General features: G+C 36.5%; 1 protein-coding gene across 1 annotated transcript; it reads left to right on the forward strand.

The window, feature by feature from the left end:
- Positions 1 to 6,080: 6,080 nt before the first annotated feature.
- On the forward strand, positions 6,081 to 39,272 carry LOC101889860 (circadian locomoter output cycles protein kaput). The gene is made up of 8 exons (XM_059130611.1): positions 6,081 to 6,206; positions 33,134 to 33,282; positions 33,345 to 33,526; positions 33,612 to 33,828; positions 33,911 to 34,249; positions 34,315 to 35,033; positions 36,361 to 36,786; positions 36,854 to 39,272. The coding sequence occupies exons 1-8, from the start codon at positions 6,169 to 6,171 to the stop codon at positions 38,159 to 38,161; spliced, it is 3,378 nt and encodes a 1,125-aa protein (XP_058986594.1). The 5' UTR covers positions 6,081 to 6,168; the 3' UTR covers positions 38,162 to 39,272.
- The last annotated feature ends 32,817 nt before the right edge of the window (positions 39,273 to 72,089 follow it).

The following is a 72,089-nucleotide window of genomic DNA, read 5'->3' on the forward strand; positions in this document are numbered from 1 at the left end:
TATGGCTAAGGGTATAAAAACCTGCATTTATATATACGGTCTATTGGTATAACAAAAACTGCACATGGGTCCCTTCAGACTTGAGAGCCAAACCCAACATATGAGGTTTAAAGTATAAAAATAGGATGATTTTTACAAATTGAATAAAAATCTTAATACATCACCCAAAAAAGTAGCGAAACGAATAAAAATAAATCTGTTTATCTATTTATGAAGAAGATAAACACAATTAAAATAGATCAGATTATAAATCCGCATTCCCAATGCAAAAAGCGATGCTAATGATGAGCATATTGTGACAGCGGAGTATTCGTATAAGTGTATCTGTGTGTGTGTGTGGATGGACATATGGTTACATTTGTGGCAATGCGTTGACATTTAATCCTTTCGTCAGGTCAAGCATGATACTGTCGATTATTTCCCCCGTGACAATCGGATATTTTTATAATGAAGAGAGCATGGTTGCACCATTTAACCATATGCAAAACCAATACGATGTGCTACTGTGCAAATGTAACATCAAAGTAATGTTGGGGTTGTCATATCAACCATAATGCAGGATGCTCATGGGAATGTTTGGAGCTGCATGTAAAATGTTTTACTTTCACCATCAACTGGTTAACGTACCTTACCTCACTTTAAATTTTGGTGTTAACCATTAAGTGTTGCTCGGTTAACCGTCGTTTATATCAAAGGGGTCGTGCAATAGACTAAGGAAACCTTTGAAGGACATTACCTAATTGAGTTAATTGCACCAAGTAGTATAAAAAGAGGCTATAATTGGTAGAATTGGATTTTCCAAGGAAATTTAATAATCTGATTGAAATGCATTTTATCAGAAATTATAAAATAGTTTATTTATTGTTGAAATCTGTAGAGAATAATTTTAAGAATAAAATCCTTTTTCAATACAGTTTATTTTTTTCCCTTGGAATATCATTTCGTTTGGCATATTTCTGTGCTTCCCGTTGAGAATTGATATGCCACAGTAGATGCGCTATTGAAAAAAAATTAAATGGTAAGGTAAAAGTACATATCGGTGTGCCGACATATATATATACCCTCAGCATAAAACCGTCTTGGTTATTAGGTCAATACATCACCAAACCAAAGTTCTACTCTGCAATTTCAAATTTCGAAATGCGTGTACAATTTACAATTTCTTAGCGGAGAGGATCGGATCCTTTTCGAAATAATCTATTTTTATGCCCTACACCATGGCCAATTACATGTTTTTGAGGTGAAAAAGTAATCTCTTGAAGTTTGTCATTTGAATAAAAAAGGAATGGAATCATTTTTTATACCCTACACCATAAGGTGGTCAGGGTATTATGCCTTTGTGCATTTGTTTGTAACAGGCAAAAGGAAACGAGATAGACCCATAGTTCCTTTTGATGATCTACATAGAATCACATTCTGAGTCGATTTATGCATTTCCGTTCGTCTGTCCATGTATTTTTGTAAACAAAGTACAGTTCGCATTTGTTGCCCTATCCAGATGCAATTTTGCATAAATCATTTGTTTGGCCCAAGGACGAACCCTATTGAAATTGGATATAATCGGTCAAAATTTAGATATAGCTCCCATATATATCTTTGTCCGATTTCCCTTTGATTGTGCACCAAACGTGGAATATCAGCCCGAACAGTATGGAATTTTGCACATACAACCAAATTAGGCCTGGAAATAAGTAAGCCAAATTTGATCGAAATCGGTTCAGATATAGCTATAGCTCCCATATATATTGGTCATCCGATTTGTTATTTTTGTCCTCCGCAGCCGTAATATGCACTCTGTAACAACAACATTTAGGGAAATATATCAAATACAGCTCAGAAATACATTTGCAAAATTTTATCGAGATCGGTTCAGATTTTGATATAGCTCCCATATATATAAATACGTCCGATTTACCTTTTATTGTGCACCAAACGTCTAATATTTGTCCAAATGGGTTGAAATTTGGCACATACGACCGAATTGAGTCTAGAAGCTAAATTTGGTGAAGATCGGTTCATATATAGCTATAGCTCCCATATATATTGTTCAATCGATTTGTTGTATTTACCCACAGCACCCCGTAACAACGATATTTAAGGAAATATATCAAATACAGCTCAGAAATATATTTGCCAAATTTCATCCGATTTCAAATTAATTGTGCACCAAATGGGCAATACAAGTCCGAATTTAACTTAAATCAAGTTCGGAGAAGGGTAATATCGGTCCACTTCTTATGGAACCTCCCCCATAAAAGGTCAACATTTTCTTAGCAAATAATTTACCCCATTGGGAAGAGAGCGGATATTGCTGATTTTTCTCCAACTTCACAAATTTTTTTTTTGCATCAGTGCTAGGTCAGGTGCATAAATTTACATAATCGGTCCACTCCAACCAGTATCTCCTCCAAATAATAATAATAATTATAACTCTTACAAAATGTGATGTAAGAGTCCGATTGACTTTAAATGAATCACAATATTTCTGTTAATCCAAGGTCTGGTGTTAAGATAGAATATGTCAGTCCACTACTTTTGGTACCTCCCCCACAAAGGGTCAAAACTTTAAATATTCATGAAGCCCATAAAGCACGGAAATTAATATCCGATTCCATTCAGACTTGGCACATCTCAATATCAACACAAAGTCCATTATTAAGATTTTAAAGATCGGAGCATTCCTTCGGGTACCTCCCTCACAAATGTTCAACAATTTTGGATAAAAACAAAACGATAATAAAATCCGAAATAGGCATCCGGTTCTCTTTAAATTACACATCGGTTCACTCCTTCTGGCACCTCCCCGACAAAGAGTCAACATTTTGATTATCCAGGTCACAAAACGTGAAAATAACGTCCGATTCCATTCAGATTTGTTACATCTCAATATTTTCATCAATACAAGATCTGTTATAAAGATGGTACCATTTATTGTGGTACCTTCTCCACAAAGATTTCAAGATTTTGAAAAAAAACAAAACGCTGAAAGAAAGCTAAATAAGCATCTTAAAATTTCACACATCCAAATATTTTTGCTAACGCAAGATCTGTTGTGAAGATGCTATATATCTGCAACCCCTTCTAGTACCTCACCACAAAGTGTCACAATTTCCAATACTTTTATCTGTCATGACTTTCAAAAAAAATCTGCAATTCTTTACAACTTCTTGTATCTACATATTTCTCTTATCCAGAAATCTGATATGAATATGTAATTTATCGGAATTTATGATTTCGCATAAAATTAGATATAAATGTTCGATTTTCTTGTAATTTTGCCCATACCAATATTTTTATCTGTATTAGAGAAAGTATTAGAATGGAATACTTCGGACCGCTATATCTTTTACATCAGGCATATTTTCACATTTTCTAAAAATTTGCACAGTAGTCGGCACTTTTAGGATTTTCGCGTTTTTAATCGCTCACCATTATGAGTGGAACTTTTAAATTATTGCAAAGTTAATTTATTCAGATTCGAAATTTTGTATTGTTTTTGCAATGACAAATAAAGTTTAAATAATTTGTTATTAAATTTCATAAATTTGTAGTTTTATTAAAACAATTGTTTTTGCCTGTAGTCGGTACCACTTGCCAATTGGCGGTATGGCATGTTCCAACAGTTGGCAAACCAAATTTTTTGTAAGAATAATTAATAATAATAGTAAATTAATTCACTAAAATATAATATTTTTGTTTAGTTAATCTGATTCGACGTCTTTATTGTACTTTTCTTAAGAATATGAATTGTTGAGGACCTTCACAGACAAAAATTTAATTTTTATTAGAATAAATCATCTTCTCTTAGCGAAATTGTACACAAAGATAGCTGACAATATATTTGAAGTAAACAAAATATACTTAGTTGTAAAAGTTTCATTTATTTGGGCTTAAAATAAAAAGTGCCGACTACTGGGACATGCCGAACTTAGGCACACTTACCCTATATTATATAATGTATAGTCAGAAGTCCAAATCTGGCACATTGTAATTATATCAGTCTTAGGTCAGATACGAATTGGTCAATATTGGCCAACTGCTTCGGAACCTCTCGGATCAACAGTTTGAATATTCATAACTCATGGCTGGGGGTATACTCTGTCGTCAAAACCGACTGAAACTATATTACTTGTTTCCTTTTCTTTTGGTAATTCGGTAACATTGATTACTCATACTGACGCGATTTTCCTTTTTATACCCTACACCACAAGGTGGTCAGGATATTATGTCTTTGTGCATTTGTTTGTAACAGGAAAAAGGAAACGAGATAGACCCATAGTTCCTTTTGATGATCTGCAAAGAATCACATTCCGATTTGTTATTTTTGTCCTCCGCAGCCGTAATATACACTCTGTAACAACAATATTTGGGAAAATATATCAAATACAGCTCAGAAATACATTTGCTAAATTTTACCGAGATCGGTTCAGATTTGGATATAGCTCCCATATATAACTTCGTCCGATTTACCTTTTATTGTGCACCAAACGTCTAATATTTGCCAAAATTGGATGAAATTAGGCACATACGACCGAATTGAGTCTAGAAGCTAGTATGTCAAATTTGGTGAAAATCGGTTCAGATATAGCTATAGCTCCCATATATACTGTTCATCCGGTTTGTCTTATTTGTTACTCACAGCCGTAATATGCACTCCGTAACAACGATATTAAGGGAAATATATCAAATACATCTCAGAAATATCTTTTCCAAATTTTGTCGAGATCGGTTCCGATTTGGATATAACTCCCATATATATTTTTATCCAATTTCAAATTAATTGTGCACCAAATGAGCAATACAAGTCCGAATTTAAAAGATACAAATACTTCGGCATATTTAGTCCTTTTGGTGTAGGGTATCATAAAGTCGGCCCCGCCCGACTTTAAGACTTTCTTTACTGGTTAGTTTCTCAAGAGGTGCCATTATATGTAGAAGTATTCTAAGCAGATTAGAATTTTAAACTTTTAAACATTTTTCCGACTAAATCTGCTTTAAATTTAAATTAAATACTCCATAGAACGTAAGAACGTAAACTTTTTTTGTTTTCAAATCTAGGGTCAAACATCAGGTGTAAAATTCAGTATGACATTGATTACTCCAAAAAAAAATATATATTTAGATATCAGTTATGTTGTTGACAAGTATAGACTCGACAATATCATTGATTTCATGGCGAAATCCTTCAGCTGTTGCAAATTCAATTGAATGGGCGTATGTATCCGAAAATACAAAGGAAACAATGGCAAAGAAAGATAAAAAAGGATACAAGACACACATGCCGTTCGCTCTATTATGACATTTTAATTGGTACTTTATGCAATAGCCATACAGCTAGACATTCAACACACACACGCAAATACACAATAGCCCACACACACACATAGATAGATAGACTGAAATATATATGCCTCTATGAAAATATTATGAAAATATTGCATATCAGAGTTAAGGGTTGATATGCATTTTACTCGAGGATAATTTATATAATATCGTGTACATATATACTAGCGTATACAGATATCTATGTGCATTTAATATTTCAATGTATTTGTGCGTTGTTACAACCAATACTGTTTGGCAATACTTTCACAGTATATTTGACACCATGGTGGGGGTGGTGAGTGTGCGCACAAAGCGGGAATATTTCATAATTTGCAATGGTTGGTTGCCACGGGAAACGGAAATGCACACCAATTCACTTGGTCCTGTAACGCTATTGTTATTCGTCGAGGGATTCAATAGATTTCAGATATCATTCGCCACTTGTTGCATACGGACGTTGTTGTGATTGTCGTTACCGTCGCCGAACTCAAATAAACATATTTGAAAATTCTGTGTGTATTTTACAGAGATAAATGTTAAAATCAAAAATAGCTGGAATACATAAATAATTCAATAAAACCAGTATTAAAAAAAATATAAACAAGAATATAAAACAAGAAAATCACAATGTGCATCCTGCCACATGATTTGGAAATATTTTTCAAAGTCAATATAACATAAATTGAAAATAAATACCCATCGCTTCAAAATAAAACGAAATTAAAAAATAAATAAATTAAAAAATTGTGAACAAAATTTGGGATTAACATCTTTGGATTTCTTCTCTATAAGTAAAATATAAAAATTATCATCATTTTGGATTTAACATATCAATTATCTGCCATGGAGGACGATACCGATGACAGGGACGATACAAAAAGGTAAGTTGCAAAAATATTATTCTGAGAAATGCAGGAAAAAAAATTTAACTTAAATTCATAACATATGGCATAGCAAATCAATCGTTAAATTTTAATGCAATGCATTTTTGGCAGGAAATTCAAGAAGGATTTTGATATGTCCAGAACGGGTAAAAATGTTCAGCAGAATAATGAAGATAAAATGTAATATCTCCAAGACGTAATATAATTTATTTTTAAAGACGTTCCTACCTGATATCGAAATGAAAATTTGATATAAATATTAAATAAGATTCATAAAGTAAATATTAATTGCTTAATAAAACTAGTTAAAAAGTACCAGTCGATTCTGCTGACAGATGTACACCCTCAGCCAATGTTCGATTATTTATATATATATTGACTTCAAACTGTTGATCCCCATATGGAGTAGGTTCCGAAGGAATGGACCAATATTGTCCATTTCCTAGCGGGTCTAAATAAATATGATATAAATATTACGACATAGTCGATATAGTATTCTTCCTTTACTTTATGTGAGACACTACCTGAACCCGGTACGTAGCGAAGCTTTTTTTATTTATTTTGATTTAATACACACAAAACAAATTTTATATACGAATATTTGTTGTTCGGCCGGGCCGATTTTTAAATAACCTCCACCATTTGGAACGAATTTGAAAATTTTCGAAAAAGATAACATTTGCCAAAAATTCTGTTAACATTTTAAAAATACCGAAAATAGCCGTTATATTAGGGCCTGTACGATGTGCACCTACTGGCATAACTCTCTCGCTATTGGGCAAAAAATCGTCGATTTAGTCATGTCCGCCCGTCTGTGAACATCATTCAAGCTACCGAACGAAATGAAGAATACATTTGATTTTACTCAGATGTATTTTAGATTGTCAATATAGGTCCCCATTTTAGCATTGCCCTTATATAACCGTACTAGCAGATTTATCTGTAGCTCCATGTAACTGTATCTCCGATATTCGGTATTTTGATATTTTGTGTCACATTTCTCATTTCAAATTTCCTTTTCCCAACGGATTTTAGTTGAACATTTTGCAAGTTCCTTTCACATGGTGGAGGGAGCTAAGTTCGGCCGGAACGTGATCGAAATTGTATTGTATACTCATTTTCAAGCTCTCAGCCTTTTCTCTTTTGTTGCTTCAAATTCAATAAAGATATAGGCACTGGATATTGGATCTATACAAAGACCTTTACAAAATAATAGTAGCATCTATCAAAGAAACGGTTGCAGGCATCTTCTTGAAATTTTGCACGAGAGTCTGTCTTGGTACGTAGGCGTATGATATGGCAGAGTATTTTTAAATTCGTACTAAAAGTTCTAAAATGTACTTAAAAATTGAATGGCACCATTTGGTATTATGTGAACGGATAGAGCTAAAAACTTGAAATTTGGTTTTGGAGTGCACCAAAAACTAATTAGTACTAAATTTGGTAAACAAATAGTACTTGAAATCTGAAATTTGGTATTAGGGTCGCTGTCCATTTGTAGCCTGGACAAATGGATGTTGTTTCAAATATTTGTACTGAAAGTACTGAATATTTGATATTGGGTGAAGGGTTAGAGATAACATTCCAAAACATACTGGTGATATCTGTCTTTGGGATTCGGCGGTGGTTTGGAAATATGTCCCACAAATTTGCTTTGGAGTCTCTATTGGTATCTGGAATTGAGAAATGGAGTTGATTTTGGAAATGTGTTCAATAATTGAACGAAAAGTACTAAATTTGGTATTAGTTGAAGGCATAGAGGCTATGGTTAAAATATGAAGGTGGTATTGGAAATGTGTACTATGATTGTACTAAACGGTACTAAATTTTCTAATGGCGGAAATTAAAGTGGTGAGTCTTGAAATTAAGGTATCTTGGAGATATGGAAATAATTTTCAAAATGCGTACTGTTGGTGTCTAGGATGGAGAGATGTAGTTTGTTTTGAATATGTGTATTAAGTTTTACCAAATTTGGTATTGGTTTTATTGATATTAGGGTCACCGTGAGTTTCTAGATTTAACATATGGAGACGTTGAGATAGTTTTGGATAGAACAATTGGATGTGAGTCCATTGTGTGCAATGATTTTACTAATATCCTCCTCCGTAAATCTCAAATAAAATATTTTTAAGAGTTTTAGGTGTCAACGGTAAAAATTTTCCTATTTTTCTTTCCGAAAAAGAAAATCATTAGATAATATATGAAGCCTAGAAAGTTTGAACACTTAGTGCGATTTATAAAGTTTCGATTAAAAAAAAATGTTGTCAAACTGCACAAATTATGAATTTTGTACTAAGTACTAAAAAAACCTACTTGTAACCTTCTTGGGTGGCGTGTGCTGAGTGCGATGGTGCTGACTCCTGTTGGAATGTCCAAGGTCTGCGGCCAAAATGTTTGCGTGCCCAAGAATATTTTCGCGATAATATTCGGCATTTATTCTGATGCCATGGTCGATTTATACGAGTGGAGAGCGACCATCGGCTGTTATGGCGGCCCACACCATCACCATGGCCGGCGCTTGAGTTCTGGCGGCCAACCGAATGTGCACATTTTCAGCTGACCTCTTTGGCAAGTAAACAGCATCATTTTGTTTGTTTATAAACTGCTGGTCAACGAATGTTTTCTCATCGGAGAATACCAAATTCAGCAGTTTTATCATATTTGGCCAAGCGAAGAAACTTTTTAGCTCTTTTGAGTCTATTTCCTTTATGTTGCGGCGTAAATTCTTGCAATTTTTGGAATTTCAATGGTTCAATGGAATATTGCGATATGTTCAGATCACGAGCCATTTTTCGGTCACTGCGACGCGGATTTCGATCAAGTCGCTTCTTTACTTTTCGAATAATTTCTGCTGATGTTGCTGGTTTCTTCCGTCCACTTCCTTGACGTCGTGCTACGCTACCAGTATCACGGTAACGAGCGATCGTACGAGACACAAAAGATTTATTCACATTTAAATTTCAGGAGTGCTCTAACGATGGCCACTTTAGGTTTTCAAGCCAAATATAATATACAAATCACATTATCATGCTTGAATTCCATTACGAATAATTTCTTTTTTTTTTTGGAACATTCTCACCAAAATGCTTTTGTACACTTGTAAACAATATAATGAGCTGTCACTGGAGTAATTTTAACAGCTGTTGGATGAATAGCTTAGAAATGACACCAGTCTTAAGTTGGTTCTATTTTTTTCATCTCATCCTCCTCCTTTGAGATCTAGATGTATTGCCAAATTTTTATTTAAGCAGAGATATACTCATTGAGGTCATAATGCTGTACACGTTCGATGAGTACGAATCAAACATAAACAAACTGAAAAAAAAACATAGCTTGACGTAAATAAATACATAAATGTAATATATAATGAAAGAATTACTTAAATATTTTTGCCTGAAACGGTATAATTAGATGTTTGTAGATATTGACAAAAAAAAATAATTCTTCGTACTATGGAACACGCAGTGACCAAATGTGATAAAAAAGGTTTCAGATTTCATAAATTAATTAACTTTGACGGCCAGCTTATTCAATTGACTATGATGCAATATTAAATTACTCAATTTTCCCACCACACAGACATGGACAAGAAGTTGTGGCAACTATCAATATTCTAGAAGATTCGGAAGTGTAGAATAGATAGAGTAAATGATATATGTATACGAATAAATTGATTGAATTCAATTTTCCCAGATTCGCAATAGTGTGTAGCAACACCTACTACAACTTTTTAGGATGTAATTGAAAAAGGGTTACAATTTTTCAGATTAATTTGACGCTTTTTTTGTAAATCAATATTTATATTTGTAACCAGTAACATTTTAATAGTTACTTGAGAATTCCATTAGAAACTCGTAACTTGTCAATAGAAAATAGGGAATATATTTTGTAATGTTTTACATTACATTTAAAATTCGAATTATTTAACTTGTATTGCGAATGTTTCCATTCTAATGTCGAAACAAAAATATTTTTGTCATTGGTTTCTCAAATTCTAAATGGAGGAATTCGAAATTCAAATGGAGTGTTTCGATTTATAAATATAACAAATTAAATCCTATAATAACGAATGAAATATTACGAATTAAAAATACAATGCTTCGAATTACACCTGAAATATTTCTTTTTCTTCCAATTGGAGTTCGAGAATTTTATTTGCAAATATTTTTATTCCATATGAAATACGAATTATTTCATTATACCCTACACCACAAGGTGGTCAGGGTATTATGTCTTTGTGCATTTGTTTGTAACAGCAAAAGGAAACGAGATAGACCCATAATTCCTTTTGATGATCTGCATAGAATCACATTCTGAATCGATTTATGCATGTCCGTCCGTATGTCTGTCTGTCTGTCAGTGTGCACCAAACGTGTAATATCAGCCCGAATAGTATGGAATTTTGCACATACAAATAAGTATGTCAAATTTGATCGAAATCGGTTCAGATATAGCTATAACTCCCATATAAATTGTTCATCCCATTTATTTTTGTTATTTTTGTCCTCCGCAGCCGTAATATGCACTCTGCAACAACAATATTTGGGGAAATATATCAAATACAGCTCAGAAATATCGTTGCCAAATTTTATCGAGATCGGTTCAGATTTGGATGTAGCTCCCATATATATCTTTATCCGATTTCAAATTAATTAATTCAAATTAATTAAGATACAAATGCTTCGGCATGTTTAGTCCTTTGAACTTTAAATTATAATTATAATCACAGCGTGCATGATTGAATTCTCCCATAAAAATTTTTAATTGTTATGCGGAGCTCTACTAAATTAGCAAAGTAATGTAGGGTATCATAAAGTCGGCCCCGCGCGACTTTAAGACTTTCTTTACTGGTTTTCTGTTCGAATTATTCCTCTTTCAAACCGATTTATTTCAGTTGTAATTAGAGAATCCTGTTGCAAATTCAATCCATGAATTTGAAATTAAATTTTGAATGATTACATTTAAAATTAAAACAAAAAAACAAATACTATAGACATGCGGGGTCGACCATGTGATACCAGACAACACTATAATATAGGGTGAGATCAAAAAAACTGCAACCAAATTCAGACTGCTGTCATTTCTAAGCCACTCGTCCGACAGCTGTTAAAATTATTCCAGTGACAGCTCATTATATTGTTTACAAGCGTACAAAAGCAATTTTCCAGAAAAAAAGTTATTCGTGATGGAATTCAAGCGTGATAGTGTGATTTCTGTATATGTGGCTGGAAAACCACAAGTGATCGTTAGAGCACTCCAGCATTTAAATGTGAATAAATATTTTGTGTCTCGTACCATCGCTCGTTACTGTAATACTGGTAGTGTAGGAAGTGGACGGAAGAAAACAGCAACATCAGCGGAAATGGTTCGAAAAGTAAAGAAGCGACTTGAGCGAAACCCGCGTCGCAGTGGCCGAAAAATGGCTCCTGAGCTGAACATATCGCAATATTCCATTTGGCAAATATTGAAAACTGAGCTCGGGGTAACGCCATTGGAATTCCAAAAAGTGCAAGAACTTACACCGCAACAGAAAGAAAATAGACTCAAAAGAGCTTAAGAGTTGCTTCGCTTGGACGAATGTGGTGAAGTGCCGAATTTGGTTTTCTCCGGTGAGAAAACATTCGTTGTCCAGCAGTTTGTAAACAAACAAAATTACTTGCCAAAGGGGTCAACTGACCATCAGAACTCAAGCGCCAAGTGGCCCGCCATAACAGCCGATGGTCGCTCTCCACTCGCATTAATCGACCGTGGCATCACAATAAATGCTGTAACGACGAGTTTCCTCCGGTCGCTGGGATACGCTCGCGGGGGTAGGGTTCGTCACAGAAAATTTATATTGAAGTGACTGAGAGTGAAAGAGTTATTTTTTTTCTTTACAAATTCAGTATGTACCGCTTTATTGGAAACAATTTAAAGACTACAAATTTCGATACTTATATTGATCTGCTGTCAGGAGCTACGGCTTGCTGCTCCTGTGGTCGTTTTATGGCCGGATGTATTAAAGCTGATTCACTGCTGGTACTTGACGAGTGTGGTGTGGTGATTCGGCTTATGTAGGATGATTCTTCGGAGAGTTCAGGTGAGAGGAAGTGCGATTCGATTTGTAGGATCCTTTTTAGTCTTTTGAATCCACAAGGCCACGACGGCACTTGGATTACACTTCGGTTAATATCCCAGGCCCACGACGGCACTTGGATTTTCACTTGAATTACGAATTACTTTTAATGTTCCAGGCCCACGACGGCACTTGGATTTTCACTTAAATTCCGATTTATTCCTTTTAATATCCCAGGCCCACGACGGCACTTGGATTGTCACTTAAATTCCGATTTGTTTCCTTTCGATATCCAAGGCCCACGACGGCACTTGAATTTCCACTTAAATTCCGATTTATCTCCTTTAATATCCAAGGCCCACGACGGCACTTGGATTTTCACTTAAATTCCGGTTTATTGCCTCTAATATCCAAGGCCCACGACGGCACTTGAATTTCCACTTAAATTCCGATTTATTGCCTTTAATATCCAAGGCCCACGACGTCACTTGGATTATCACTTTAATTCCGATTTATCTGCTTTTTAATATCCAAGGCCCACGACGGCACTTGGATTGTCACTGTAATTTCGATTTTTCTCCTTTTTAATATCCAAGGCCCACGACGGCTCTTGGATTTTCACTTTAATTTCGATTTTTCTCTTTTTTAATTTCCAAGGCCCACGACGGCACTTGAGTTTCACTTTAAATACCGATTTATTTTCTTCAATATCCAAGGCCCACGACGGCACTTGAGTTTCCCCTTAAACTCCGATTAATTTTCTTTAATATCCAAGGCCCACGACGTCACTTGGATTATCACTTTAATTTCGGTTTATTTTCTTCAATATCCAAGGCCCACGACGGCACTTGAATTTCCCCTTAAACTCCGATTAATTTTCTTTAATATCCAAGTCCCACGACGGCACTTGAATTTTCACTTAAACTCCGATTTATTTTCTTTAATATCCAAGGCACACGACGGCACTTGAATTTTCCTTTAAACTCCGATTTATTTGCTTTAATATCCAAGGCCCACGACGGCACTTGAATTTCTCCTTAAATTTCGGTTTATTTTCTTCAATATCCAAGGCCCACGACGGCTCTTGGATTTTCACTTAAATTCCACTCACCTGGTAATATTTAAAAAATCCTTATTTGTCTCGAACGTTTCACTTGTCTAGCCGGTTCACCACAGACTGATCCCCAATCTAGGCCTCGTCTGTCCTATATGCTCTCGACAGAGAATTCCAGGCTACTTCCAATGGCCTTCCCGACGTCGGCCCTCTGTTGCTGAGTCGACCACGTGGCTTGTACAATAACGGGATCTTGTTTGTATTATTGGCGTCCGGACTAACGGGACCTTGTTTATGTCTTCATGTAAAATATTTTGGGCACAACTGTACTATTCTAATACTAATTCTTATCTCTTCAAAAAAAATATAGCCGTATAATCAAAAAACTTTAGTAGTTACTATTAACTTAAATTAACATAATTCATTATAGAAATTTATTATTTAATATAACGAAGAAAATAAAATACAAAAAAAATTGAATCCGGAATCTTCGTCCGACCGCCATCACCAAAATATTGGTTTGCCTGCCTCTGCGATGCGTAGCCAAGGCTTCGCCAACCCACCGTTCCAACCGCTCCACAATGTCCACGGGTAGTTCCTCCGAGCAGACGAAATTCTGTGGCGATCTGGCGGGACTACCGCTGTTCGGAGGGCTTACTTGTGGGCTCTCTGGTACTACCTGCGGTTGGGGCTCGGCCACATATGATTCCAGCGAGGAGGCATCGAAGGAGATTACCGACGATGACGATCTGGGTGTGGACGATGATGCAATCGATGACAGGGAACTGTCATAAATGGAGTTGCCCTGGCCCCCTCGCTCCAGGGTTAGCGCCAAGAATGCGTTGTCCATATATGTGGGGGACTCGCATGACGAGGAGCTGTTTACATCGATAGGAGGCTCCTGATGAGGTGGATAAAACTCCCACTGGAACATAACCATCTCGTAGGCCCTTCTCCTACGTTCCTCCAGCGAACCTGAACTTCCATGCCATGGAGAGATTTCCGGGGTCGGACAACTGACGGTCGATTTCGCTTGTCGAGGCGGTGTCCTCACCGCATCGTCGTCGCTCGACAGCACAATCACCTCATCCCTTGCCACCCAATCTGGACAGTATGATCACGTCGTCCTCCGCTATCCAATCGGGCTCTGATATCGCGGACGTTATGGGACAATAGGGTGCTCGTTTGACTATCTCCGGACCACAGCTGGGCTCTATTACGACCGAACAGGGCTTGGTCATATATGCGGCAAGTTCCTCCGCCGTCAACCGTTGCAAGGCCACCCAACATTGTCTGACACCCTCGGTCGGCAGGGTCCTCACTTTTTCTAGCCGGACCTGGGGTACATCGCACTCTAACTGCCGGTACATCTCTTTGTAGAAGGCTTTGCTTCGCGGGGTCTTGTTATTGGCGGCCATTTCAATGTCGTTCACAATCTGCGAAATAAAAGAAAGCGAGAAATGCAGGCAATGAATATATGGATCGTACTTAGGTAAACTACTTCTGGGGGAATTCATGGTTAGTATCTACGAAGGGTTTTAATTCACTTAAATGGGCATTACGACTGGAGTGGTTTCGTGAGTCCCGGACGCGTGCTATTACGGGCGATGGAAAACTTATGACCTCATACGGGCCATCATACTTGGGTGCCAATTTCGCTGCGAAACTTTCTCCCGCCTTTGACAGCGGGTGTTGTTTAACCAAGACCAAATCTCCTATTTTTGGTTTCCAGGGCCTCCTTCGAAGGTTGTAGTGTCTGCGCTGGTCCTCTGCTGCTCTTCCCAAATGGTGCCGAACTATTTTGAAGATTTCCTGTAGCTCCTTTGCTTTACGATCCGGGTCATGTGTACTTGTACCGGTGCCCAAAACGACTTCATCGAAAAGCGCGGATGGTAGTCGTGGTTCGCGGCCCTGAACTAAGTACGCTGGGCTATAAGTGGTGGACTCCGAGGTACTTGTATTTAACGCCAGATTAATCTCGGGAATACACTCATCCCACTTGTTATGTTGATTGCGTGCTATTTGGGCTATCATCGTCTTTATGGTTCGATTAGCGCGTTCCGTTGGATTTTCTTGCGGTGTATATGGGGCTGTAAACTGATGACGAACGCCTATCCCTTTCATGTACTGGCCTACAATTTTGCTCACAAACTGGCTTCCATTGTCACTTACAAAGACCTTAGGTGTTCCAAAACGTGATAAGATTCGCTCTCTAAAGGACTTAACCACACCTTCTGCCGTGGCTTTACGCATAGGTATCAACTCGATCCACTTTGTAAATCTGTCAAAGAACACTAGCAGCATGGTGTTTCCGTGTTTTGTCCTTGGCAAGGGCCCAACGAAATCCGCACACACGATGGCCCACGGCTCATCTGGTATTGTAACCAACATTTCTCCGGCTGGGGCAACCTGACTGGGTTTATACTGCTGACACGATCGACATCTACGGACAAAATTAGCTACATCTCGCACCATTCCTGGCCAATAATATCTATTACAAACTCTGTTGATGGTCTTCCGTATACCTAGGTGACCTGCCGCCGGCTGACTATGATTCTCTTCCAAAACACGTTCACGTAAGTGAGTCGCCACACATAGTTTCCAGGGCGTGCAGTCCTCGTCATCGGGGTGTCTGGATATATGTCGAAAGAGTTGATCATCTACGATAGCGAAGTCTGAAAACTTCTCAGGTTTAAGTTTAACTTCTTGCATCTTCTTCTGCAACCATGGACATGCTTCCTTGGCGTCCACCATTACTCTTTGCAATGCCTCCAAAGGCTGCCGTGACAATGCATCAGCCACTACATTAAGTTTACCTTTTCGGATGTTGCTGTAGTTCCAATGCCCAACGCGCCAATCGTCCCGTGGGAGTATCGATAGAGTTCAACCACTTGAGCGACAAATGGTCCGTGACTACTTGGAATCGGTAACCTTCCAAGTACGGCCTCATCTTCCGTATTCCCCACACAATAGCTAGACATTCTTTCTCTGTGGCCGAGTAATTCTTCTCAGCTCCATTTAGAGTTCTACTTGCATAGGCGATTATGCGTTCCCCTTCGTCTAATTCCTGGGTCAATACAGCTCCTAAGCCACTCTCGCTAGCATCCGTCTGTAATTTAAACGTTTTCGAAAAGTCTGGGCAAGCCAAAACCGGAGCCTGGGTGAGTCGAGCTTTTAAGATTTCAAAAACGGTTTGCTGATCCTCTGTCCATTTCCAATGTTTGCCTTTTTTCAGTAGCGACGTTAAAGGATGTGCCAAGGTGGCAAACTCTGGCACAAACCGACGGTACCATGAAGCAACTCCCAAGAACCGGCGTAACTCTTTAATATTGGTGGGTGCGGGCATTTCCTGGATGGCCGCTACCTTATCCGGATCAGTATGAATTCCCTCTCCACTGACGACATGTCCTAGATACTTAGTCTCCCGCTTGAAAAACTCACACTTCTCTGGATTAATTCTAAGATTTGCGGCTCTTAGACGGCGGAATACTTCCTTCAGATTTTCCAGATGATCTTCGAGTGTTTCCCCTGTTACTATGATATCGTCCAGGTATGCAAATGCATGAGGTTCCAATTCCGGCCCAATGACGCTATCCAGAGCTCGTTGAAAAGTGGCCGGTGCGGAGTGCAGACCGAACGGCATCACTCGCCATTGATACAAACCGCGCCCTGCTACTGTAAATGCTGTATACTTCTTACTGCTTTCCTCCATTGGAATCTGCCAATATCCATCTTTCAAATCAAGGCTACTCACGTATCTGGCTGCTCTTAGTCTGTCAAGTATGGCTGAAATTCTCGGTAGTGGATAGGCATCTGGGTCAGATTTACTATTCAGATGCCGAAAGTCCATACACATTCTCCATGTGCCATTCTTTTTCCTTGCTAAAGTGATTGGAGAACTGTAGGCACTCCGGGACGGCTCAATGTATCCATTCGCCAGAAGCTCATTGATCTTGCCATCAATAACAGCTTGCATCGCTGGATTTCTTGGCGCGTATCGCATCTTAAAGGGCCGGTCATCCGTTAATACAATCTTATGCTTCGCTGCCGTTGACAGTCCATGCATGTCTCGAAACTTCTGTAGTTCTTCTTCCAGGAAAAATTGTATTTTGTGTTGTTCTTGTGGACTGTGATCGCCTATTGAGGCTTTACTCGCTTCTTCTGAAATATCTGATGGCTCGCATGGACTCGGTGATGTTGGTATGTTCTCCGTGGATGAGAGGTGCAGATTTGCTTCAACTCCACCGTTACCTGTGGTCTGGGGGGTATCGAATTTACAAATGAGCCCGGCACAAGTTATCTGTGCATTACATTTGACCAACCAATCTAAGCCGAGTATAACATGCTCCGTTGTCTCCGGCATAATAAGCAGTATCTGTCTTGTATTTACATTTCCAAGCACGACGTCTGCTTCAACGGCGCGGTCGACAAGTTGCTGTGTGCCATCCGCCAGTGTAACAATAGAACGCTGTGGTATAGGAACACTAGATACCTCGATCCTACGGGCAAACTCCTGACTGATGAAACATCTGGTAGCTCCTGTATCGACGGTTGCGTCCACTCGAGTTCCTGCTATAAAAACGGAGGCAACCAATCGGTTCGAGTCCATGCGCAGACTGGTTTTTACTGGGGGGTTTGTTTTCCTCGGGACTCGCGACCCCACTTCCAACACAAGTCCGATTTGCGTTTCCCGGGCGCCGACGGCAACATTGTGTGGTCTTCAGATTCCGTCGACCACAAATCCAGCAAAACAAGATCGGCTCTCGTTCACAATTAAACGCAAAATGACCGTCTTCACCACAACGTCGACAGGCTGTTCTTGGGTTGATTGGTGGAAGTTGATTTTGCTGGTTTTTTTCTGGATTCATTCGGCGATGCTGTTCTCTAGTAGGCGGAGCAAGGTTTGGTATGGATTCCATGTCCTCGGCCATCTCTAGTAGGTCACTCAAAGTGAGGAAATCCCTCCTCCGGATATACCATTGGTATTCAGGGAGTGCATTCCGGAATATCCTTTCCACCTTTTCGTTCTCCGACAGATTACTGTGCCGCATCAGGTTCTGCATATGGAGCGAGAAATTCTTAAAAGACTCTCTGGGCTTCTGCCGTCTTTTGCGAATCTCGTCATCCAAGTGCTCAAAGTAACGGAGTGGGAGGAAAAACTTGAGTAAATCCTGTCGAAAACTCGCCCATGTGCTCCAATGTCTATTGTTGTTGCGGAACCACACTAGCGCTTTACGTCTGAGGACCTCCGGCATCACTGTTGGCAGCAAATTCTCCTCCAATGCATACATGGTTGTAAGCTCTTCTATTCTTTCCAGGAAATCCCATGGCTCGCATTCACCTTCGTAGAATACGTTCCATTTCCGAACTTGTTCTGCTGTAACTTTTAGAGAGGATGCCGAGCGTAGATTTCTCGTGCATTCGTGGTGGGTCTCGTCTGTCATTCTTTCCCTGCTTTCAGCACAACATTCTCCGCAGAGTCGGGATGTCTCCACTTCTCGCTCTGTTTTTTCCGGTGTGATCAGGTTACCCTCTTCATTCGTCAATGTTATCCGCGGTAGCCGTTTCGGAGTAACAGGTTTTGTTTCCAACACTTGTGGTTCATGTTTGGCTTGCAGAATTAGGAGATTCCTGAGGCGTTTCGGGTCGTGTTCCTCATTCAAAAACTGGGCAAAGCGTCTCCTCAGCTCTTCTACAGTTCCAGTAGTATCACGATCGTATTCTCCCAAATACGTGATCAATTCTTCCTTTCGTAAGCTATAGGCCCAAGATACTTTAAGTATGGCTTCCATGTTGCGATCAACCTCCGAATTTGTAACTTTTATTTTATAAACTGTTTAATTCCACTCTCATGTCCCTGCTCGGGCGCCACTGTAACGACGAGTTTCCTCCGGTCGCTGGGATACGCTCGCGGGGGTAGGGTTCGTCACAGAAAATTTATATTGAAGTGACTGAGAGTGAAAGAGTTATTTTTTTTCTTTACAAATTCAGTATGTACCGCTTTATTGGAAACAATTTAAAGACTACAAATTTCGATACTTATATTGATCTGCTGTCAGGAGCTACGGCTTGCTGCTCCTGTGGTCGTTTTATGGCCGGATGTATTAAAGCTGATTCACTGCTGGTACTTGACGAGTGTGGTGTGGTGATTCGGCTTATGTAGGATGATTCTTCGGAGAGTTCAGGTGAGAGGAAGTGCGATTCGATTTGTAGGATCCTTTTTAGTCTTTTGAATCCACAAGGCCACGACGGCACTTGGATTACACTTCGGTTAATATCCCAGGCCCACGACGGCACTTGGATTTTCACTTGAATTACGAATTACTTTTAATGTTCCAGGCCCACGACGGCTCTTGGATTTTCACTTAAATTCCGATTTATTCCTTTTAATATCCCAGGCCCACGACGGCACTTGGATTGTCACTTAAATTCCGATTTGTTTCCTTTCGATATCCAAGGCCCACGACGGCACTTGAATTTCCACTTAAATTCCGATTTATCTCCTTTAATATCCAAGGCCCACGACGGCACTTGGATTTTCACTTAAATTCCGGTTTATTGCCTCTAATATCCAAGGCCCACGACGGCACTTGAATTTCCACTTAAATTCCGATTTATTGCCTTTAATATCCAAGGCCCACGACGTCACTTGGATTATCACTTTAATTCCGATTTATCTGCTTTTTAATATCCAAGGCCCACGACGGCACTTGGATTGTCACTGTAATTTCGATTTTTCTCCTTTTTAATATCCAAGGCCCACGACGGCTCTTGGATTTTCACTTTAATTTCGATTTTTCTCTTTTTTAATTTCCAAGGCCCACGACGGCACTTGAGTTTCACTTTAAATTCCGATTTATTTTCTTCAATATCCAAGGCCCACGACGGCACTTGAGTTTCCCCTTAAACTCCGATTAATTTTCTTTAATATCCAAGGCCCACGACGTCACTTGGATTTTCACTTTAATTTCGGTTTATTTTCTTCAATATCCAAGGCCCACGACGGCACTTGAATTTCCCCTTAAACTCCGATTAATTTTCTTTAATATCCAAGGCCCACGACGGCACTTGAATTTTCCCTTAAACTCCGATTTATTTTCTTTAATATCCAAGGCCCACGACGGCACTTGAATTTTCCTTTAAACTCCGATTTATTTTCTTTAATATCCAAGGCCCACGACGGCACTTGAATTTCTCCTTAAATTTCGGTTTATTTTCTTCAATATCCAAGGCCCACGACGGCTCTTGGATTTTCACTTAAATTCCACTCACCTGGTAATATTTAAAAAATCCTTATTTGTCTCGAACGTTTCACTTGTCTAGCCGGTTCACCACAGACTGATCCCCAATCTAGGCCTCGTCTGTCCTATATGCTCTCGACAGAGAATTCCAGGCTACTTCCAATGGCCTTCCCGACGTCGGCCCTCTGTTGCTGAGTCGACCACGTGGCTTGTACAATAACGGGATCTTGTTTGTATTATTGGCGTCCGGACTAACGGGACCTTGTTTATGTCTTCATGTAAAATATTTTGGGCACAACTGTACTATTCTAATACTAATTCTTATCTCTTCAAAAAAATATAGCCGTATAATCAAAAAACTTTAGTAGTTACTATTAACTTAAATTAACATAATTCATTATAGAAATTTATTATCTATATATATAAATGTAAGTTGTGTTAGTTACTACGCTTATAACTTAAGAACCGCTGGATTAATTTTAACGATTCACACAAATTCGGAGTTATCTACTCTCCGAAAAGGATAATATCCAAAAAAATCGCGTAAAAATGTGATATATTAACATTTTCATTTTGACTTTTCAAATGTACAATAGTAATGTTTTATTTTGCATGATTTTTTTCCATTTTGACTTACTTTTTTCTAATGTACATTTGTAGTGTTTTTTTATATTTTATTTTTGAATTCGAATATTTATACCAATTTATTTAATTGACTTGATTTCTTGAGAACTGAAATTGATGGCGGGTTACATGGAAGTGTAGTAGCGAATTATGTGGTGGCGAAACGGAATAGATGATATCGAAATAATTTAACGCGGTCACACCAAAGTTAAAAGATAATTACTTTTTCTAAATCGCTGAAAAATCATGAAAAAGAGATCTCATTGCAAAAATCAAAAAAACATTTTCAATGGAATCGAATTTTAAAGTAATAGTACATTCTATTGACAAACTTTGTAAGGAAGGATCTTAAAACATTTGCTGTAAAAAATCAGCGAAAAAGTTGAAGACTTTTTCAATTTGTTATTCTTTTTTTGTCAATTTTTTTTCAATTTGTATTATCATATTGAATTCAGTGGATTTTTTGTGAACAAAATAAAGAATAATTTTTCACTAAAAAAATTGAATAAGTGCGAAATAGGATGTTAACTGACATCTACCTTTCAACTCCAGGGCCTACATCGTGGGTTAGCTGAAAGATGCGAACACATTTAAACAAACAAAAATGACCGAAAAAGCTTAATGGGGCTCATTTCAAAGCGTGACAATGATCCGTCCAATGAGAGCTCAAAATGCAAAATTCTTTGGGAGAATAATAAGTAATATACCAATATTGAAATAAAAGGTGCAAAATAGTAGAGCGAATGGGACTTTTAGTAAGAAAAGGTTTTATATCCTTCCAGAAATTCTTCCCAAACATTCAAAATGCCTAAAATCACTTTTGCAGGTCTTTATATCGATCATAACTCATGGATAAGGGAACAACCCGATTTCATATTTATATAACCATCTATGATTTAAGTTATTTTTGGGGTCTTGGCCGGCCACTTTTTTCATTTTTTGGCCCTTATTTGACATTTTTGTTTCTAAGGGGGTAGATAACCTCTTCGCATAAAATTTGAAATTTTCAGAGTAGGGCCCATATTGGTATTGACCAAATTCATCAATTGATTTGGCTAAAAAATTTTATTTATGCCACCCTGGGGTAGGGAACCATCATACAGATAATTGCCACATAGGAATTTATTTAAGTAAAGTCCCCACATTGGAGTATCCCCAAGTCCACTTTCACATCTAATGTGTGGTCTGAAAAGAAAATTTTGTATTCTATTGAATTTTTAACCCCCAAGAGAATATTGGTTGGGAACGTAGATTTGGGATGTGCATCCATATGAAATAAATTGTGGAAACATGAAGAAATTACAAATATAAGAAAGTAGCACGGGACCGAATATTTGTTTAATCATCATTGAATTATCCTATGATGAAAATATGGACTTTAAGGGGTCTCCAACTTACAATTTAAATTGCAAATAAAATTAATTCCCATCTTATCATTCTGCCCTCAATTATGAGGTGGATAAAACTATTTTTACTTATTTAAATCACGCGAAATGCTATGACATGCTATATTGTTCTGCTATATTTTTGATTTGGCCTCTATTTGTCATCTTGGATTATAAGGGGTAGAAGAAAGTTTTCAATGTAGGTCGATGTTTCGGAGTAGTGCCCATATAAAGAAGGTACCTCCTAATTTAACCACATTTCAAAGAATTTGGCTAATAATGCGTATTAGGGGGGTGAAAATCTTACACTAAAATTTCAACATATCTACAAATTTTAGAATTTTTATCCATGTTATAATACCCTCTCAAGTCCACCTTTTGGCGGACAAACAGACTGACATGGTTAGGGGGACTTATGAGGACTCTAATGCACAATCTAAGTTGCTAATGGGTTTAAAAAAGTAATTAACTTTGGCTATTCTTAAATCATTCAGCCCTCAATTATGTAGTATACAAAATACAGCAAATTCCAAATTACTGCTCATTTGACTGGAAGATTTTGCTACGATTTTTACCATATTAAAAATTAATTTGATCCCTTATATGGCGATAAGATTGATATATACTTTTTAATAGATTTGTATAGCACATCCACACAGTTGAAGTCCATGGTTTAAATATTGAAGCCCACTGGTTAAAAATGGGTAGAGGTATTTTAAAACACTTTAAATCGACCTGTACGTGAACACTTATATCAGTCATATCTGTGAATAATTATGCTTGGGAATATATGCATAATAGACAAAAACTACGGGCCGGCAACGCGGACCGGGCCAGCTAGTTTAATATAACGAAGAAAATAAAATACAAAAAAAATTGAAACATAAGAAGAAAAAAAATTCAATAAAAAAAATATTTTGTTGCGGCAAAAATGAGGCACGATTTTTGCCGTCACAATGCCGAATATTATTGCGAAAATGGGCACACAAACATTTTGGCCGCAGACCTCGGACATTCCAACAGGAGTCAGCACCATCGCACTCAGCTCGCGCCACCCAAGAATGGTTAGAAAATGAGGCTCCTCGCTTCAATTCCAGCACACAATGGCCTCCAAAATCTCCGGATACCAATCATTTGGATTATTGCGTCTGGAGTATTTCAGAAAGCAAGGTTGGCACTAAAAAATACCAAAGTGTCGATCACCTCAAGCAAGTGCTTCGCCCGGAGTGGGCCAAAATACCGCAGAGCAACATTCGGGCGGCCTGTGATGGTTTCATTGGCCTTTTGAAGGCCATTATTCGTGCCAAAGGTGACAGTTGCTCCCACATATCTTCAACCGATTTCGGTTTAATTGTGTAATATATGGCTAATATAATTCCAAATATCCTGAATTTTTGTAAATCCCACCGAATTCAGTCTCGAAGCAGGTAACTCAAATTTGCAGAAAATCGGTTCAGATATAGCTCCCGTAATATGCACTCCCCAGGAATGATATTTGGTACCAGATATCAGATACAGCTCGAAAATACCTCTGTCAAATTTTTATCGAGATCGGTTCAGATTAGGATATAGCTCCCATATACATCTTTATCCGATATTAGGTTTATTGTGCACCAAATGACTAATATCAGACCAAATGGATATAGCTCCCATACATATCTTCAACCGATTTCTGGTTAGTTGTGCACTAAATGGCCAATATCTCTCAAAAAGTCCTGAATTTTGGTACATCCGACCAAATTCAGTCTAGAAGCAAGTATATCAAATTTGGAGAAAATCGGTTCAAATATAGTCTCCATATATAGCTCCCATATATATGTTTCATCTGATTTTGTGTTTAAGACCCTCTGATTCGTAATATGCATTCGAGAACAATGATATTTGGTACCAGATAACATATAAAGCTCGGAAATACCTTTGCCAAATTTTATCGAGATCGCCTAAGATTTGGATATAGCTTGCCATATATCCTTAATCCGATTTTAGGTTTATTGTGCAAATAATGGCTAATATCAGCCCAAATGGAGTGAATTTCGGGACGTATCTTTCCACGCCCGACTTTTGACTTTTCCTTACTGGTTTTCAAATTAAAATTCGAAATAATTGTTGTCGATGTCAAAGAAATAAAAAACGATAAGTTCGTTATGGCCGAACTTTCAATACCCTCCACAAATAAGTAAAAATACATTTTTAAATTGAAGTATCCGGATTCAAACGTGTTTAACTTTAATCTGCAAATTAAGGGGCCCATACGAAAGTGGGGACAATCTTCTGCTTCAATGATTGTCACCTTTTGCGTGTCTGAAGTACCAAATTGATAATACCGCTAAAAAAGTGACTAGGATCATAAAAACACTGAATATCGGTTGGTACCGTTATAAGGAAATCTTGGACCTATGTGGAGGTGCCGCTATATATGGACTTAAATAAAACGGGGATCTATACAGACACTGTTCTAACCATGGTACAATTAGGAGGTAGAACAGCTTCGTAAAACTACAGAAATACAGCCCTGAGGCTATGCCCGCTTACTGTCAAATTTGCATGCAAACAAGTTGTTTTCAATTATTCAATATTTTCTTAATTTTTAAAATCAGCTAGACAGCGCGAAAATTGAATTAAATGCCAGGATTTTGTTTCAAAAATATGATCTAAATAGTTAGATTTTTCAATTACATGTCAAAACTGGCGAATAGCTTCAATGTGTGTCGGGCAATGTACGCGTCTTCCAATCATTGATTTTGAAAATATTTTCTGTTTATTTTTCAAAACAATAAATACATACACAAAATTGGCAGAAGTCGGGCACACTTAGAAAAAAATTGTAATCAGCTGGTAGCTCTACCTTACCTTTTTATTGTACCATGGTTCTAACAAAGGAGGTAGAACCCATTAAAAACTCCAAACACCGAATTTTAAACAATTCGTTAGTAAATGTGTCTTTAATCCCAAAAATACCGAATATTGGGAGGTACTATTATATTGGAGCTTTATGAAATCGGAGACCTATATATATGTACTATGATCTGTCACTACAATACCAAATTCCAAAATATCGGAAAAAAATTTAGCTAAAATTATTAAAGTACCGAATATTGGGAGGTACTCTTATACGATACTGGTATTGGATAAAGGGATCGTTACGAACTACAAACACCATGTTTGACTAATAAATTAAAAAATGTGGCTTCAATTGTCAAAATACCAAATATTCGAATGCACCCTTATATGTGTGTATAATAGTAAAACGCGGACCTATATAGTTAATGTTCTGCCACCGGAGGTAGAATCAGTAACAAGCTCTTAATACTAATTTCCAAAATTCCGTGAAATAATTTGAATAAAAGCGTTAAAATACCGAATATCGGGAGGTTCAATTATATGAGGGTCTTACGGAAATGAGGACCGATATTTTATGCTGATCATGATTATATATACATTCCAAGGAGAAGGGTATAAAATCTATAGGTGTTATTAAAAATTAAATGAAGAACGATTCTGCCATCGAAAATATGTTTAACAAAGAATTCTGAGTAAACTACGGAAATGTTAAGACCGTGTGTGTTTAAGAAATCAGGCTGTGTTTTGATAGGATAGCTTTTTTAGAATTCTCGTACATTTTGACTTCAGTTATAATTATTCAAATTGTTAACCCTCTATGGAGTAGGTTCCGAAGGAATGGACCAATATTGTCCATTTCCTATAGGAACTAAATAAATATGATATAAATATTGTCAGGCTTGGACTATATTGAATACTTCCTTCACTTTACATGAGATATGTCATAATTTGTAGAAAATGTTAAAATGTGCGTGAGGTACCAGATATGTAATACAGATAAAAATATTGGTATGGGAAAATTACAAGAAAATCGAACATTTATATCCAATATATATCAAATATGTATATCATCTTCCTAACAGATCTTGTGTTAGCAAAAATGTTTGTATACGTGAAATCTGAAGAGAGTTGGATGCTTATTTCAATTTCTTTGAACGTTTTGTTTTTCAAAATCTTGAACCCTATATGGTGGAGGTGCCGGAAGAAATGGTCCGATCTCTACCATCTTTATAACAGATCTTGTGTTGATGGAAATATTCAGATGTACCAAGTCTGAATGGAATCGGATGTTCATTTCGCGTTTTATTAGCTTCATGGATATTCAAAATGTTGACCTTTTGTAGGGGAGGTATCAGCAGGAGTCGACCGATTTTGCGCATCTTCGAAATTGATATAAATTTGATAATGATATTACGAGGACCAAATTTGGACCAAATCGGATATTCCCTTCGCGAGTTATTGTGGGCACCAGCCAGCCAACAGACAGACGGATGGGCATTGCTATATCGAATCCAAACGTCCTGAAACGTATTTGGGACAGGGAGACCTGGGATCTAAAACCGTTATTTCGATGAGTTGCATTTTGGCTGTATCAAATGATATATACCCTCTCTAGATACATGGCTACGGGTATAAAAAGTAAAGTCTTACTAATAATTATACCCTCAGCCTCATAACCTGCGAAACAAGTCAGCGAATCTTTATAACTTGAAACATCTAAAAATTTCTCTTAACCAAAAAATCTGATATGAATATGTTATTTATCGAAATATGATTTCGCATAAAATTGGATATAAATGTTCGATTTCTTTCAAATTTTGCACATATCAACACTTTTATCTGTAGATGAAGTATGAAAATGGAATTCTTCGGTCCGCTATATATATATATATATATATATATATATATATATATATATATATATATATATATATATATATATATATATATATATAAAATTCTATATCGATTTAGCGATGTCCGTCCCTATGTCCGTCTGTGGAAATCACTCTACCTTCCGAACAAAATGAAGTAGATTGGTAAAATTTTACTCAAATGTATATTATGTTTGCAGGACTTTTGTATTGAAAATGGTCCATGAAGGTTCACGTTTTCATATAGCCCCCATATAACGGTATCTCCCGGTATTCGGTATTTTGATGATTTTAGCGAAATTATTCACCGGAATTATTTTAAATTTGGTATTTGAAGTTCGTAATGGATACTACAGCCTAAGACAGAAAATTTGTGTGTGCACATTGATTTTAGCTACATTATTCACCGATTTTTTATACCCTACACCTCAAGGTGGTCAGGGTATTATGTCTTCGTGCATTTGTTTGTAACAGGCAAAAGGAAACGAGATAGACCCATAGTTCCTTTTGATGATTTGCATAGAATCACATTCTGAGTCGATTTATGCATGTCCGTCCGTCCGTCTGTCCATGTATTTTTGTAAACAAAGTACAGGTCGCATTTATTGCCCGATCCAGACGAAATTTTGCACAGATCATTTGTTTGGTCCAAGGACGAACATTATTGAAATTGGAGATAATCGGTCAAAATATAGCTATAGCTCCCATATATATCTTCGTCCGATTTGCCTTTTATTGTGCACCAAACGTATAATATCAGGCTGAATTGTATGGAATTTTGTATATACACCCAAATTAAGCATATACACCCTGAAAATAAGTATGCCAAATTTGATCGAAATCGGTTCAGATATAGCTATAGCTCCCATATATATTATTCATCCGATTTGTTATTTTTGTCCTCCTCAGCCGTAATATGCACTCTGTAACAACAATATTTGGGGAAATATATCAAATACAGCTCAGAAATACATTTGCAAAATGTTATCGAGATCGGTTCAGATTTTGATATAGCTCCGATATATGTCTTCGTCCGATTTACCTTTTATTGTGCACCAAATGTAATATTTGCCCAAATGGGATGGAATTTGGCACATGCGACCGAATTGAGTCTAGAAGCTAGCATGTAAAATTTGGTGAAGATCGGTTCAGATATAGCTATAGCTTCCATATTTATTATTCACCCGATTTGTTATATTTGTTACCCACAACCGTAGTGTGCACTCCGTAACAACGATATTCAGGGAAATATATCAAATACAGCTCAGAAATATCTTTGCTAAATTTTATCGAGATCGGTTCAGATTCGGATATAGCTCCCATATATATCTTTATCCGATTTCAAATTAATTGTACACCAAATGGGCAATACAAGTCCGAATTTAAAACACACAAATGCTTCGGCATATTTAACCTTTGAACTTTAAATTATAATTATAATCATAGCGTGTTTGATTGTATTCTCCCATAAAAACTTTTAATTTTTATGTGGAGCTCTACTAAATTAGCAAAGTGGTGTAGGGTATCATAAAGTCGGATTTTCTTTGTACGAAACCAGTTTTAGAACGGGTTGGAGTCTATAGTCTCTTGTACCCGATTCAGTGATCTGGAAGCTTGCCTATGGTGCATTAAATTTTGAATGACAAAACTCACAAAAATATGAAATCAGTTTCCGAATTGAAGTAAACTGTGTAACTTTTATTTGACATACATATGTTTCTATACCCTACACCACATTGTGGTAAATGTATTATGTCTTTGTGCATTTGTTTGTTACATGGAGAAGGAAGCGAGATAGACCCATAGTTACTTTTGAGGATCTTCATAAAATCACTTTCTTAGTCGATTTTCGCATGTCAGTCCATCACTCAAATATTTAAATTGTAATAAATAAGTACAATGTTATAAACAGAAAAACAGATTGTGTCAAAACAAGCTCAAACCTTTGCATCTCACATGTACATATGGGTATATGTTCGAGTAGAAGTACTGAATACTATTCTACCCATATCTCGGGACAAAATATCTTTAACTGACACCAAAAAATGCACAACAATATGGAGTTAATGTTTTTGACAGTTATAGACGCATTATGTCCTAACCCCATTGTGGTATCAACATGTGATATTTACCTGTGTTTCTTTCGCGTATTGTCCAAATAAAATATTTGAAGACTGCTCGAAATGTGTTTACACACGAATGTTGATAAACAAATGATTTGCCCCCGTTGTGTTATGAATATTCTTATCATTATGTAATTGAATGGAAACGACACGGGGTTGTTTTCTAATCGACCTTAAAATAAATTGTCAGTTATTCTAAATTGCTAAAGTTTACATCAATTTAAGATTGAAAGAAGATAATAAATAAAATCATACGGACACGGTTTTCGCCTCAAGAAGGTAACAAAAATCCCTATTTTGATGCAATTTTACAATTTTTACGTTGTAGCTATGAAATACAAAATTAATGCAGATTCGACTGGCAAATGTTAATTTTAAACTACACAAAATCCGCCAAGCTATTGCTAAACCCTCCTCTTTCGGTACAATTAAGAAAGATCTCAAAATTGTTGTTCTATGTTTGGCAAATGGTTTATATGTGTCAACATTTCGGTATAGGAAATGCGAACAATCCATTATTAAACACTGGAGAATCCCAAAGATTTTTTTTAATTTTTTCTTAAAAAAAAAAATAAATAAAACAAGTAAGCAAAGGCTATAATCGTGCGGGGCCGACCACTTGATACCCTACAACACTACAATATGTTTGAAGTCCCCTTATATCCAAATCCATTTTGGAACATTTCGTTTTTGATACAACGTCAAAGAGCCCCGCCCAGAGGTTACCCTTAGATTTTTGACCCGGAGAATTTAGCAAAAGTTGTGAAAGTTGTGGTCCATTTTACATCTAAATGTAATCCAGTGGTCACCCAAAATGCTAGACTTCTTCCCCGTCCTTAACTCTCTTCCGATGCGAAATTCCGTGTCGATTAGTTTCAATTGCGGCCTATAGAGCGACTACAAAATTAGAAAAAATTAATTTTTTTTAGTCTATTTGCACCTCTAAATGTACATCTTAAGAACAATAGGCTTTAATTCTGACCCTACCCCCATGCCAAATTTCGTGAGGATCGGACGATAATTGCGACATGCATATAATACCCTCAAAACGTAGTGTTGAAGGGTGTTAACATTTAGAAAATTTACAATTCAAAATTGTAAGTCGAATTGAAAAAAATCGCATGCGATAAAAAATATGACAAGAATTAAAAAAATGGAACAAAAATATTCACTTTTTTATTGGTATATTTTTCCGCGATTTTTTTAGATTTTCTGACAAAAGACCATTCCGAATTGATGGGAATTTGTGAAAATCGGCCCAGCGGTTCTTGATTTATAAGCAGAATAAAAAAGATAAATTCTTTTACATATATATTGTACCTATTTTGCTATTTATCCGATTTCTTGGCTATTAGCATCACTGTAATGGTCAGAAGTGATCTTTTAATGTATTTGTGATTAGGCTGGGGTTGAAAATATTCGCGGTTTAGTGGAAATTTTCCTATTTTCTTATATAAAAGTTAAGGTCTATTTAACCCGCTAATTATTGTCCGAATGGCCCAAATTGGTAGGTTTCTGCCCACTCCTAAACTGTAACTCCATATAAATTTTCGCGTCGATTGGTTCATAATTGCAAAATCAGGAAGTTTTTCTGTTTTTGGTCCATATCAACCCATAAATATCGTGCGATCATCTCCAAACACAATATGGTTCTATTCTGACCATAACCACTGATTGGCTAATTCAGCGCCCAGACGAAACGGCTAACGCAAGAGCCTTGAAATTTGGTATTTGGGTCAATTTTGGTGTAAAGGGGAGAGATAATTATGGGATTTTGGAATTTCTAACTATAAATGTACTAAAAGTACTAAAAAACAATAAATTTTGTATCATTAGGATTTAGAAAAAACTTGACATTTGGTGTAAAAGGTAAGTTTAGGAATACGTTAAGGTAATATAATACTATTGGAAATACGTACTAAGTTGAAGAACTGTACTAAATTTGATTTTGGGTGAAGGGATGCTAGTTTTGGAGTCTAAATGGTACTAAATTCTAAGCTGGTTGAGCGAATAGTAGTTGAAATCTGATTTTTTTTTCATTAGCTTTGCTATTAGTGTTTTTGGCAAAAACTACAAAAAGTATTAAATAGAACTTTAGCAAAAGTATGGTGGGTAAAGAACAGCGTTAAGTTTGAACTACCATCAGTCATGAGGTGAACTAAGCATTAATAATTAGCATTAGCAATTCAATATTATATCCCAATCAATCGAAATACTTCTAGTTTCTGCAGATATGAAGTCCTTTTGACTAGAATGAAGATTCCCCTAAGAAGCATCCCCATATTTACTTTATAATAAAAGCAAATATTAAACCTAATTGCTTTTCTTTTGGAATAATCGTCATAGATCTGGAAAGAATATTTTCCAAAAACATACGCTTCGCTTTGCTCTATAGAGCAACTGCAAAATCAAAACATTTTTGTGTATTTTTGTACACTACATCCCCTAAATATTTGGCATTCATCTCCAAAAACAATAGGCTTCCATTCTGATAATTTTTATGGGGCTATACCAAAAACCCATTACAAACTCTAAATAGCGAATTTTAAATTATTATACCCTCCACCATAGTATGGAGGGTATATTAAGTTTGTCATTTCGTTTGTAACACCTCGAAATATACATTTTAGACCCCACAAGGTATATATTCTTGACCAGCATAAAATTCTATGTCGATTTAGCAATGTCTGTCCGTCTATCCGTATGTCTGTCTGTGGAAATCACTCTAGCTTCCGAACGAAATGTAGCAGGTTGATAAAATTTTACTCAAATGTGTATTATGTCTGCAGGACTGGTATTGAATATATAGGTCCACGTCTTCGTATAGCCCCAATATAACGGTACCTCCCGATATGCGGTATTTTGACGATTTTAGCGACATTATGTACCGGAATTATTTCAAATTTGGTATTTGAAGTTCGTAATGGTAACTACAGCCTATGCTATGATACATTCTGTTTTTATGAAATTATTGAACTTTTGTGGGGAGGTATCGGAAGCAATGAGCCGATATTGCATTTCTCCAAAATCAATCAAATATTGCGATGTACCCAGTGTGGACCGAATCGGATACTCCCTGCGAGGGTTATCGTGCGTAACAGCCAGACCGACGGTCGGACAATTCTAGATTGACACCAAATATCCTGAAACTGATTTCGTCCCAAGAGACCTTGGGTCGAAACCCATTATTTCAAATAGACACATTTTAGTGGTGTTAAATGATATTATTCAATTCGAAACAAAAGCGTTTGAAAAATGTCACTAAAACCCCAAAAATATCTTAAAATCGGGCCGTACCTTTATGTGGGGTCTAAACCGAATCCTGAACCTAATTACCAATTCAAAACAGTTAAAAAAAAGGTCAAAAGATCGGAAGGGACGACCATATGATACCCAACACCACCGTACACATTTATTAAACCTACCCTTAACAAATAAATTTGACCTGATATTACACTTTTGGTTGTTTTGTAAGGCATTTAATGGGTGTCAGGGATGAAAAAATACGTGGGACATATGGCTACATGGAAAGTTAATTCGGTCGTTATCATTTATTTACTCAAAGAATGCGTAATTTTATAGTGATATAAATTAGATTATTGTTGCTATAAAAATGCCAGTAATAAGGGTATTTTATATGATCTCTATTTTTGCATAAATCATAAAACTTAAAATCATAAAAAAACAAAAAAAATTAAAATCGTTTTATGTTTTTATTGTTTTTCAGGCGATCGCGAAACTTAAGTGAAAAGAAACGGCGGGATCAATTTAATTCACTGGTTAACGATTTGAGCGCTTTGATTTCGACGTCAAATCGAAAGATGGACAAATCCACGGTACTGAAGTCAACGATAACATTTCTCAAGCATCACAATGGTAAGCTTGAAAGTTGGATAAGTTAAAAAAAGAGGAATCCTATTTCTTTTGTTTTTCCATAGAAGCAACTGATAGGTCAAAGGTTTTTGAAATACAGCAGGAGTGGAAGCCCTCGTTTCTCAGCAACGATGAGTTCACTCAACTGATGTTGGAATCTCTGGATGGGTTTATAATTGTTTTTGGGAGTAGCGGATCGATTTTTTATACATCGGATAGTGTTACAGCCCAATTAGGTTATTTGCCGGTGAGTTGCTGTTTCAGTTGATTAACGTGCAACAATAATATTTCTCTCTCTTTCTCTTTCCAATTGTTGATGTTACTGTGAGCAGTGTGATCTCATGAAAATGACAATTTTTGATTTATCCTACGAAATGGATCACGAGATACTCTTGAATATGTTCCTCAATCCCAAGCCCGTAATTGCACCCATGCAAACTGACATTGGCGCCCGCAATCAAATAACCTTTTTCCTGCACTTGAAACGTAGGGGCACTGAGGATGGCGATCGGAACTCGTTTGAACTAGTAAAATTTGTAGGTTATTTTAGTATGTATTCCGTTAAGTATACTTTTGTCGTGTCGACTCGGAGGACATAAAGTGTTATCGCTAATTATGTTGGCATTTTCAGGAAACGATGCAAAAATCGATGTGGTTGCTCAAAATACTCAAACATCTTTGCCTCGTGCACTCCAACGGAATTCGGCATCCGCGATAGATCTGGACCACAAGTTGATCTTTGTCGGTACTGGCCGTCTGCAAATGCCCCAAATGATACGCGAAATAACCGTAACAGATCCGACCTGCAGCGAATTTACCTCAAAACACAGCATGGAATGGAAGTTCCTGTTTCTCGATCAAAGAGCCCCTCCCATAATTGGATATATGCCTTTCGAAGTTTTGGGTACCTCAGGCTATGACTACTATCACTTTGATGATATTGATGACATTGTTAGCTGTCATGAGAAATGTAAGTATGAATCCGAACATGCGTCTCTTATGAGATCTAATTGTAAATATATCTATCTTCTCAAGTAATGCAAGAAGGCAAAGTTAAATCGGGTTACTATCGCTTCTTAACCAAGGGTCATCAATGGATTTGGCTCCAAACTGATTCGTATATTTCCTACAATCAATACACCACCAAACCGGAATATGTGGTCTGCACTCACAAGGTCATCAATTATATAGACGTTTTAAAATACGGAACTTATGACAGAAATAATCCGGCCTCTTCGGCCAAACCGTCATCATCATCATCATCGTCTGCTCTAGCCCCCCGTGAAATGGCGAACAAAAACCCCACCAATACAATAGATACAACATTGCCCGTAACACCAACTGATATTAATGCGGATACAGTTCCAACGTTAACAGCCTCGACGGCAGCGGTGGCTTGCACCACGCCCAACAACAACATGATAACTGTCAGTAGTTCCAACAACATATACAGTCACTCCACAAATCTAATTGGCGATATTCTGCGCAATGAAACTTCACCCAGTTTAGATTCATCGACGCTATGGACAAATCCACCCACCCCCACCGGAGCAGGTCAGAGCTGTCAACTGCAGGCCATAAAATCGAATTCTCGTCCAGCGTCTAGTTATGGTAATATTAGCTCGACGGGTGTTTCGCCGAATGTGAAACGAAAACGCTATATGTACAATTGCCGTGGCAATGAATCGGATTCCACGTCGATGTCTGCTGAATCGGGCACAAGCCGTCAATCATTAATGACGCATATGAGTACGGTAAGTTGGTAAATTATTATGTATAACATGTAAAAAAAAGGCGTTAAGTTCGGTAGAGCTGGGTTTTTATACCCCTCAGCATTATTGCGAAGTCAGAATCTCAAAAATTTGTGAAATGGTCACATTCCTAAATATATTCAAAACCGCGACTATTTTTAGTTCCAGCGAAATCATCAATGCACGAAAAAGTCACTTCTGACCCATATATTGATGCTGATATCTAAGATATCGCATATGTAGCAAAATATATACAATATCATACAGGGTGAGATGAAAAAACTGCAACCAACTTCAGACTGCTGTCATTTCGTCCGACAGCTGTAAAAATTATTCCAGTGACAGCTCATTATATTGTTTACAAGCGTACAAAAGCATTATGGTAAGAAAATACCGCAGAGCAACATTCGGGCAGCGTATGACGGTTTTATTGGCCGTTTGAAGGCCAAAATTCGTGCCAAAGGTGACCAATTCGAACATATCTAAACTTATTCTAAAAGTTAATGCTATTTCCGACATTTTTTACTTTCATTCAATAAAATTTAAAAAAAAATGTTAAAATTACTTTGTTGTAGTTTTTTTTATCTCACCTCGTATATATATATTCGGAGATCTGGTAATTCCTCCAAAAGGTCAACATTTTCAAAGAAAATAATTTACCTCATAGAAAGAGAAAGGATAATTCGATTTTGTGCTTTGCAAATCCCATTTTTTTGCCAGCACTAGGTCAGTTGCGAAAATGGACAATATTGCACCACTTAATCAAGTACCTCCCCCACTAAGGGTCGTAATTTGGAAAAATTATAACTCATATAAAATGATAAATAAGAATCCGATTGTCTTCAAATTTCAAACATTCCTATATTTTTATCAACACAAGAACTGGTGTGAAGGTGGGATATATCGTTCTACTCCTTCTGGTAGCTTCGCCATAACAGATCAAAAATTATGAATAATTATATCTTTTATAAAATGCGAAATTAGCATCGGATTCTCCTCAAATTTCACACATCCTAATATTTCTATTTCAAAATTTGTTGTGAAGAAGGTAGATATCAGCCCACTCCTTCTGGTGGCTCCCCCACAACGGGTCAACATTTTGAATAGCCATTAAGTTCGTAAAACGAGAAATGAGCAACCAATTCCTTTTAAACCAAGCACATTTCAAAATTCCTATCAATACAAGACAAGATAAGAAGATGGTATATATCGGCCCAATTAATCTGGTCCAATCCCACAAAAGGGTCAATCGACGGATACTTTTTAACTTGTTTTTTGGTAACTGAAATTCATATTTTGAGGACTTAATTAAATCATTTTTACATTACAGGGTCGGCAAAGGTTTACTTCCAATTTGGGGCACAGCAATTATTCCAGCAGCGGACATCACCAGCAACAGAACTTGACATCCACAAATCCTCATCATCACTCACACTTTTCACATCACCAGCAAAATCATTCGCAACAACAGTCATCCCAACACGCCCAGAGCCTACATCAGCAACAACAAATTCAAATGAATTCTTCGCCACAGGGTCAGAGAATGTTCCAGTCGATATCGCAGCATCCTGCAATCGTACAGGGAAGCCCTATAGGCGGCACTGGAACGTGTCAATTTTCTCAGCCTACATTTCCCATACGAAGTCCTCAAATTGTGGCTCCACCGTTTATAGAATCGCCGCAATATCTCACAGCGATACCGGTGCAGCCGGTCATAGCTCCATTTCAGGCTGCCCCAGTTATATCACCCCTACCGGTAAGATTCCGTTTTCAACAATCTTTATATTTAGGTTAATTTAAAAAATGCTGTTATTTTCTTGAAGCATCATCCCCAGCACGAGATGATAGCTGCCCCAGTAGTTATGACCCCGTCCCAAAACCAATTGCAGGAACAGCTTCAGCGTAAACATGACGAACTGCAGAAGTTAATTCTTCAGCAGCAGGATGAACTGCGAATTGTTTCCGAGCAATTGCTGTTGGCTCGCTACACCCTGCTGCAGCCAATGATGCCAGTGAACTATGGCCAAACCGATGCTCTGACGCTGGGCAACAACAGTCGCAACATTAATTTCAACAACAATGCGGTACAACAGCAATTCAATCAATACGGATTTGCAATGAATTCCAACGAAATGAATAACCAACAAATCATGTTGCAGCATCAGCAGAATTTACAACAACAACTGCAACATAATCAAGCTCAGCGACACCAGTGTCAACAACAACAGCAGCAGCAACAGCATCAGGCAAGCCAACAGCTACAGGCGAATATGGCAAACACAACTAATGCAGCAAGTAACCATCCGCCACACCAACCCATACATTCCGAAGAGCCGGATGAGATGCTTCTAAATCGAAATGTTCCGGACTTGGAGCAATTCGCTCAGGAAGAATTTGATGCTTTTCTAAATCTATCGCCGTTACAAAATATAGGCACCTCCGAACCAACGCTGAATAGTATCTCAGCAACAGTACAAAATCCGAATTCAGCAAATCCAAACACTCCCGCCAATATCACCAGCACACCCAACCCCCTCAACAGTGCTGGTTCAGGACACATTATGGAAACGACACCATACAAAGGGGATTCGAACAATGCTGCCGCTACAACCAGCGAAGATTCAATATTCTCCTACATACAACTGGCCGCAGAATCTAGTCATCCCATGAACTTCAACATGAATATCAGTGATGACATCACGGATGCAAATGCCGAGGATAACAAGCTAATGTCTCATTCTCATTCCGCCAACAATGAGAGAAGTAACATCAATCACGCCGACCATCATCAGCTTGCCTTGCCCAACCCTCAACCCACATCACAGCAAAATACATCACCCTTGGGTCCGCAACAATCTCAGCGATCCACATTATTTGCTGCATGTCAATCGTCTCCAAGAACAAATGATGTTCAACTTCCCAATACGACAGCACATCAGCCGACATCACAGATTGGCAACAACAGTGGCAGCAACAACAACAACAACCCAACTTCCAATAACAACGATTCGAGTATTTTGTCAAATACCATGAATCGAATATTGCCGTTTCAAATTGCCTCAGAACCATTGGAAAATATCTTCAATACCGCAAACTCCTCCACGCAGCAAAGTGGGGGAACAAATCCATAACAGTACTCTAATTATTTCGGATAATAGGCGAAATTTTTTTGTAAATATGTATGTTTATGTAGGTATGTAAGTTCTGTGTAAATATAGTTATAGGAATTAAGTTGTATATTCCATTTCATCCAATACACCCGGTCATATAATTTATTGTATTCATTGAAAATACTCCTCTAAGCTAAAAGACATTTGCATTACAAACATGGCAAGAAAATTTGGATCCCAAAATCGATCTGGCAAATATGAATGAATGTGATTTCTTCCGAAATATGTCTTGTTCATACACCCTAATAGGGAATTTTGTCTAGTTAAATTAAATTTTCTGAAAACTAGTCTTAATTACTTCGAACATTGTAAAAAAAAACAAGTAAGCAAAGGCTACAGTCGAGCGGGGCCGACCGTTAAATACCCTACAACACTATAATAAACGATACAGTTCATATAGGCGAGATACTCGAAAGAATTCCACAAGATATTGTGACAAATCATAGAAGAAAGCCATCAGGTTTCGTTCTCTAATTTTCGAATAATAGCAACTTAAACTAATTTGCTAATTTCCAATTTATTGGAAGATGTTGCACGTAAATGGTCTTCCTAAATCTGAAACCAATATTTCCCAAACACCTATAATCTCTCAGAAGTGGCAAAAGATTAACATTTATTAATGGTTTTTGACTGAAACGCATCTATATGAGATACAGACATTTGACTATATTCTTCAACGAAATCAGCGTTAGTCAGAAGTGCGTCTTTCCTGCATTTGTGAGTTCTCCAAAAAGTCGCTGGAATGGACATTTTCGTATTTAGTCTACAAAAGTTGGCAAACTATTTCACACATTGAATATTTTTGGATGGCCATCCGAAACTGCTTGGCTTTTGCAACCCCCATTCAAATGTGCGTGAGGATCGGACGATAATTACGACCTGCTGACATTTTTGCAGTTTTTTTGGTCCATTTCAACCCCTAAATACATAACGATCATCTCCAAAAAGAGTATGCATCTATTCTGACCCTCATCTTATCCCCATGCAAAATTTCGTAAGGATCGGGCCATAAATACGATCTGTATATGATATCGTGATATCCTAACTACTTAGTTTTGTTAGCTGTAGAAATATTACCAAATGTTTAATTCAAAATGAAAATATGCCAAAAATATGACAAAATTGAAAAAATATGAGAAAATTTTACTAAATCAATATTTTCATCTTTAGAGAGATATTTTTATGCGATTTTTTTGACGTTTTTTCTTTCCTGCCAAGAGGCCATTCTGAATTAATGAGAACTGTCGAAATCAGTTCAGCCGTTCTCGACATATAAGAGATCTTTCAAGCATATCTTCTTTGATAGACATATATATCGCACATATTTTGCTATATATCCGATTTGTTGGATGTTAACATGAATGTAAAGATCAGAAGTAACCTTGTCATGGCTTTGTGATTTCGCCGGGATTTAAAATATTCGCGGATTTATGAAAAATTTTGAATTTTTTCAACAAAAAAGATATGGCCTATTTTACCCGCTAAATATTATTCGATGACCACCCAAATTGGTAGGCTTCTTCCCCGCCCTAAACTCTAGCTACATGCGAAGTTCCGCGTCGATTGTACTATAATTGCGACCTGTATAGCTACTGCAATATCCGACATTTTTTCAGTTTTTGGTCCATTTCGACCTAAATATTATGCGATCATCTCCAAAAGAAATAGGGTTCTATTCTGACCCTAGCCCCACCTCCATTTTAAATTTCGTGAAGATCGGGCCATAATTGCCTGTAGAGTGATTACAAATTAACATGGACAGACGGACAGACGGTCGGACGGACATACATAGCTAGATCGACTCAGCTCGGCGAGCTAGGAAGATCTTTATATACTTTCCTATGTGGGAAACCAATATTTCGTGGTGTTACATAATTTTTGGGACAATCAAACTTATAATACCCCCAACACATAGTGTTGTTTATGTTTATACCCTACCTTAGGGTAAAGGAAACATTAGAGCCCATTATGACCCATATATACCAATTTTTAGACATGGCAAAAAATGTGCCAAAAATAATCAAAATTCCGAATATCGGGAAATACGGCTATATGAGGTTATACAAAAACGTGGACCTATACATACAGCTAACTAAAACTAAGAGAGCTAGAACCCATTAAGACCAACAAATACCAATTTCTAGACAACTCCGCGAAGAAATATGGCAAAAACCATTAAAATGCCGAATATCGGGACGAACCGTTATATGGGGGCTTTACCAAATCTTAGACCTATACATGCAATGTTTCGCCAAAGGTGCTAGAAACCATTATGACCTACAAATGTCAATTTTCAGACAAATCCGTGAAAAAAAAATGTGGCAAAAATCAACAAAATACCGAATATCGAGAGGTACCGTTATATGGGGACTATACCAAAGCGTGAACCGATATATTAATACCAACCGGGACTATACCAAAACGTGGACCTAAAATTACAATGATTCGCCACATGAACTAGGACCTATTATGACCTACAAATGTAAATTTTCAGACAAATCCGTGAAAAAAATGTGGCAAAAATCAACAAAATACCGAATATCGGGAGGTACCGTTATATGGGGACTATACCAAAACGTGAACCGATATATCAATACCAACCAAGACTATACCAAAACGTGGACCTATAATAACAATGATTCGTCACATGAACTAGGACCTATTATGACCTACAAATACCAATTTTTAGACAAATCCGTGAAAAATGTGGCAAAAATAATCAAAATACCGAATATCGAGGTACCGTTATGTGTGGACCTATACATGCAATGTCTCGCCACACGAACTGGGACCCGTTATGACCTACAAATACCAATTTTCAGACAAAGCCGTGAAAAAATGTGGCAAAAACCAACAAAATACCGAATATCGGGAGGTACCGTTATGTGGGGACTATACCAAAACGTGAACCGATATATCAATACCAACCATCCTAGACACAATACAAATTGCTCTGCTAAATTTTGGCGCTCTACGTCAAATAATGTGGGCTGTATCGTGATTTCAACAGACAGATAGACAGACGGACGGACAGACAGACAGACAGACGGACAGACGGACATCGTTAAATCGACTTAGAATTTTATGCTGATTATGAGTATATATACTTTATGGGGTCTATGACGAATATTTAATACAAACGGAATGACAAAGTTAATATACCCTCCTTTCCAAGATTGAGGGTATAAAAAAAACAAGTAAAAATGGTTAACGCCAGGGACGAACATTTTATCGCCTTAAATCGAGGTAAAACAAATTGTCTTAACTTATAAAAATACTAAATTGTACTAAATGTTGTAACGACCCATACTCCCACAATTAGGGCCTGAATTGAGAACTTTTGCGAAAATATTTGCAAAAATCTTTCCAATACCGAATATCTATAGGTAACGTCGTGTAAGTACTTTTGAAACTTTTTTGCGATAAAACGCTACCTAATTAGAATCTAAAATATTAAACTGCAGTTGATTCCGTTGGAAAATGAGGCAGAAGCCTTCAAAATATAGAAAACCAGGAGACGTTTTTATATGAAAAAATTGGGCGCCACTTTTTTTACAAAAAAAAGAACAGAAGAACTTTCCAAATTCCTAAAATCGAAAAATACCTTAATATGAGAGCATTGTTCGTATTCGAAATACCAAGAGGTGTCATAATATGGGACCTACATTAAATTCTGAACCTACAAAGAGACTTTTTGCGAGATAAATTCTACCTAATTAGGTTCCGATATTTCCAATTTCAGCTAGTTTGTTGGAAATTGTTTCTGAAAACGTCAACATAACGATAATTGGGAGGTACTGTTATATGGCGTCCATCTCAGGAATCGTAGCTTCTAGGAGAACATCTCTACGTAATTTCTTGAGTGAAATTTAAGGTGTTTATTTTTTGTTCAATAAACATTTGCTCTGTTACAGAACTGCAAGATTGTAAAATAACTGATTTTGTTGTTGATAAAGTTTACCACTATGGAGACATAGAAAAACTAAAAATTTGGACTTATGTCATAAATATGTTTTTATACCCTACAACACTATGTGTTGGGGGTATTATAAGTTCGATTGGGTCAAAAATTATATAACACCTCAAAATATTGTTTCCCCACATAGGAAAGTATATATATGGATCTAATCTAATCATCATCCTCAAATTTCGCATATCCCAATAATTCTATCCACAGAAAACCAGGTGTGAAAATGGAGCAGACCACTCCACAAATGGTCAAAATCTTTAATTATTATATTTCTCATATAATGGAAAAATCTTCAGATTCTCTTAAATTTCACATATGCCAATATATTAACTAATGCAAGTTTCGGTGTGAAAGTGATAGATATCGGACTACGCCTTCTTCCTCAAAGAGCGAAATACCAGTTTATTCCTAAAAAAAATTGGTTATAGATGTCTGAGTATTAAATTTGGTGGAATGCTTTGGTCTAATAAATGTGGTACCTCACGCATAATATTGGTCCACTACTTGGGCATTTCCTCCATAAAGGGTCAACATTTTGAATATATATTTTAATAAATTGACATAGGTTGAGGGTACACATCTGGCGGCAATATCGACTGATACATTTTAACTTGTTTTTATACCCACCACCATATTATGGAGGGTATATCAATTTTGTCATTCCGTTTGTAACTCCTCGAAATACTCATGTCAGACCCAACAAAGTATATATATTCTTGATCTTGACCATTTCCGTCTGTATGTCTGTCTGTCTGTTGTAATCACGCTATCTTTCGAACGAATTGAGATAGAAGGCTAACATTTTGCATGTATATTTTTCCAGTAGGCAGGTTAAGTTCGTAAATGGGCCATGGAGGTCCACATTATCAGATAGCCCCCATATAACGGTACCTCCCGATATTCGGTATTTTGATGATTTTAGCGACATTATTCACCGGAATTGTTTCAAATTTAGCATTTAAAGTTCGAAATAGATACTACAGCCTAAGAAAGAAAATTTTCTGTGCAGGTCCACGTCTTCGTATAGCCCCCATATAACAGTATCTCCCGATATTTGGTATTTAGATGATTTTAGCGACATTATTTAACGGAATCGTTCCAAATTTGGTATTTGAAGTTTGTAATAGACACTGCAGCATAAAACAGAAAACGGGTCATGTAGGTCCACGGTTTCGTATAGCCCCCATATAACCGTACCCCCCGATATTTGGTATTTTGATGATTTTAGCGACATTATTTACCGGGATTGTTTCAAACTTGGTATTTAAAGTTCGTAATGGATACTACGGCCTAAGACAGGAAATGGTCCATGTAGGTCCACGTCTTCGTATAGCTCCCATGTAACGGTATCCCCCGATATTCGGGGGGTATTTGGTATTTGAAATTCGTAATGGATACTACATCCTGAGACAAAAAATGTCTAAGGACCATGTAGGTCCACGACTTCATATAGCCCCCATATAACGGTAACCCCGATATTCAGTATTTTGATGATTTTAGCTACATTTTAAATAGATTTTTCTTCATGTTTCGCATTTGAATATTGCAATAACTTGTGACAAAAGTTGTCTATGCAGGTCCACATCGTCGTATAGGCATTCAGAATTTTTAAGTTTTAATAGAATTTTTAACGGATTTTATTTTTTTGAAAATTGCCAATTTTGTACCAAATTGTGGAGGGTGTTAAAAGTTCGGCCCGGCCGAACTTACAACTTTTTTACTTGTTAATAAATAATTTTCTCCAAAATATGCAATGTTTGTTAGGGGTCACCCTTAAAGAACCGAAATAATTGTAAAATAATTGTGTTTCAATTTTTAAAATGAAGATACGTCTCCATTGAAGTTAACAACATTTCCAAAAATGGGAAAAACTTGGTAACCAAGTTTATACAAAAAAATGGGATCATAACGAAATTACTAAATTGCAATTAAATTACTGCTGTATAATTATTAATTATAATTGTCAAAAAATGTTATTATATAAAAATCCTTAATTGTCAATTTAAGTTCTTGCCATAAGTGTTAAAATTTAAATATTCCTAATAAGTAAATAATGTATAATTTAAAAAAAAAGCAAAGTACAAGTATTTCATATCTTTATATATTGTATATAAGATCCTCTTGAGGTTATATTCTAAATAGATAACATGTAAAGGTTTAACATGTAGGTATGATGTAAATATATTCACATAGTTCTTATTTGTAAATATGTAAGTAGTTTATATTTTTTATTTATATAATAGAACAATATGTCATTTTATGTTTTAATTTGTATTGGAAATTTATTATAAATTGTAAATGAGTTTTTTAGAAAAATTAGCGTTTTGTTTATTTTTAAGTCAATAACGATAAGTATGTTAAGATGCCAATCTCATTCTCGATGGAATCCTTAAGCAACTCTGGTGATATCAATTAGTTAGAAGAAAGCATACTTTTACACTTGTGTTTAATTTTCATAAGAAATAAAATAATAATAAACAAATTGTGATAAATGTGTGCGTGTGTGACAAAAAAAAATAAAATGTGTTTTTTTCTTGACTGTTTTTTTTTTAGGAAAATTGCAAATTATTTTTTTAACAAGATAATAGATGTACAGTTTGAGATGAAAAAACTGCAACCAACTTCAGACTGCTGTCATTTCTAAGCCACTCGTCCGACTGCTGTTAAAATTAATCCAGTGACAGCTCATTATATTGTTTACAAGCCTACAAAAGCATTTTGGTGAGAATTTTCCAGAAAAAAGTTATTCGTGATGAAATTCAAGGTTATAGTGTGATTTCTTAATATTTGGCTGGAAAACAACAAGGGGCTATCGATAGAGCACTCCAACATTTAGAAGGTGAATAAGTCTTTTGTGTCTTGTACAATCGCTCGTTACCGTGATACTGGTAGCGTAACCCGGCGTCAAGGAATTGGGCGGAAGAAAACAGCAATATCAACAAAAATGATTCGAAATGTAAAGAACCAACTTGATCGAAACCCGCGTCGAATACCGCAATATTCCGTTTGGAAAATATTAACCAGTAAAGAAAGTCCTAAAGTCGGGCGGGGCCGACTTTATGATACCCTACACCACTTTGCCAATTTTGTAGAGCTCCACATAACAATTAAAAGTTTTTATGGGAGAATTCAACCATACACGCTATGATTATAATTATAATTTAAAGTTCAAAGGACTAAATATGCCGAATCATTTGTATCTTTTAAATTCGGACTTGTATTGCCCATTTGGTGCACAATTAATTTGAAATCGGATAAAGATATATGTATGGGAGCTATATCCAAATCTGAACCGATCTCGATAAAATTTGGCAAAGATATTTCTGAGCTGTATTTGATATATTTCCCTGAATATCGTTGTTACGGAGTGCATATTACGGTTGTGGGTAACAAACATAACAAATCGGATGAATAATATATATGGAAGCTATAGCTATATCTGAACCGATCTTCACCAAATTTGACATACTAGCTTCTAGACTCAATTCGGTCGTAAGTGCCAAATTCCATCCCATGTAGACAAATATTAGACGTTTGGTGCACAATAAAAGGTAAATCGGACGAAGTTATATATGGGAGCTATATCCAAATCTGAACCGATCTCGATAAAATTTAGCAAATGTATTTCTGAGCTGTATTTGATATATTTCCCCAAATATTGTTGTTGCATAGTGCATATTACGGCGGCGGTGGACAAAAATAACAAATCGGATGAACAATATATATGGAAGCTATAGCTATATCTGAACCGATTTCGATCAAATTTGGCATACATATTTTCAGGCCTAATTTGGGTGTATATGCAAAATTCCATGCAATTCGGGCTGATATTACACGTTTGGCGCACAATAAAAGGCAAATCGGACGAAGATATATATGGGAGCTATATCTAAATTTTGACCGATTATCTCCAATTTCAATAGGGTATGTCCTTGGGCCAAACAAATGATTTGTGCAAAATTTCATCTGGATAGAGCAATAAATGCGAACTGTACTTTATTTACAAAAATACATGGACAGAGGGACAGACGGACGGACGGACATGCATAAATCGACTCAGAATGTGATTCTATGCAGATCATCAAAAGGAATTATGGGTCTATCTGGTTTCCTTCAGCCTGTTACAAACAAATGCACAAAGACATACTACCCTGACCACCTTGTGGTGTAGGGTATAAAAATGAGCTCGGGGTAAACCATTGAAATTCCACAAAGTGCAAGAACTTACACCGCAACAAAAAAGAAAATAGACTAAAAAGAGCTAAAGAGTTGCTTCTCTTGGCCGAAAGTGATGAACTGCCGAGTTTGGTTTTCTCCAATAAGAAAACTTTCGTTGTCCAGCAATCAGCTGAAAATGTGCCATCAGAACTGAAGCGCCGGCCATGGTGATGGTGTGGGCCACCATAACAGCCGATGGTCGCTCTCCGCTCGTATTGATCGACCGTGGCATCAGAATAAATGCCGGATATTATCGTGAAAATATTCTGGAGTGTGTATTAAAGTCATTCCAACAGGACTCAGCACCATCGCACTTTGAACGCGCCACCCAAGAATGGTTACAAAATGAGATTCCTCGCTTCATTTCCAGCGCACAATGGCCACCAAAATCTCCGGATACCAATCTGTTGGGCTATTGTGTCTGGAGTATTTTGGAAAGCAAGGTTTGCACTAAAAATACCAAAGTGTCGATCACCTCAAGCGAGCGCTTCGCCGGGAATGAGCCAAAATACCGCAGAGCAACATTCGGGCAGCGTGTGATGATTTTATTGGCCGTTTGAAGGCTATAATTCGTGTCAAAAGTGACCAATACGAACAAATCTAAAATTATTCTAAAATTTTATGCTCTTTCCGACATTTTTTGCTTTTATTCAATAAAAAAGTAAAAAAGACAAATTATGACGTTTGACTTTGTTCCAGTTTTTTTAAACTCACCCTGTAGGGATGTGCCAAGTCTGAATGGAATCGGACGTTAATTTCGCGTTATATGTGCCTCATGAATATTCCAAATTTCGACCCTTTGTGGAGGAGGTACTGGAAGGAGTGGACCGACATATTCCATTTTCACACCAGACCTTGGGTTTATGAAAATATTGTAATGCGTGTAAATAAAGACAATCGGACTCTTAGATCACATTTTATAAGAGTTATAATTATGGGGGGTGTTCTTAATCAAGTGGACCGATATGTTCCATTTTCGCACCTGAACCAGCACTGATGCCGATATCAGGATGTGCAAAGTTGCAGCAAAATCGGATTATATTTTCTCTTTCTGTGCAGTAAAGTATGTTTTTATACCCTCCACCATGCTATGGAGGGTATATTAATTTTGTCATTCCGTTTGTAACTCCTCGAAATACTAATGTCAGACCCAACAAAGTATATATATTCTTGATCAGCGTAAAATTCTAAGACGATTTAGCCATGTCCGTCTGGCTGTCTGTCTGTGTGTCTGTCTGTCTGTCTGTCTGTCCGTCTGTCTGTCTGTTGTAATCACACTATCTTTTGAACAAATTGAGATAGAAGGCTAAAATTTTGCACACATGTATATTTTGCCAGTAGGCAGGTTAAGTTCGTAAATGGGCTATGTAGGTCCACGTCTTCGTATAGCCCCCATATACCGTACCCCCCAATATTCGGTATTTTGATGATTTTAGCGACATTATTTACCGGGGTTGTTTCAAATTTCGCATGTGAAGTTCGTAATGGATACTTCAGCCCATGCCAGAAAATTGTCTGTGCAGGTCCACGTCTTCGTATAGTCCCCATATAACGGTACCCCCGATATTCGCTATTTTGATGATTTTAGCTACATTATAAACAGATTTTTCTTCAAGTTTCGCATTTAAATATTGTAATAACTTATGACAAAAGTTGCCTATGCAGGTCCACGTCATCGTATAAGCATTCGGTATTTTTAAGATTTTAACAGAATTTTTAACGGATTTTATTTATTTTTTTTTTTTATTTTTATTTATTTATTTATTTTTTTTTTTTTTTTTTGAAGTTGCCAAATTTGTACCAAATGGTGGAGGGTATTAAATGTTCGGCCCGGCCGAACTTACAGCTTTTTTACTTGTTTCTTTCTTTTTTTTTTAAGTAGCGGGCTGTTATATCCCATTTTTTACACTAACATTGGTACAAATTTTAGGGAGGAGTGACATTTGAAGAGAATTGTATGCTTATTTCTCATTTTATGAGAGACATAATTTTTCACAATTTTGACCCGTTGTGAGGGCGTTACCAGAAGTAGTGGAGCATTCTTTCCGATCTTCATACGAGATCTTACGCTGGTAGATACATTGGGATGTGCGAAATTTGAAGACCATCGGACAGTTTATTAAAATTAGAATTATTCGAAATTTTAACCCTTTGTGGAGTGGGCCGAATTTCTATTTTACACCTGACCTAGCACTGATAAAAATTAGTATTTGCAAAATTTGCACAAAAATCGAATGATTCTATATTTTTGTAGAAGATAAATTAATTTCTGTGAAAATATTGACTCCTCGTGTGGGAGGTAGCAGAAGGACTGGACAGATTTGCCTATCTCCGAATTATATCTAATTAAATCCAATTAATATTAATGTTTCGATGTAGCAAGTACAGACCAAATCGGATAATCCCAGCCGGACAGACGGAAGGAGACCATTTGATCGACTCCAAATGACATAAAACGGATTTGTTCGAAAGAGACCCAGGGTCTAAAAAAATGATTTCGCTGAATAATGTTTTGGCCGTATAAAATGATACATACCATTTGGCTGAGGGTACAACGAATTATGTATTTAACTCTGTATTTAAAAATAAAGTCATTTTACTAAAATTTTCAGGCTACCTCAAAAATGACTGCTTTTCGAAGGAAATTGTTGCCAAAAATGACAGATTGTCAAGTCTTCATTTGGTCATATCTCCGAGATTTGTTAACTCATTTTAGAACTAAACATCAATTCTCTATTATGCGCTTATTCAAAATGTCTCCGATAGATAGTTCGAAATTTTTAAAATGTTATGAACAAAATTATTTATCCACTATACTGTGAAGGAGATATGGAAAGCTATAAATATGATTCATTTATTTGCCCGTCTGATAATATAACGCCATCTATAGAAAAGTAGATAAAGTACTTTATTCAATTGCCTTAGATATGATGGGTAACTCGAAAATTGGTTACACTAAAAATGGCATCTCTTTGTTGGCGCCATCTAGAAGCGGATGGTTGTGATACATCAAACACAAATGAAGGTACAGAGATAGACTTATAAATAAAACGACAATGAAATATTAATATTTTATTTTCCACTAGATGTCTCTACTCAATTTACCTGTTTCCTAAGTTTTAGGTTGTACGAATTTCGTATGAAACATCGGAATATTGTTCGAGTTTCGTATCAAACATCCTATTATTTTTCGATTTTCGATTGATTTAATCAAATATTTCCCGATTTCTGGATACAACTATAGAATAATTTTAGATTTTTATCCGAATTTCGTGTCAAGCATTCGAAAATTTTGCGAATTTCGTATCATACATCTTATTATTTTCCGATTATTTTTCGAGATTTTCCCGATCCGATCCTATAATTTTCCGAATTTTCAATTTTTCTTAGCGATTGCTATACGAATTCCCCCCTAAGCTCTTATGTTCTTTTCGATTTCTTTCCCAAAAATAAAACTTTCGGAATCTTGGGCAATCTCACATAATTTTTTTCCGAGTTCGTTCCAAATTCTACATCAGAGTCGGAAACTTGTGCAGAGCTTTTCTCCGAATTTGAAAAAAAAATGTTAGCTGGGTTAACACGAAAGAAAGACACTATGAGCATTTTTATGCCCTCCACGATAGTATGGTGGGTATATTAAGTTTGCCATTTCGGTTGTAACACTGTGTACATTTTAGATATATATTCTTGATCTGCATAAAATGCTATGTCGATGTATCGATGTCCGTCCGCCTGTCTGACTATTTGCCGTCTATGGAAATCACTCTAGCTTCCCAACAAAACAAAGTAGGTTTTTAAGAAAACTACTTAATAATACTAAATTTGGTATTGGGTGACTGAATATGGCTGGAATATCGAAATTTGTTACTTATGTCTCAGTTGGTGTCAGTGGTTATGATATGGAGCAGAGGGCTGCAATGAGTATGATTGAGTAGGCTTGATCACACACAGTGGAAATACAATCAAACTCAATCAGTCGGTCAGATGCAACATGTTCATTCGAGTTACTCAAGCCAAACGAAAAACTTGTGATCAAACATGTATTGATCGAGGTTTTGTGATCGCAATCAAACAGCTCACATGAGTTATTTGTTTACGAACTTGTGTTGAATTGTTCATAACGGGTCGATCATCTATGAGGAGTCTTGTCGGTTTGATTCATCCCAGTTAAGTGAGTGATTTGATTTGATTAAAACACAAATGTTCGAAACTGAGCGAAATCATGATTGTAATTTTACAAAGGATTTCATAACTAAAAGCTGTCCCCATAAAAAATTGGTGCAAATTATATTTAATAAACAGACAATGTTTTCATTTTATTTGGGTTTTTGGTATGTTAGTATGTCAGTGACTTATTTGAAAAAAAAAAAAATTAAATTTTTTAATAAAGAAACACATCAGTGGTATTTAGAAAACTAAAAATGTTTAAATATTTTTTATTTTAGAATATTGGTCAAGATTTTTCACAAACTTCGACCTTTTCGTTTACCTACACGTGTGTAGTTTCTACTTGCAACAATTTCGGTCGCACTATCACAATATTCTTCCATTTCAAATATCAAAAAAAGTCAAAATGAACTGTCCCAACTTGATTAAATGGTTGAATAAACAATGACGCTGAGCGAACTCGATTCAAAGAAGACAATCACGGTTGTGATTGCTCATTTACATTCATGTGTTCGATCAACTCATGCTGCTGAACACATCAAACCGTCTCGAACGCTCATGTTTGATTGTGAGTGAAGTGATTCAAACTGAGCGTTCGATTCGATCAGAAACGAAAACGGTCATTTCATTCAGATCAAACTAAACGACTGCATCAACAAAAATCATGTAAGAAACCGAGTATGCTTGAATTTTTGCATACTCGTTGCTGCCCTCTGATATGGAGGTGATTTTGGAAACTCGTCCTATATTTGTACAAAAAATACTATATGATACCAAATTTGGTATTGGGTGAAAGAATAAGGCTAGAAGGCTAAAATATGGAGGTGTTTTTGAAATGTCCCCTGTAGTTGTAAGAGAACTACTTAGTAATCATCATTCATTTCATTTTTCTTCAACTTGGTGTTTGGAGTTCGTAGTAGGCACCACCTTCTGTGGCAGATAATTGAATGTAAAGATCCACTTACAAATTTGATGTTATTCTGTAGTATAGCCCCAACACCTGATATTCGGAATTTTAACACCCTCCACCATATATAATATGGAGGGTATATTAAGTTCGTCACTTCGTTTGTAATTCATCGAAATAATAATTTTAGACACAACAATGTAGCACCACTCTCTGTCCGTCCCTCTGTCCGCCTGTTGTAATCAAGCTAGAGTCAAAACGAATTAAGATGAAAAGCTAAAATTCTGCACCGATCCCCATAAAACGGTAACCCACCCCCCCCCCCCCCTCCCCCCGATTTTCGTTATTTTGATGATTTTAGTGACATTTTGTACTGGAACTGTTTAAATTTTGGTATTTAAAGCTCGTTATGGGTACTACTACCTATGGCGGAAAATTGTCCATGTAGGTCCACGTCTTCCACACATATAACGGGTTTCCTTTGAGCGTTACTTTTCGACGGAATTTTTTGGACATTTTTTTAGGTTCCTCCAAAATAGTGGAGGGTATTAAACGTTTGGCCCGGCAGAACACTCAAAATAATTCCAACATTGGTTTGTTTGTGGCATTTTCTTTTATTTAGGGAACAAGACAGATTCGTGCCAGCTACGTTTGTCACACATACATGGTAATTATTAAATACTGACATCATTATACATCCCCAAAGAAATTTCGTGGAGTCGCTTTTCCATCATTTTGTCGACAGTTGTTCTGAAATTTAAAACAAAATTAAATAATATTAAAACCAATATTTATATTTAAATTAGTCATTGTTTAATGGCCAAATAATAAGAACTACTTATTTCGAACGACATGTCGGTGTAAAAATAGAGGGTAAGAAACAGTAATAGAGGTTACCATTATATTTATGGAAAAAGTGAAGAGTTAAAGTCTGTATGATTATTCAAGTTGTTGACCCTCTATGGAGTAGGCTCCGAAGGAATGTGCCAATATTTATTATCGGTCCTGTATATTCCATTTTCTTACTTCATCTAATACAGATATAAATAATGGGATATGTGAAAAATGGGGAGAACCGGATGAATATTTCGGATTTTAAATAATCGTTTTGTTTATTCAGAACTTTGACTCTTTGTCGGGGAGGGACCGATTTTGCCCATCTTTGAACTTGATCAAAGTTTCAAAACAATATTAGGATTTTTCACCAAATCGGATGCTTACTACGATAGTTATCGTGTGCACAAGCCAACCAGACGGACGAACATCGCTTTTCGACTCTAAATGTTCTAAAACTAAACTGAGACCTAGGGTCAAAAACCGTAATTTCGTTGGGGCACATTTTGGTCGTATCAAATGATATACATGTGTATCTCTAGCCATATGGCTGAGCGTATTAAAATGTGTTCCATACTTCAAATTGGTTTTTTATATAAAACCCTTATTGAAAAAATTTAGATATACAAAATAATAAACACAACAAGTAAAAATATATCCGTGGTTTTGCCGACAGATGTATACCATCAGCCCTCTTCACCCTCTATGGAGTGGGTCAATATTGTCCATTTCGTATCGGACCCAAATAAATATGATATTAATATTATTATAGCAGATGGATATAACCATTGTAACGAATCGCTGAGTTGTTTCTCAATTTATGACAGATAAAAGTATTGAAAATTTTGTCCCTTTGTGAGTGTGGTACCAGAAGGTGTTCGCAGATATATAGCATCTTCACAACAGATCTTGTGTTAGCAAAAATGTTTGTATATGTGAAATTTGAAGAGAGTTGGATGCCTATTTTGCTTTCTTTGAGCTTTATGTTTTCAAAATTAGATTATTGCAAGAAGGAGAGGACCGATATACTCCATCTTAACACCAGACCTTGGACTAATAAAATCTTGGGATGTGTGACATTTAAAGACAACCGGACTCTTACATCACATTTTATGAGAGTTGTAATTATTTAAAATGTTCACCAGTTGTGGGGGAGGTACAGGATGGAGAGGACCGATATTATCCATTTTTACATCTGACCTCGTACTGACGCAAATATTAGGATTTGCAAAGTTGGAGCAAAATCGAATTATCCTTTCTCTTTCCGTGCACAAAATTTTTGACATTTTGTGGGGGAGGTACCATAAGGAGTGGACCGATATTGCCCATCTCCAAACTCGATTTAAGTTTGACAAAAATATTACGACGTACCCAGTTTGAACCAAATCGGATACTCCCTTCGAGAGTTATCGTGCGCACAAGTCAGCCATCCAGCCAGACGGACGGACGGACGAACATCGCTAGATCGACTCCAAATGTCCTGAAACGGATTTGGTCCAAAGGGACCTAGGGTCTAAAACCGTATCAAATTATATAAAACCGTATCAAATTATATATACCCTCCAGCCATATGGCTTAGGGTATAAAGAAGACGTGTTTCAATACACACATGTAATTCTGTCTCACATGTATTTTCCTAAAGTGTTTTAGATTTGCTTTATCATTTTTTTCATTTCTCAAAATTAAATTTCGGATATGAATATATTTTTATCGACATCCATCATCTTACTTTGGATAATCAATTACATTTAAACAATATGTTGTTCCACCCAAAGCACATTTCAGCTTGCTTCTTCCATCGATTGCTAGAATTTCTATCCTTTCTGTTTGACAGCAACAAACAGCAAATAAGATCAACTTTTAAAAATAATAAAAAAACAGATTTAAATATTACATACATAATAATTATGTAAAATCACTTACCACAACCAAAGAGTAATTGACACAAATCATGTTTATTTAAATGTTTTTCTTTAATTAAATTCTATTATTGTTATCCGTTGATGTCATTCCGACGTTTCTTAAGTGCAAACGTTTCCTACTTGTACTAACTTGGAAGTATTATGACATTGTACGCATTCATATATAGAAGAAGATGAATTAAATGTGTTCAAAATTATAGCACATCTTTCTTTTGCGATAGTATTTGATATGTGGATTGAGAGAAATAATAACAATAAAAACAGCAGTAAGCTGCTGAAATTTGGTATTTGATGTTCCTAATGGATAATACAAACTATGACAGAAAATTTTCTGTTCAGGTCCACATCTTCTTATGGCCCCCATATAACGGCAACTCTCTATTTTTGGTATTTAGATGTTTTTTGCGACGTTATCGGAATGGTTTCAAATTTGGTATTTGGTAACTTATGACAGAAAATTGTCTGCGCAGGTCCACGCCTTCGTATAGCCGCTATAGAACGGTACCTCCCAATATTTCGTATTTTGATGATTTTAGCGAAATTTTTTACCGATTTTTGTTCAGGTTTCGCATTCGAATATTGTAATGGTTTATGGCAAAAGTTGCCTATGCATGTCTTATAGATCCACGTCGTCGTATAAATCCTAATATAACGGCTACATTCGGTATTTTTAAGATTTTAACAGAATTTTTAATGGACTTTATTTTTTTGAAAATTGCCAAATTCGTTCCAAATGGTACAGGGTATTAAAAGTTCGGTTTGGCCGAACTTACAGCTTTTTGCTTATTTCACTTAGTTTTTCAAAACGACAGACGAGATACTTAAAATAGATATTTCTTAATGGGATTGAATATAGTCATTACTAACGGACTATTTTACTATTTTTACCAAATTTGAATTAAAAGTTTCAAATCAAATTTTGAACTATTAACAAGTAAAAAAGCAGTAAGTTCGGCCGGGCCGAACTTTGAGTACCCTCCACGATTTGGAACGAATTAAAAAATTTTCAAAAAAAAAAAAAAAAAATAAAATCCATTAAAAATTCTTTTAAAATATCTAATATAAGAAGGTGCCGATATGTGGGGATATACGATTTTGTGGACCTATAAAGACAAATCTATATCTGCGTGTAAAGTACTCACAAGGAACTCCTTGTGTGGATTTTCAAAATACCGAATATCGCGGGGTATCGTTATATGGGAGCTATACGTTATTGTTAACCTATATAGAGAATTCTCTGTCGGGGGGTAAAGTGCTCACAAAGAACCCCTTGTGAACATTCCGTTGAAAAATATGGCTAAAAACATCAAAATACCGAATATCGGGGGTACCGTTATATGGGCGCTATACGATATTGTGGACCTATATAGATAATTCTCAGCCGAGGTATAAAGTACCCACAAGGAACTACTTGTGTGGATTTTCAGACAATTCCATTGAAAAATGTGGCTAAAATCATCAAAATACCGAATATCGGGGCTACCGTTATATGGGGGCTATACGATATCGTGGACCGATATAGCCCATCTTCGAACTTGACCTGCAGACAAAAGAGAGATCTGTGCAAAATTTTAGCTTCCTATCTTAATTCGTTTAGACTATATCGTGATTACAACAGACGGACAGACGGACGGACAGGGCTAAATCGTCTTAGAATTTTACGCTGATCTAGAATATATATACTTTGTTGGGTCTAAAATGATTATTTCGATGAGTTACAAACGGAATGACGAACTTAATATACCCTCCATACTTTTTTTGGTGGAGGATATAAAAACGCTAGTAGTCTGAGTTGGCGCGGAAAATTGTGCTGGGGTGTTTTTGTACCCTCCACCTTGAAAAGGAGAGTATATTAACTTTGTCATTCCGTTTGTAACATTCTTAAATATTCGTCGTAATATATATATTCATAATCAGCATAAAATTCTAAGTCGATTTAACGATGTCCGTCTGTCTGTTAAAATCACGATACAGCCCACATTCTTTGACGAAGACTTTCAAAATTTGGCAGAACAATTTGTATTGTATCTAGGATGGTTGGTATAGAAAATGAGATATATCGGTCCACGTTTTGGTATAGCCGCCATATAAAGGTACCTCCCGATATTCGGTATTTTGATGATTTTTGCAACTTTTTTCACAGATTTGTGTAAAAATTTTGTCTTTGTTGGTCATAATGGGCAAAATATTGAATATTTAGTTCCACGTTTTCTTAAAGCGCACATATAACTATACCCACCCCATTAGGTTATTTTATTAATCCTAGTCACATTTACCCACATAATTGTTTCAAATTTGGTATTTGAGAAGTGGGTGAGGCCGTTATATGGGGCCATATCAAAACGGGAACATCTTTAGGCAATTTTATACTTCAAGGATTATCATCTATCGAATCTTCTAAAATACCAAATTTGAAACAATTATGTGGGTAAATGTGACTGGGATTATTAAAATACCGCAGTGGTCGAAAAATGGCTCGTGAGCTGAACAGATCGCAATATTCCATTCGGCAAATATTGAAAAAAGAGCCATGAGAATGGGGTAGAGCCATTGAAATTCCAAAAAGTGAAAGAACTTTCATCGCAACAGAATGAAAATAGACTCAAAAGAGCTAAAGAGTTGATTCGCTTGGCCGAAAATGGTGAACTGCCGAATTTGGTTTTCTCCGATGAGAAAAAAATCGTTTTCCAGCAGTTTGTAAACAAACAAAATGATCGTGTTTACTTGCCAAAGAGGTCAGCTGAAAATATACGCCGGCCATGGTGATGGTCTGGGCCACCATAACAGCCGATGGTCGCTCTCCACTGGTATTAACCGATCAGAATAAATGTATTAAAGCCTTGGGCACGCCAAGATTTTGTCCGCAGACCTTGGACATTCCAACAGGAGTCAGCACCATCGCACTCAGAACGCGCCACCCAAGAATGGTTACAAAATGAGGTTCCTCGCTTCATTTCCAGCGCACAATGGCCACCAAAATCTCCGGATACCAATCCGTTGGACTATTGTGTCTGGAGTCGACCAACTCAAGCAAGCGCTTCACCGGGAATGAGTCAAAATACCGTAGAGCAACATTCGGGCAGCGAGTGAATGTTGTACAAAATTCGTCATACCCCGAGTTAGGTTTTTAAAGAAAAAATATTAACCACGACAACTTTTACGCCCACTTTTCGATTTATTTAAAATCCTTATATTTGCCAAAATAATGAAGATATCGGTTTGAAAATTATAACAGGAGATGCCTAAGTACTTATTTAGGGGCTGATGAACGCGCCTACTTTTAAATCTATCTCTCTATATGTAAAAGAAAGTTGTGTTAGTTACTACTCTTATAACATAAAGACCGCCGGTCTGATTTTAACGTCTCAGACAAATTCGGAATTGCCTCTTGGCAGAAAAGAATAAGATAAAAAAAATCGCTTAAAAATCTGAATGAATAATATTACGATGTTAAATGCTTTCTACTCCAGGACCTACTTTTTTGGGACTACTTTGGGACTGCAATCAGTCAAATAACGACTATAAAGGATGCAAAATATAAATTCTTCCTAAACATTCATAATACCTTTAATCGCTTTGACAGGTCATGATATGGGTCATAACCCCCGATAACGGAACAACCCGATTTTAAGTATATTCTACATTTTAACCATATTTTTATACCCTCCACCTTGGAGAGGAGGGTATATTAACTTTGTCATTCCGTTTGTAACATCCTTAAATATTCGTCGTAGACCCCATAAAGTATATATATTCATAATCAGCATAAAATTCTAAGTCGATTTAACGATGTCCGTCTGTCTGTCTGTCCGTCTGTCTGTCTGTCTGTTGAAATCACGATACAGCCCACATTATTTGACGTAGAGCGCCAAAATTTAGCAGAGCGATTTGTATTGTGTCTAGGATGGTTGGTATTGAAAATGAGATATATCGGTCCACGTTCTGGTATAGTCCTCATATAACGGTACCTCCCGATATTCTGTATTTTGATGATTTATGCCACATTTTTTCACGGATTTGTTTGAAAATTGGTATTTGTAGGTCATAACGGGTCACTGTGCGTGTGGCAAAACATTGCATGTATAGGTCCACGTTTTGGTATAGCCCCCATATAAAGGTACCTCTCGATATTCGGTAATTTGATGATTTTTGCCATATTTTTTCACGGATTTGTCTAAAAATTAGTATTTGTTGGTCATAATGGGTTCCAGCTCCGGTAGCGAAACATTGCATGCATGGGTCCACATTTTGGTATAGTCCCCATATAACGGTACCTCCCAATATTCGGTATTTTGATGAATTTTGACACATTTTTTTCACGAATTTCTCTAAAAATTGGTATGGTATAGCCCCCATATAACGGTACCTCCCTATATTCGGTATTTTGATAATTTTTGTCACATATTTTCGCGGATTGGTCTAAAAATTGGTATTTGTAGGTCATAATGGGTTGTAGCTCCGTTGGCGAAACATTGCATGTGTAGGTCCACGATTTGGTATAGCCCCCATATAACGATACCTCCCAATATTCGATATTTTAATGGTTGTTGTCAAATTTCTTCTAATGTTTCCTTTACCCTAAGGTGGAGGGTATTAAAAGTTTGGCCCGGCCGAACTTAATGTTTTTTTACTTGTTCGTACTAATTTTAGCTTATGTTGATAATTTAAGATGAAACCATGTTTGCAAACAATGATCACGTTTTGGTATCACCATCATATGATTTAAGGTATTTTTTTGGGAGTATTGGTCACATTTTTCATTTTTGGCCCTTATTTGACATCCTTGTTTCTAAGGGGGAAGAAAACCTCTTCTTATAAAATTTTTATTTTTCGGAAAAGGGCGCATCTTAGTCTTGAGGCTACCTGGGGTAAAAAACCCTGGGGTAGAAAATCATCTTACAGATAATTATCTACATAGGCTTTTGTTTAAGTATAGTCCCCACATTAGTATACCCCCAAGTCCACTTTCCCAACCAATGTGTGATCAGAAAAGAAAATTTGGTATTCTATTGAATTTGTAACCCCCAAGAGAATATTGGTTGGTAACGTAGATTTGGGATGTACGTCTATATGAAATAAACTCTGAAATGTCAATCTGGGACTTATTCAGTCGGAAATTGTGACAGAAACATGAAAAAATACGAAATTATAAAGTAATTTTATTGGATCTCCACCGCACAATTTAAATGACAAACAATTAATGCCCATCTTACGGTAATCGGAGCAAAAGAGTAATTTTTTTGGCTATTCTGACAACATTCTGCCTTCAAGTATGAGGTGGACAAAACTAAATACCACGCAGTACGGGATTTTAAACGTTGGAAATACAAATTTCAAATTATAGCTCATTCGAATGCTTTCTACAATACCAACAAGTAAGCAAAGGCTACAGTCGAGCGGGGCCGACCGTTGAATACCCTACAACACTATAATAAACCATACAGTTTATATAGGCGAGATACTCGAAAGAACTCCACAAGATATTGTGACAAATAATAAAAGAACACCATCATGTTTCGTTCTCTAATTTTCGAATAATAGCAACTTAAACTAATTTGGTCATTTCCAATTTATTGGTAGATGTTGCACGTAAATGGTCTTCCTAGATCTGGAACCAATATTTCCCAAAGACTTATAATCTCTCAGAAGTGGCAAAAGATTAACATTTATTATTGGTTTTTGACTGAAACGCATCTATATGAGATACAGACATTTGACTATATTCTTCAACAAAATCAGCGTTAACGAAATAGTCAGAAGTGCGTCTTTTCTGTATTTGTGAATTCTCCAAAAAGTCGCTGGAATGGACATTTTCGTATTTAGTCTACAAAAGTTGGCAAACTATTTCACACATTGAATATTTTTGGATGGTCATCCAAAACTGCTTGGCTTTTGCAATGTCCGGTAACCCCCACTCAAATGTGCGATAATTACGACCTGCTGATAATTTTGCAGTTTTTTGGTCCATTTCAACCCCTAAATCTCCAAAAAGAGTAGGCGTCTATTCTGATCCTCATATTATCCCCATGCAAAATTTCGTAAGGATCGGGCCATAAATGCGGTCTGTATATGATATCCTGATATCCTAACTACTTAGTTTTGTTAGCTGTAGAAATATTACCAAATGTTTAATTCAAAATGAAAATATGCCAAAGATATGACAAAATTGAAAAAATATGAGAAAATTTTACAAAATCAATATTTTCATCTTTAGAGAGATATTTTTATGCGATTTTCTTAAACGTTTTTTCTTTCCTGCCAAGAGGCCATTCTGAATTAATGAGAACTGTCGAAATCGGTTCAGCCGTTCTCGACATATAAGAGATCTTTCAAGCATATCTTCTTTGATAGACATATATATCGCACATATTTCGCTATATATCCGATTTGTTTGATGTTAACATCAATGTAAAGGTCAGAAGTAACCTTGTCATGGCTTTGTGATTTCGCCGGGATTTAAAATATTCGCGGCTTAATGAACAATTTTGAATTTTTTCAACACAAAAGATATGGTCTATTTTACCCGCTAAATATTATCCGATGACCACCCAAATTGGTAGGCTTCTTCCCCGCCCTAAACTCTAGCTACATGTGAAATTCCGCGTCGATTGATCTATAATTGCGACCTGTATAGCTACTGCAAAATCCGACATTTTTTCAGTATTTGGTCCATTTCAATATTATGGAATCATCTCCAAAAGAAATAGGGTTCTATTCTGACCCTAGCCCCACCTACATTCTAAATTTCGTGCAGATCGGGCCATAATTGCGACCTGTAGCGTGATTACAAATTAACATGGACAGACGGACAGACGGACAGACGGACGGACGGACATACATAGCTAGATCGAGCTAGGAAGATCCATAGGAATATCCATACTTTCCTATATGGGAAACCAATATTTTGAGGTGTTACATAAATTCTGGCCCAATCAAACTTATAATACCCCCAACACATGGTGTTGTAGGGTATAATTGGAGTCATTATAATGGAGTCATTACTTATAATCAAAATTGTGCCGCCTACATAAGTCAGATCTGTGATTTATTATGCTTTAAAGACTAAAAGTACATACCATTCATTTACTCATAGAGTGTCACATCTTAAAAAATTCAGTTTCGAGAAAAACGCTTTTTAAGTTTTCGATTGAATGATCATCATCAATGAGGTCATTAGATATCAGTGCTAAGTTTCTATGCAAAAATACCGAATATGGTGAGATTCCGTTGGAATGATTTTTCATATATTCCGGGAACACAAACTGTCATTATACAGTATGTTTGGTTTTAAAGTGTTTCTAAATCAACCAAAACATCTCAAATCTGCCGGTGCAGCTATACGGCGCAAATTAAAATGTAGACCTATATCTTCAATACCAAAACTTGTACTCTCGCATTTTTCACTTGCAGAGGTTGGGGGACCTGCTTCGTTATAGCTTTAATATAACATTTTCCTATCGATTTCACTAACATTTGCTGTTTTTAATGAAATTCGCTTTAGTGCTAAATGTCGGTAATGCTATTATTTTTTTCTGGAAACTTTCCTTTCTCCTTAAATTCAAATCTGTCAAATTGAGTGCCTTGGCATCATGGCTAGGCATATTAATGTCAAATCGCAAGAAAAAACGATGGCAAGATTAGAGTGCGGCTCTGATATTCCTTTATGTCATGTCACAAAATATGTCATGCGAAGGAGTCAAGCTGCTTATGTAAATATTCTTAGCTATTACTTAAAATGCTTTAGGAAATTTCAATATAAAATATCTTCTGAGTAGTAAATTCAAATCAATATTCAAGGAAATGTCGGACTCATTCGCTACATTAGTGGTATTTTCGCTTAATCGAAATGGCAATACATACAGTGCTCTTTATTTGATCTGGTGTTTTATATTTGTCATGAGACAGTGATAAGAATAAGATTTATGACGGTGAAAAAAGCTAAACTAGTATTTAGCGGGTAAAGCACACCAATTTGGGATTCCCAATGATGGATGTGGATTTTTTAATCATTTTCTGTGTCAATTGCTATTTCATCAGAAAATGTCATTCACATTAAAGGCCTGCACAAGACGAATTATTTGAATTATGCTTTTTTCGACACACTGACTTTGTCTACTCAATCATGCGCTATGTATTTGAAAAGCAATGACAACCAACAACATCCCCCATTTTGATTCATGTGTGCCATTGTCTAAGGTTCGATCGTGGCATGGCTGACTCGAATATTTGCATGGTGTTCTCGAAAAATGCAGGGTGTCAACGATGACATGGAACCGTGTCATCGTCAAATTGTGTGTCATTTGTGTATGTGTGCTTAAATTGAGAGAGTGTGTGTGTGTTACTTTCGACGGTGAGGATGTGTTTTTGTGTGTGCTGTAATTTTGAAGTAACAAACACCGCGTAAATATAAAATTGAGTTCAATAACAAAAAAAGCATAGACATAAGCAAATGAATAGAAAAAATGAAATATATACTGAACAATCCCAATTTATTGGTGATTATCATAAAATTTTGGTCATAAAAAGAGGTAAATATTGTTTGCCTATTTCCTATCTACATAAAGTGTTCTTTTAAAATTAAAGTTTGTGGACAGAGATTTGACTATCATTCAAAAACAGAATATGCACAGAATTGATCAATGGAAGTATATAGTGTTGTTACGTGAATTACAGTAACACTCATTCTCAATTACACCTCACTACCTGAGGCAAACATAAGAACAATTATAGGAGATTATTGTTTTTTTATAAGAATTTACATTTTATATTGTTTCGTCAATAACCACGAAATGTGAAAAATTTGTGTGGACCAATTAGAAGTACCTTTAATATTTTAGTATTCGCCAAGAAATTCTTTATTACAATTTTTTCACATATCCGAAGCAGGTAGCGATTGCGCTTTGCCTTCATCACGTGTATGTCTTTTTCGTTGGTAATTGTTTCATAATTGTTGTTGTTTTTTTTGATAGAACATTTCTGATGACACACTATTCAACATTCCCTTTTATTGGTCATTACATGTTATGACGATGGGTTTGAGAGTGACCGACATGACGAGACATCGAGCATTTAGTTGGATGTCGCGTACTGTTATGCGTTTGATCAAACAGGGCACAACATGACGAGCGTTTTCTCTCCATGGCATAAACAGAGAAAATTGTCACATTTGCAGCCCTTTAATTCACATATAAGAGACTATTCTAAAGCTCTGACCTTTTTATACCCTACACCACACTGAGATACAAGGTATGACATCATTGTGCATTTGTTTGTAACATGCAAAGAGAAACGAGATAGACATTTAGTACCTTTGTGTGATCTTCGTTCGTCCGACTGTGCACGTATTTTTTGATGCAAGTACAGTTCGCATTTACTGTCCGATTGAGTTATAATTTTGCACAATTCGTTTATTTGACCAATCGAAATTGGCAATAATTTGATTTAGACATATCTATAGATCCCAAATACAGGGTTGCCCATATTCGACGGACCTTTGGGCCCATTCCAATCGACGAAGCTTGTGCGCAGGCAACATTCTTTGCGTCAATTGAATTTTATACGGGAACAAATGCAAATCAATGCGAATAATCCGTTGTAAAGTGGACCGAGCCATGCCCAACTGCTAAGAACTGCGTTTTGTGATGTTCTTGGGGACCTCTCAACACTGGCTCGTACGGCAGCGATATTCTCGGCCGATCGCCTTGGTCGACTTTTATATGGCCTCTTCGGATTAGAAAGAGCCTTACCAGTCGAAAATTTTTGGAATAAACGCTTAATATTCTAGAAGGCGCACTTCTTACATTTTTTAATGTTTTAAAAGCACGTTGAGTTTTCACAATTGACATCTTCTGTTGAATGTAAATTTCAGAGCGCTCGCGTAGCGTGTATTGGTTCATGGTACAAATCTGCTTGGACTGACGCTTCAAACGCGGTATGTCATTAAGCGATGTGACATCTCTGTCAAAAGTTATGGCGTTGCCAGATGGGTCCGTCGAATATGGGCAACCCTGTATATATTTCATTCGTTTTCATACTTAAGGCAACTCAAAACCATAATATGATTGGTATAACACTGAAAGACATTAATTTCGACCTAGTTGGACCTCCACCAATCGGTAAAGAAAACATTTTTATGTAAAAGTATCTAAATGGGGCCATACTAAAAAAGGATGATATGTAGAAAATGTTATACTACAACGCTTGTAATCTATTGCTAGTCTTAAATACCAAATTTGGCATAATTTCGTTTGTAAATGTGACTAGGATTATCAAACTAGCGAATATCGGTCCATGTATTCAATATAAAATACCGTTGTATGGACACAGGTTGTGTAGAACCCATTATGATGTACAAAGACCAAATGTAACACACATTAAACAAGTTAAAAAAAAAAACATTAAGTTCGGCCGGGCCAAACTTTTAATACCCTCCACCTTAGGGTAAAAGAAACATTAGAAGAAATGTGGCAAAAACCGTTAAAATGTCGCATATCGGGAGGTACCGTTATATGGGGGCTACACCAAAACGTGGATCTATAATTACAATTTCTCGCCACACGAACTAGGACCCATCATGACAAACACAAATATCTATTTTTAGACAAATCAATGAAAAGATGTGGCAAAAACCATCAAAATACCGAATATCGGGAGGTACCGTTATATGGGGGCTATATCAAATCATGGACCCATACATGCAATGTTTCGCCACCGGAGCTGGAACCCATTATGACCAACAAATACCAAATTTCAGACAAGACCGTGAAAAAATGTGGCAAAAAAACTAAAATACCGAATATTGGGAGGTACCTTTATATGGGGGCTATACCAGAACGTGGACCGATATATCTCATTTTCAATACCAACCATCCTAGACACAATGCAAATTGCTCTGCTAAATTTTGGCACTCTACGTCAAATAATGTGGGCTGTATCGTGATTTCAACAGACATACAGACAGACAGACGGACATCGTTAAATCGACTTAGAATTTTATGCTGATTATGAATATATATACTTTATAGGGCCTAAGACGAATATTTAAAGATGTTACAAACGGAATGACAAAGTTAATATACCCTCCTTTCCAAGGTGGAGGGTATAAAAATGTGGCTTAAATTTTCAAAATAACGGATATCCGAAGGAACCGTTATATATGCGCTATAGGTAAACGTACCTGTTATAAACAACAAATACCATTTTTAAGACAAATCCCTGGATAATGTAGCAACAACCATTAAAATTCGGAATATCGGGAGGTATCCTTATGTGGGGGCTATACGAAAACGTGGACATATAATCATTGTTCTGCCACCGGAGCTAGAATCCATTACGAACAACAAATACCATTTTTTAGACAAACCCGTGGAAGAATGTGGCAAAAATCATCAAAATACAGATTATCAGGAGGTACCGTTATTCAAGGGCTATACGAAAACGTACATGTACAATGTTCCGCCACTATTTTTAGACAAATTGGTGGGAAAATGTGTCCAAAAACCATCATAATACCGAATATCGGGAGCTACCATTATATGGTGGCCATCCCAAAACGTGGATCGATATATCTCATTTTCAATACCAACCATCCTATACACAATGCAAACTACTATGCCAAATTGTAAACAAAGACATAGAAGTATAAAGATAGGACAAGTCAGAGTCAAAATATAGTCACCAGGGGTATTTGCCTCTGTTGTTACGATATCATAACAACATAATCACCAATGTTACGTTATTTTAACAGAAAATGCAATTTTCAATTAATTGAAAATGTCAGTAAAATTCAATTATGTGCCCAGATTTTTGGTTTACAGAAAACGTTATTTGTAAAATTGCTCTGTAAATATGATTTTTATGCGAACATGTGAATGCTGTGAGCAGCGCCTCTATATATTTTCCACATTAACTATTTTTCCATAATGCATTTTGTCCAGTCTTTACTATTTTAGGTCTTTGTTGTAAAGCTCTACGTCAAATAACGTGTCCTGTTATATGTATTCAACATTAAGACCCTTTGTGGGGTAGGTGCTTGATGGAGTGGACCGATATTGCCCATTTTCGTACCTGAACCTGACCTGATGCAAATATTAAGATTTTCAGAGTTGGATCAAAATCGGATTATTCTTTCTCTTTCTGTGCAGTAAAATATATTTTTTTATTTTCGACTATTGTGGGGGAGGTATCAGAAGGAGACAGATATTGTCCATCTTCGAAATTGATCTAGGCTTGATAATAATATTAAGATGTGCCATGTTTGGCCAAATCGGGTACTCCCTTCGAAAATTCGGGCGCACCAGCCAGACAGAGAGACGGACGGACGGACATCGCTAGATCGACTCCAAATGTACTGAAACGGATTTAGTCCAAAGAGAGCTAGGGTCTAAAATCGTTATTTCGACGGGGCACGTTTTGGCCTTATTAAATGGTATATACCCTCTCCAGCCATATGGCTGAGGGTATAAAAAACCCTGCAGACATAAAATACATCTGAGCAAAAGTTGATCAACCTACTTCATTCCGGACGCTAGAGTGATTTTCAAATTGCCAAATCAACATAGAATTTTATGCTGAACAAGAATATATGTACTTTGTGGGGTGTAAAATTTATATTTCCATGTGTTACTTACGGAATGGCAAACTTAATATGACCTCCACACTATAGTGGACATCCAAAACTAATTAAACATAATTTATATAACAAAACAAGTAAAAAACATTAAGTTCGGCCGGGCCAAACATTTAATACCCTCCACGGAAGGAAACATTAGAGCCCATTATGACCCACATATACCAATTTTTAGACATATTCGTGGGAAAATGTGCCAAAAATCATCAAAATACCGAATATCGGGAAATACGGCTATATGGGGCTATACAAAAAAGTGGACCTATACATACAGTGTTTCGGAAAAATAAATCCACGAAGAAATGTGGCAAAAACCATTCAAATGCCAAATATCGGGAGGTACCGTTATATGGGGGCTATACCAAATCGTGGACCTATACATGCAATGTTTCGCCAAAGGAGCTAGAACCCCTTATGACCTACAAATACCAATTTTCAGACAAATCCGTGAAAAATTTTGCAAAAATCATCCAAATACCGAATATCGGGAGTTACCGTTATATATGGACTATACCAAAACGTAGACCTATAATTACAATGCTTCGCCACACGAACTAGGACTCATTATGACCTACAACTACCAATTTTCAGAGAAATCCCTGAAAGAGAAATCCAAACCTATTTTAGTAGATTATTTGAAATAATGCCATACTGTCTTGCACAAATATTACCTTTGGTTTTTTTCACCGGGGATATTTTCCTTATATTTACACTCTATGCCGTGCTGATAGGTATCAAAAACAATTTCACTCATATGTTTTGGTCCATTTTACCCGCTAAATATAATTCAGTGTCGTCCAAAGTGTTACACTTCTACGATGTCCTAAAACCTAACCTCATGCAAAATTCCGTGTCGATTGGTTTTTAATTGTGACTTGTAGAGCCAGTGGAAGATCAGGAAAGTTTTAATTTTTGGCCCATTAGAACCCTTGAATATACATCTATAACCAGTAAATAAAGTCTTAAAGTCGGGCGAGGCCGACTTTATTATACTATACCGAATAACAATTAAAAGTTTTTATGGGAGAATTCAATCATACACGCCATGTTTATAATTATAATTTAAAGTTCAAAGGACTAAATATGACCAAGCATTTGTATCTTTAAAATTCGGACATGTATTGTCCATTTGGTGCATAATTTGAAATCGGATAAAGATATATATGGGAGCTATATCCAAATTGGAACCGATCTCGATAAATTTGGGCAAAGATATTTCTGAGCTGTATTTGATATATTTCCCTGAATATCGTTATTACGGGGTGCATATTACGGCTGTGGGCATCAAATATAACAAATCGGATGAACAGTATATATGGGAGCTATAGCTATATCTGAACCGATCTTCACCAAATTTGACATACTAGCTTCTAGACTCAATTCAGTCGTAAGTGCCAAATTCTGTCCCATTTAGACAAATATTAGACGTTTGGTGCACAATAAAACGTAAATCGGACGAAGTTATATATGGGAGCTATATCCAAATCTGAACCGATCTCAATAAAATTTAGCAAAGGTATTTCTGAGCTGTATTTGATGTATTTCCCCAAATATTGTTGTTACAGAGTGCATATTACGACTGCGGAGGACTAAAATAACAAATCGGATGAACAATATATATGGGAGCTATAGCTATATTTGAACCGATTTCAATCAAATTTGGCATACTTATTTTCAGGCCTAATTTGGTTGTATGTGCAAAATTCCATACTATTCGGGCTGATATAACACGTTTGGTGCACAATCAAAGGGAAATCGGACGAAGATATATATGGGAGCTATATCTAAATTTCGACCGATTATCTCCAATTTCAATAGGGTTCGTCCTTGGGCCAAACAAATGATTTGTGCAAAATTTCATCTGAATAGGGCAATAAATAAATCGACTCAGAATGTGATTCTATGCAGATCATCAAAAGGAACTATGAGTCTATCTCGTTTCCTTTTGCCTGTTACAAAACAAATGCACAAAGACATTATACCCTGACCACCTTGTGGTGTAGGGTATAAAAACAATAGGCTTTTATTCTGACCCTAACCTAGCCGCTTGCAACATTTCTTGAGAATCATACGATAATTGCGACTTGAATATAATACTCCCAAAACATAGTATTGTAATGTGAAAAATATTACCAAACATAAAATTCAATATTGTAAGACAAATATGAAAAAATCTCATTCGATGAAAATAAAAATATATTCGCTTTTTATTGGATTTTATGCTTTTCTGGAGGCCATTACGAATTTTTAAGAGTTGTCAAAATCCCTCCAGCCGATTTTGAGTTATTAGCGGTCTAATGCTCAGAAGTGACACTTTTTAAAATATTCTCGGTTTATTGGAAATTTTCGTATTTTTTACATAAAAGTTATAGTCTATTTTACCCGCTACCAACACTAAATGCGCGTAGTTTGGTCTATAATTGCTACCTGTACAGCAACTGCAAAATCAGGATATTTTTTCTGTTTTTGGTCTATTTCCATCCCTAAATATTATACGATTATCTCTATTCTGACCCTAGCCCCGCCTCCATGCTAAATTTCGTGAGGATTGTTACTAGAAGAGTGATTACCAATTAACATGGACAGACGGACGGACATACATACATATATAGCTAGATCGACTCAGCTCGGCGAGTTATTAAGATCCATATATGGTTTCCTATGTCGGAGACCAATATTTCGAGGTGTTACTTAACGACCTTACCAAAATGTCCAGATTAATAGACAAGTGGATTTTAACCGGCTTTAAAATTATTTCCAATTTTTGAATTCACTTTACCATTTAACTAAATTTAGAACAATTAGGTACTTTTGTACCGAATGTAATAAATTCCAAAAGAACGATTTTTTAAAAGTCAGATTGTAATTTTTAAAATATTCCATAAACTACTAAATTTCATTGTTCTTAGTTCGCCTAATTTAAAATGTTACAATACACGTATTCGTTTCAATTCTTCATCCTATCAGTGGGATTCACTTTAAAATTGTATTTTAATGTGCTTTAATGTAATCTCAGCATTTTCTTTAAAGCATGTAGGCGTCTATCGCATTCGCGACTCGCAAGTATCTGTATGTACGCATGTTGCCTTAATTCAATAAAGTTACAACTTGCTTTTGCATTTTCCACTCCAGTTGCTCAAAAGCATACCCTGGCAAATGAATGAAAATATAAATAAAGAACGTTTCAAAGAATGCCAACTCTCAGTGATAGAAGAAAACGAATTCGTAAGAAATCCTTAAAATTAAAGGTGTGTAGGTAGGTAAATAAAATCATATGTTTAAATTATAACATTCTAAAATTAATTAAATAACATTAAAATTAACTCCCGAACTAGTGCCAAAATTCCTTAAATTTATTGGTGAAACGATATAGATAGGCAGATATTTATGCATGTGGTTTCAGGTATAAGTAGTAGTGAGTAATTGACTGTAATTTGACATTTTGGCTTCCCAGTGGATAGAAAGTTGCTCTACTCAGATTTTTTTTTAAAAAAAATCCAGCCGATAGTTCTGTAGCTTAGTATTTTGAAAATTGAATAGGTAAAACATATATTTCCCGAGAAAAGTGCACATATATTCTGATTTTGAGATACCTCAAATACATAGCCATACCTCATTTTTAGCCATAGTTTTCAACCGAATTAACTGTAAATTCGCATTTCGTGTTTCGGAGTGCATAGAAACTTACTTCACAACCAGTTTGCAATGTAGGTCAATGTTTATAACTGATTTGTTATTAAAGCTTTTCTTTTGTTCTCAAGGCCATATTATCTTGCCGAAGTGTCTGTAGTTTTGCATTCCGAAATTTCAATTAAAATCAAAACCAATAGAGAAAGGCTAAATGTCGGGTGGGCCCGGAGAATTTTTGAGACTTAAATTATACCAACTGATATCACATTTTTATACCCTCCACCATACTATGGAGGGTATATTAACTATGTCATTCCGTTTGTAACTCTTCGAAATACTCATGTCAGACACAACAAAGTATATATATTCTTGATCAGCGTAAAATTCTAAGTCGATTTAGCGATGTCCGTCTGTCTGTCTGTCTGTCCGTCTGTCTGTTGTAATCAAGCTATCTTTCGAACGAATTGAGATACAAGGCTAAAATTTTGCACACAGGTTTATTTTTACAGTAGGCAGGTTAAGTTCGTAAATGTAGGGCCATGTAGGTCCACGTTTTCATATAGCCCCCATATAACGGTACCTCCCGATATTCGGTATTTTGATCATTTTAGCGACATTATTCACCGGAATTGTTTCAAATTTGGTATTTGAAGTTCGAAATGGATACTACAGCCTAAGACAGAAAATTGTCTGTGCAGGTCCACGTCTTCGTATAGCCCCCATATAACGGTACCTCGCGATATTCGGTATTTCGATGATTTTAGCGACATTATTCACCGGAATAGTTTCAAATTTAGTATTTGAGGTCCGAAATAGATACTACAGCCTAAGACAGAAAATTGTCGGTTCAGGTCCACGTCTTCGTATAGCCCCCATATAACGGTACCTCCCTATATTCGGTATTTTAGTGATTTTAGCGTCTTTATTCACCAAAATTTTTTCAAATTACGCATTTAGAGTTCGCAATGGAAACTCCAGTCTGTGACAAAAAATTGTCTATGTAGGTCCAGGTCTTTGTATAGGCCCCATATACCAGTACTTCCCTATATTCGGTATTTTGACGAGTTTAGGTACAATACTCACCGAAGTTGTTTGAAATGTCGTATTTGAAGTTCGTAATGGATGCTACAGAATATGACAAAAAATTGTCTACGCAGGTTCAGGTCTTCGCACAGCTCCGATATAACGGTACCTCCCTATATTCTATACTTTGATGATTTTAGCTACATTATTCGCGTTTATTTCAAGTTCCGAATTTGAATTTGGTAATGACTCATGACAAATAATGCCTGTGTGGGTCCACGTCGTATAGGCACCAATATAACGGCAATATTCGGTATAAAATTTTACCAAAATTTTTTCAGGATTTTATTTCCAAATTCGTTCCAAATGGTGGAGGGTACTCAAAGTTCGGCCCGGCCGAACTTACTGCTTTTTAACTTGTTGTTTCCTCAGTCATATGACCGCAGAGAGTATATATCATTTGATATTGTCAAAACGTGGCTCATCGAAATAACGGTTTTAGATCCCAGGTGTCTTTGGACTAACTCCGTTTCAGGACATTTGGAGTCGATCTATTGGTGTCCGTCCGTTCTTCTGTCTGGCTTGCGCGC

Source organism: Musca domestica, unplaced genomic scaffold, assembly GCF_030504385.1.
Source record: "Musca domestica strain aabys unplaced genomic scaffold, Musca_domestica.polishedcontigs.V.1.1 77, whole genome shotgun sequence".
In the NCBI taxonomy this organism is placed as follows: Eukaryota; Metazoa; Arthropoda; class Insecta; order Diptera; family Muscidae; genus Musca; species Musca domestica.

Excerpts from the sequence above, each read along its gene's own strand:
- LOC101889860 (XM_059130611.1), top strand. The coding sequence starts at position 6,169 with ATGGAGGACGATACCGATGACAGGGACGATACAAAAAG. Across the intron at positions 33,527-33,611 it reads CCCAATTAGGTTATTTGCCG|TGTGATCTCATGAAAATGAC; the intron begins GTGAGTTGCTGT and ends TACTGTGAGCAG. Across the intron at positions 36,787-36,853 it reads CAGTTATATCACCCCTACCG|CATCATCCCCAGCACGAGAT; the intron begins GTAAGATTCCGT and ends ATTTTCTTGAAG.